The 72,089-nt window shown below is 45.1% G+C and overlaps 2 long non-coding RNA genes across 3 annotated transcripts, besides 2 other annotated features; both read right to left on the bottom strand.

Moving 5' to 3' along the window:
- Positions 1 to 22,308: 22,308 nt before the first annotated feature.
- On the bottom strand, positions 22,309 to 25,152 carry LOC105377782 (uncharacterized). The gene is made up of 3 exons (XR_941357.3): positions 24,941 to 25,152; positions 24,137 to 24,283; positions 22,309 to 22,888 (listed from the first exon to the last, which is right to left on the bottom strand). It is a non-coding gene; the product is annotated as an uncharacterized LOC105377782 (long non-coding RNA).
- Positions 25,153 to 31,962: 6,810 nt separating this feature from the next.
- On the bottom strand, positions 31,963 to 71,814 carry LOC105377781 (uncharacterized). Of its 2 annotated transcripts, XR_941355.3 has the most exons (5): positions 44,298 to 44,467; positions 43,298 to 43,540; positions 35,476 to 35,556; positions 32,832 to 33,062; positions 31,963 to 32,753 (listed from the first exon to the last, which is right to left on the bottom strand). It is a non-coding gene; the product is annotated as an uncharacterized LOC105377781 (long non-coding RNA). The 2 variants fall into 2 exon arrangements; XR_941356.3 differs by lacking the exons at positions 43,298 to 43,540; positions 44,298 to 44,467 and adding an exon at positions 71,708 to 71,814.
- Positions 46,455 to 46,635: a silencer, noted in NCBI's record as "fragment chr8:2130059-2130239 (GRCh37/hg19 assembly coordinates)". NCBI's record gives its function as "represses an EF-1alpha promoter that drives an FKBP-Casp9 reporter gene in an ReSE screen in phorbol 12-myristate 13-acetate-treated (for megakaryocytic differentiation) K562 erythroleukemia cells {active_cell/tissue: K562(+PMA)}" and the evidence as "EXISTENCE:reporter gene assay evidence [ECO:0000049][PMID:32094911]".
- Positions 47,286 to 47,786: an enhancer, noted in NCBI's record as "H3K4me1 hESC enhancer chr8:2128908-2129408 (GRCh37/hg19 assembly coordinates)". NCBI's record gives its function as "activates a minimal SCP1, AML or CMV promoter by ChIP-STARR-seq in naive H9 embryonic stem cells {active_cell/tissue: H9 hESC(naive)}" and the evidence as "EXISTENCE:reporter gene assay evidence [ECO:0000049][PMID:30033119]".
- Positions 71,815 to 72,089: the final 275 nt, after the last annotated feature.

Genomic DNA, 72,089 nt, shown 5'->3' with positions numbered 1-72,089 from the left:
TCCACCTTCTTCTGCCTGCTTTTTCTAGCCGCGCTGGCGGCGATTGGATGGTGCCCACCCCAACTGGGGATGATCTTTTCTCTCCCAGTCCATTATAAAGGCATTTCAAAGAGCAAATTATAACATTACATCACAAAGACCTTACGAAAGTTTTTTGGGTTTTTTTTGGTTAACTCTTCACTTATTTATCTTTTTTATAGGTTGATTTTTCTCCCTAATACTTAGAAATCAGTATTGCATTTTATGCAGAATCCTCACTTCCTGATATTAGTTTGAACAGAATGCAACTTCTCCCCTTACAAATTAGCATCTGTTTTATACATTAATATGCATACTCCAGTATGTATGGACATGCATTGCCCAACTCAGAAAGAGCATCAGATTTCCGTTGAACTACGGTCTGCGGTTTACTGCCGTGTCATAAACCACCCCAAAACGACTGACCTTAATCACAACTCGAGTCAATGGGGGTGGTTCAGCCAATAAGGCAATAGGGTTGGTTCAGCCAATCAGTCAATGGGGGTGGTTCAGCCAATCAGTCAGCCTGGGCTGGTTCATGCCTCTGTGGTCAGCTGACAGGTGGCGTTGGGACTGAGGGGTTCAGGATGGCCTCACCCACGTGTCAGAGGGTAGCCTGGAGCCTGCCTGGGCAATGCGGTAACTAGGTCACATGACTTAACACCCAACAAGCTAGTCTGGCCTGTGCACGTGATCACGGCAGCCTCATAAAAGAGAGCAAAGCCATACACATGCCCTTCAGGGCCAGTGTTTGGACAGGCACAAAGTCAACTCCACCTCTTTCTGTTGAACAGAGTAAATCTCAGGGCCAGCCTTGACTCGGGGCTGGAGAAACAGACTTGGACTTTTGATGGTAAGAATGCAAATAGCATGGACATGTGGAAGCGGGAAACACAATGAGCCTCGAAGGCCACGAGCAGGCGGCAAGGCGCTCACTGACTCCATTTATACGAAGCTTCAGGACAGGCAAAACTAACCAATGACGAGAAATGCCGAGGGGTGGCTGCCTCAAAGGCAGGGGCCGAGTCATGAGCAAGGGGATGAGGATAACTTTCTGGACTTGTAGAAATGCAATGTCTCTGGATTAGAGTGATGAGGATATAAACATAAATTTGTCAAAATGTATCAGACTGTACAATTCTAATCTATATATTTTACTGTATGAAAATTATACCTTACTGTTTTAGAAGATGCTTGATAGAAAAATAACACTGGCAGCTATCTATGCATTTGTTTGGAATCTACTCCATTTGGCAAAGGCCACACACACACACACCACAGGCATTTTTGAAAAATGCCTTTAATTCTAGATTTGGGTCTGTTTCAGGCATTTCGGATGGTTTTGGGATACCACCCTTAGGGTGCTGGAAGCTCTTCTTTCTGGCTGAGAGGCTGAATCGCACTTTTGCTTTGCTACCTTAGAGGTCTGAAACCAGCCTTGGAGCTGTGCCCTTGATTTGATCTGTGTTCCCCACTTGCTTTCTGGTTTTCTGGTTTGGATTTTTTAGGATATTTTACTGGATGAGGAGACTGAAATGAGTTTTCTCATACAACCCTACAAGCACTGGCCTCTGGGTGTCCCCTCTCGATTCTGCTGCCGACGGCGGCGCTCATGTCCTCCCCTGTCCTGCACCACCAGGAGAACTCGGCCGAAACGCTGACTGCTGGAGCTCGCCTTTGCCAGATGAAGCTCCTCAGCTTCACTCTATCTCCCCTGACAGTTCTGCGGTTGTCGTGGGTCTACCCTGCAGGCATCTACCCTGCCTGGGGTCCACAACAGCTTCTCTGAAGGGTGCCAGTCCCCGCTCGCTGCCATTTCATTTGCCACCCACCACCCTGTCCACGGCCCATCAACAGCAGGTGTTTTAGGTTTTGTGATGACAGTAACCAACTTTAGCAGACCAATTTCTATATCAGCTGTGCATTGCTGTTCCTCAAACCACCCGAGAGTACTTACTTCCGTGCAGACTGGAAGCTGTTCGGCGAGCAATGGGGGCCGGGACTGCCTTCCCACACTTGAATCTCCAGGACCTTCCAGCATACCTGGAATACAGTAATACGCAATAAATATTCTATGAATGTAAGATGAATGAGCCATTCTTGGCTATTGACAAGGAAATAAGCCATGAGCAATGCCTGGGATCTGCATGATTCCATTCAAATCAGCAGGTTCCATATGCCATTCGGACTGAATGAAAATCAGAAGACACAAGTGTTTGCTCTGAAAACCATTTTTTTGTTTTAATGCGCTGAGCTATTAGTCTGTGTTGGGAAGAAAAAGGCAGACTTTTGGTCAAGTGTGACCTAATAACATAAAAAAAATTTTTTCTAACCTCGAAAAGGAAGAAACATCATCGGCATGTTATTTCTGCAAGTCCTGCCTTAAAAAAAACTTCAAATGAATTATTGGAAAGGAGAAAACATAAAATATCTTAAATAAAACAGTTTCCCAGAAAAGTATGCATAAAATTGTGTGTGTATGTATATGTGTGTATAGTATATGTGTGTGTATTTGTGTGTATATATGTGTATGTATATATATGTGTATGCATATGTGTGTATAGTATATGTGTGTGTATGCATGTGTATATGTGTGTATATATGTGTGTATGTATGTGTGTATACTGTGTGTGTATGCATGTATGTGTGTATATATGTATATGTATGTGTGTATAGTGTGTGTATGTGTGTATATATGTATATGTGTGTATAGTATGTGTGTATGTGTGTATGCATGTATGTGTATATATGTGTGTGTATGTGTGTATAGTATATGTGTGTGTATGCATGTGTATGTGTGTGTATATATGTATGTATGTGTGTATAGTATGTGTGTGCATGTGTGTATGTGTGTATATATGTATATGTGTGTATAGTGTGTATGTGTGTGTATGCATGTGTGTATGTATATGTGTGTATAGTGTGTGTGTATATATGTGTGTATGTATATGTGTGTATAGTATGTGTGTATGTGTGTGTATGCACGTGTGTGTATGTATATGTGTGTATAGTGTATGTGTGTGTGTGTGTGTATGCCTGTGTGTGTAGGGGGAAGTCAAGGGAGGAGGATGTGATTTAGGAATGTATCATCTACAATAGGAAATACTAACCAATAATTAAATCAGGAGAATAGATTCTATTTTATGTAAAGTTTATTTCAGCAAATGTTTAGCCAACTCCAGCTGTCAATATAATTATAGATATGGTCACCGAATCCTGGCTATTAAATCTACATTCCAAATTTGTAATTTTCAAAATGTCTTCCATAAGTAGCATGAACTAGAGCTAAAGACATAAAGTTTAGTAAGTTATATCATGGCAACACTCATCAATAAGTCAGAAAGCTTGGAATTAAAGAACTTAAATTTCCATTTAAAATAGTGTTTGAGAAATGCTACATCTCACAAATATTCTGTTTCTAGTTAAACAACTTACCGATGCAAATGCTTTCATCCCTTTTTAATGAATAAATATGTGTTTAAAAATCTGTTCAAATAGCTTATTGTCGTTAAGCTCTACATTTTAATGTGCCTATGCAACGGCTGTGGTGTTAATCAGAATAGTGAGTGAATCTCAGCTGCCAAGATGCTTGCCTGGGGTATCATTTATTTTCATAAGAAATATAACATTTCTGTTCAAACGGGCCATCTGTTCTGAACTCCTCACAAGATTAAAAGATGAGTAGAGTGTTTTGTCATTTCATCTCTGCCCTTCGTAATCCTTTCACCCTCACCAGTAATGCACGAAGAGTCCTAAGTTTAGAGTCCCACATTACCTATGCATTTTGCTTTGATAATTAAACTCAACTTGGGAAAGTTGTACAAAAATATTTGTTAAATGGATACGGGTCTCGGTCTAACTGCTTACGTCACAAGCAGTGAGAAACCTAAAAGAAACCTTCCTCTTCTTGTATTGTGAAGGCTCCGTCTACCACCTGGCCTGGCCTCATGCCTGATGTCCACACACTCCACACTGGGCCCCTCCTTCCTGGGGGCCGCTGTGTCCTGCCTGGGCTGCCGTGACACGGTGTCCCAGGCTGAGCGGCTCAAACCACAGGAATTCCTTTCCTCGCAGTCCCGGAGGCTGGAAGTCCCAGATCCAGTTGTGGACAGGGCTGGTTCCTCCTGAGGCCTCTCTCCTCGGCTTGTGATGCTGTGTTGTCCCTGTGTCCTCACAGCCTCTGTCTCTTCGTGTCTGTGTCCTAAACTCCTCTTCATATAAGGTGGTGGGTCAGATTGAATCAGGGCCACCCATATGACCTCACTTAGCCTTACTCAACTCTTTAAAGGCCCCGTCTCCAAAGACAGTCACACAGTCACATGAGAGGCTTCAACACTGGTTTGAGAGGGACACCGCTCAGCCGTAACGGCCGCTCCCCCCATCGGCGAGGGCAGAAGGAGACATCTGACAGGGCTTGTGTTCTCCTCGAGGAGTTCAGCCTGGTGGGGAGGTCCCTGTGTCTAAATGTGTGAATGGACTGCAAGCACGCTTGCGACCGTAATTATCCAACCTGATGTGAAAGCAAGGCACACAGAAACCTCCTGTAGGGACCTGGAAGTCTTCACGAAGACCTTGGCACTTGAGCTGTGTTTTTAGGATGCCTGCTGAATGCAGGAGGGCAGTTAGGGTCGAGGGAAGCTGGCTCGCTCAGGGACAAAGGGTTAAAGGGTGTGTTGCTATTGGGTGAGTTAAATGGTGTGTTGCTATCCCAGGGTCCCCAGTGAACCAAGACTCCAGCTTACCTTTGACCCTGATGTGTCCCTGAGTTCTGCCTCAACAAAGAGAACAAGGCCAAAGCAACCCTGGGCTGGGTCTGGACGTACGTAAGCCCTAGGAGGGCCGGGCAGCTCCTACCTTAGCCATCTGGGGGAAGCCCATTGCCACTGAAGAATCCCACTGCCCTGGAACTGCCTCCTGGAGAAGGACTCAGCTCCTCGCCCACAGCCAGCGCCAACACAGCAGCCCTGTGGGTGGGATCATATCAGAAGTGGATCCCCCAGCCTCAGCTGGCCCCCCAAAGAGCAGTGAGCAGGGAATGTGGTTAATGCTCTAAACCATGAATTTAGAAGTAGGCGGCAGAAGCCAAGGGAAAGTCACGGTAGAAATGAGGAACACAGGGCAACGCACATGGCTGAAACCAAAGCTCCAGCTTCTCCCTTCAGTTGATGGCAAAGTTAAAACCACAGTATGGCAAAATGGTAGCGATAATAACAATAACGGTATATGAAAGCAGGTAAATTATGCAAACCAATAGCTGATATTAGGAATTCTCAGCCTCTTTGCCATGTGAACACCCTGCTGTTGTTCCCAGTGCTGTGGACGCAGTGAGGTGTCATCTTATGCTGTGATCATAAACTGTGTTCTTACCAAACAGATGGCCTGTATTCAGGCGCTGTGCCTAAAGTTTTCTATTCCCCCATAGCTATAGTGTAAGGAGTTTGCTTAGGAATTGAAAAAAGTGTATTTTAAATGTGGTAAACAAACTCACCCCTCCAAACCCAAAGAATGGACTAGAGACCTGGAGAGGAGCAAAAGTGAGACTTTAAACGACAGCCTTGAAAGATCGGGTGTCTGGTGGGCAGGCACATCCAGCACGGTTACAACAAGCCATTTATCCCCTACTGCGCAGATCCCTCCCCGGTTCCTCATAGGCTGAGTACTACGGGGTCACAATCCTCCCAGACATCGCCTGTTGGTTGTTGGGTAGGGGCTGTAGGGTGCAGGCTCCTCCCCTGGTTTCTCATAGGCTGAGTACTACGGGGTCACAGTCTTCCCAGACATCACCTATTGGTTGCTCGGCAAGGGGTGTAGTGTGCAGGTCCCTCCCCCGGTTCCTCACAGGCTGAGTACTGTGGGGTCACAGTCTTCCCAGACATCACCTATTGGTTGCTGGGCAAGGGGGGTAGTGTGCAGGTCCCTCCCCCGGTTCCTCATAGGCTGAGTACTGTGGGGTCACAATCTTCCTGGATGTCGCCTGTTGGTTGTTGGGTAGGGGCTGCTGGGCACAGGTCCCTCCCTCGCTTCCTCATAGGCTGAGTACTGTAGGGTCACAATCTTCCTGGATGTCACCTATTGGTTGTTGGATAGGGGCTGAAGGGTGCAGGTCCCTCCCCCAGTTCCTCATAGGCTGAGTACTATGGGGTCACAATCCTCCCAGATGTCACCTGTTGGTTGCTGGGCAGGGGCTGTAGGGTTGTCCTGCTGCATTTTGTCACAGCCCACAATTCACTGCAATCCTAGTCAGCTCAGGGGCTCTTCAAGTATTTGACTTAAGACCTAAGTAGCTGGGCAGGCTGATAAGAACAAACAAAACGAGCTATTTTGCAGGCTAGTAAACTTTCATCTTAGACTAAACATCTTTGGTTGGGGTGAGGGCAACTAAGAGCGGGTGAAGGCAGGGAGGCCAACAAGCAGGCATCGGTGATGCAAGCACAGGCCTAGTCTCTCCTGTTTTTTCTGTAGTTTTGCTGACCTAAGCCCACTTAAGGCACTTTGTCTTGGAAATGGACCGCTGTATACATTATCTCCTTCATAAAGAAACTCAGTGATTCCAGAAAGTCACCCAGGCAGGCATGTCTCTAAGGAGCACCTACCACACAGGAGACACGCTGCTCAGGACCCACCCCTCCTAAAGCACATGGATTCCAGAGCGAGGCACACACAGGGTAATTACCAAGGAACTGGATTATTAAAAACAACGGCAAAATCGGAGGTGCATCCTCACATCCTTGGCAGAAGTAAGGGAGTAGAAGCCTCCATAGTTACTCCAGGCTCGCCTGACACACGGTGATACTGAGCCACCGTGCTCCTCACCCTTAGGGCTGGACTGTCAGCGTTTTGCTAACATTCTCGAAGATCCAGCATCCACCTGCGATGGAGTGCGTCTACCTGAGTCACTCCTGGTCCTGATCTACCTAACCCTCCTCCTGATCCACCTGACCCTCCTCCTCATCCACCTCCTCCTGATCCACCTGACCCTCCTCCTGATCCACCTCCTCCTGACCCAACTGACCCTCCTCCTGATCCACCTGACCCTCCTCCTGATCCAACTGACCCTCCTCCTGATCCACCTGACCCTCCTCCTGATCCACCTAACCCTCCTCCGTTGCAGTGAGCCTCTCTTCACCCTGATGTCCACAGCAAGCCACCAAGGCAGCCTCTCACCTCCTGCCCTCCCACCTCCGACCATCTTGCTGCCCTGGGATCCATCACTATCACGGCGGAGCACAGAGGCAGCTGGATCAGGGTGTAAGGCAGGGCAGGGGGCTAAGAGGGGAGTTGTGCATGGAGAGACACACAGGCCACAGTGAGGACATGGTTCCTATTGGTGAGAAGCTCTTGCCGGGTTCTAACCAGAGGAATCACTTGTTCTTCCACTGTTTTACAGGGTGCCCTCCAGCTGCTGCCCTATGCAAATGACCTCAGGTAGTCAGGCGAATCCTCTCAGGCCAAAGACGCAGCAGTACACCACCTCTGTACTCAGTGAATGGTTAATTAATATTCCATAGGCAATACAAATATTGCTAGAGGACTTCCAGAACAACTGAACTACCAGCCGGCAACATTTTCTTAGGTCTATTCACCACCTTAATAAATGCTAGAAAGAGGCCGGGCGCAGTGGTTCATGCCTGTAATCCCAGCACTTTGGGAGTCTGAGGCGGGCAGATCATGAGGTCAAGAGATCAAGACCATCCTGGCCAACATGGTGAAACTCCATCTCTACTAAAAATACAAAAAATTAGCCAGACATGGTGGTGGTCATCTGTAATCCCAGCTACTCTGGAGGCTGAGGCAGGAGACTCGCTTGAAACCGGAAGGCAGAGGTTGCAGTGAGCCGAGATCGCACTACTGCACTCCAGCCTGGGCAACAAGAGTGAAACTCCATCTCAAAAAAAAAAAAAAAAATCTCTACCAAAAATACAAAAATTAGCCAGGCGTGGTGGCAGGCACCTATAATCTCAGCTACTCAGGAGGCTACTGCAGGAGAATCGCTTGAACCTGGGAGGTGGAGGTTGCAGTGAGCTCCAGCCTGTGCAACAGAGTGAAACTCCATCTCAAAAAAAAAAAAAAAGCTAGAAAGAACAAAGGAAATCCAGTCCCACAGCTGCTATAAAAACCTCTATAAATATATTTTGTTTCAGAGATCAAATAAAATTTAAAAATCAGAGATTGCAAACAAACAGAAAACGCAGAGAAATATCAGCTCCATGAAAACATTCCGTAGCAGAAGAGGAGAGAAAATTGCATGGAAGAAAAGCATTAGTTAGAAAATTACTTAATATTGAAAAAAGCAAGTATTGAAAAAAAATTCGGCTGAGCACCTCCAATTACACACCAAATGACCACCCTCCAAGTAGGAAGCCAAGAAGGGTAGAGGCACGTGGATCAGCCACATCGGTGTGACCTTGTGTCCTGGCTGCCTGGAGTCACACAAGCTTCCAAACTTACAAGATATGACCTTGGGCAAGTTATTTAATTCCTCGAGGCCTTGATGTCCTCATCTGTAAAATAGGGCTAGTAATCTTCCTGTCTAGCAAGGTGTTTTGGATATAAAGTGAGTTAATAAACAAAAGCACTAAGAACAGTGTCTGGCACTTCATATCCACTCAGAAAGTATTGGCTGTTATTACTGTTATCCATATGAAATATTCAATATTGTCTGGGACTTTTAAAGTAGCTGAATGGGAGAAGAAAAGTGATCAAGGAAGCCAGAACAAAATCCTAGAATTAAAATTAAGTACTAGAGATTTAAAATATTCAATATATAATTCAGAGAAAACACTTGACAAGTTTTTACAAATTCAAAGGAATAACACAAAGTAATTTTCTTTAATTATAGAAAAAAATATATAAAGAGAAAGTAAAAGGAAGTCTAACCCAGGAATCATTGATCTTCTCTTTAAGGAAACATTTTTTTAAAAGTGAAACAGAAACAAGACAACTGAAACAAAATTCTAAATGGAAAAAAAAAAAACAGAAACAAAAAAAAAAACCTCTTTCCGCTGGGGGCAAAAAAAATTCTGATCTACAGGCTCAATATGCTCCAGGTGAATTATTTTGAGACATGAACTACCACTCACATCTTGACAAAACGACTGGATTTCAAGTTAAAAACTGAAAGCTTTCCTGGATGAGAACAAATAAAAATGCAGAAGTGTAAACTCAGGAATGTATTAATGAGCATCGGTACTGAGGGAACAACTATAAAATAAAGCATTTTATACACACGCACATTTTTATTATAACATTTGGAAATGTTGACTTTAATAGGCATCCTTTTTTCACTTAAGATGACCTCTTATTTGAGTTAGAAACAATATTGGTAGCTCCTAAATCACAGCCAAGGAGCAGAGAAACCACAAACAATGCAGCAATTAATTCAACTATAATGATAAATATGAAATATTTAAATGATTCTATTAAATAGAAAAAACATCAAGGAAAATGATGGCACGTTGTAAGCTTCCAAAATCCCATTCCATAAAGAAAAAGAAGAGGCTGGACACAGTGGCTCACCCCTGTAATCCCAGCACTTTGGGAGGCCAAGGCGGGTGGATCACTTGAGGTCAGGAGTTCAAGATCAGTCTGGCCAACATGGTGAAACCCTGTCTCTACTAAAAATACAAAAATTAGCCGGGCATGGTGGTGGGTGCCAGCTGTAATCCCAGCTACTTGGGAGGTTGAGGCAGGAGAATTGCTTGAACCCAGGAGGTGGAGGTTGCAGTGAGCCAAGACCACGCCATTGCACTCCAGCCTGGGCGACAGGAGTGAAAATCTGTCTCTAAAAATAAAAAAAAAAAAGAAAAAAGAAAAAGAAGAATGGGTTACTGGTATACACATATGCCAAAATGTATCAAATTTTGGATTTTATATATGAGTTTCTTATACAGCACTTATACCCCAATAAAACTTTTTCTTTAAAAAAACACAAGATGGGAGAAAATTTTTGCAATCTACTCATCTGACAAAGGGCTAATATCCAGAATCTACAAAGAACTCAAACAAATTTACAAGAAAAAAAACAAACAACCCCATCAAAAAGTGGGCAAAGGATATGAACAGACACTTCTCAAAAGAAGACATTTATGCAGCCAACAGGAACATGAAAAAATGCTCATCATCACTGGCCATCAGAGAAATGCAAATCAAAACCACAATGAGGTACCATCTCACACCAGTTAGAACGGCGATCATTAAAAAGTCAGGAAACAACAGGTGCTGGAGAGGATGTGGAGAAATAGGAACACTTTTACACTGTTGGTGGGACTGTAAACTACTTCAACCATTGTGGAAGACAGTGTGGCGATTCCTCAGGGATCTAGAATTAGAAATACCATTTGACCCAACCATCCCATTACTGGGTATATACCCAAAAGATTAAAAATCATGCTGCTGTAAAGACACATGCACACGTATGTTTATTGCGGCACTATTCACAATAGCAAAGACTTGGAACCAACCCAAATGTCCAACAATGATAGACCAGATTAAGAAAATGTGGCACATATACACCATGGAATACTATGCAGCCATAAAAAAGGATGAGTTCATGTCCTTTGTAGGGACATGGATGAAGCTGGAAACCATCATTCTCAGCAAACTATCGCAAGGACAAAAAACCAAACACTGTATGTTCTCACCCATAGGTAGGAATTGAACAATGAGAACACATGGACACAGGAAAGGGAACATCACACACTGGGGCCTGTTGTGGGGTGGGGGTAGGGGGAGGGATAGCATTAGGAGATATATCTAATGCTAAATGACGAGTTAATGGGTGCAGCACACCAACATGGCACATGTATACATATGCAACAAACCTGCACATTGTGCACATGTACCCTAAAACTTAAAGTATAATTTAAAAAAAAACAACACAAGAATAGGTTAAGCCATCATCTTTAAATGTATGTTTTCAGGCAAAGTTTATGCCAGAAACGTCAAGTGATGTCTGCAGGATTGAGGCAGCAGAGTGGGTAACAGAACTGCCAAGATGCCGGACCACAGCCAGCAAACAAGTGGCTCCAGGCTGCTGTCTGGTTTTCTGGGTGGCAAGGGCTGGGAGAGAGCCCAGGATCCCACTCAAGGAGAACAGCGGGACTGCAGCCACCCTCACCCACACCCCACCATCCTACAGGACAGTGCACCCCTGCCGAGGGCACCAAGGGGAGATCTTACAGGACTGCAGCCCCCCTCACCCCCACAAACCCCACCGTCCCGCAGGACGTGCCCCTGCAGAGGGTACCAAGGGGAGGTCCTACAGGACTGCAGCCCCCCTCACCCCCACAAACCCCACCATCTCGCAGGACAGTGCACCCCTACAGAGGGCACCAAGGGGAGGTCCCGCAATGAGAGAGCTCCAGGAATCTCTCGGCTCTACCAAATGGGAGACTGATGAATCTGCGGGATGAGAAAAGGAGAAAGTTATGCGCTTAGAGGGTACATGGCAGCCCCCAGTCTGCCTCACTCCGGACCCCATGCTTCAGGCCAATACAGGGACTCCAGATGGCACGGAATCATGCCTCTCAGCAACGCTGGGCTACACACCACAGTGAGTCCTATTCCCAGAAGTCAAAGCCCATTCCCCAGAGGCGAGAGCTGAGGAAGTCCAGAAGACAGCACAAGCCCCGGGTCAGCAGAGGCCACTCCACTCTCCCTCGGACAGTCATGGTAGACTGGACGGTTGGCTGCAGAAGACGGTGCCGCTGGCTGAACAGGGAATGGGCTGTGTTGTCAACAACACTTCCTGCTGTGTTTGGATTCATGCCACCAGAAAGGCTGAACAATTCACATCCCACAAGCAAGAAGCTACACGGTGACCAGGAACAAGATGACCATCCCCTCTGTGGGGGGCTCCCTTGGATGGGTCCTGGGTGCACAGCCCAGGTCAGAACCATAGGCTGGCTGCATGCTGCTGCCTGTGAGTCTGCTGACAAAAACCCTCATCAAATGAGACCCAGTGCTGGGTCTAAGCTGAGGACCTGATCAGAGGACATCCCTGTGAAAATCCGAGTTCTGCTGAGGACATGTAGGACCACGGGGTGGGAGGGTGAAAGTGGCCCTGCAGGCCCCTGATGATTGATCCAAATCTCCAGGCTCAGCTGCCCCAGCCCTGAGCCCTCCCTGTAGCTCGTCACGCAAGCATTCAGTAATCTAGACTGACAGCTCATGACGACTTATTCCCAGGAGGTGGCCTGGGTGGCTGTCAGAGGGACTGACGCCTTGGCCCGGGTTGCTCCCCTGGGTACAGCTCACTCCATGGCAGCCACTGTCTGGACCTGGCTATTGCATGCTGGGGCCTCTGGTCTCCCTGTGCCCCGAGCAGTGAACCGTCTTCCTCTTGCTCTGACCCCTTGAGTCTCATCGTCCACTTCCGGCCCGGGTGAAGCTGCGGCCGCCGACCTGCCTGCTCCTTTCCCTGGGTCCTCTGGGGTCTTGTCACTCCTCCTCTGTGCCCTCCGGCTGTTCCCCAACAAAGCTCATTGCTACTCTTCCATCCTTATGTTTGCAAACAGGAGAAACCGGCTTTAAAAAGACTGTAAAATAACCAATATCATTTCAGGTAAATCCAAGATTGAAAGTTGAAGCAAAAGATAAGATGATGACAAAAACTGTTTCTAGATTTTCTTTACCTGCTGTTGAAGTCAATGCCAGACGCAACACACAGGGGCAGGTAAGGAGCCATCTCTCTTTTTCAGTTCTGAGCTTTGTTGTATTTTTTATATTTTCCTAGAAGTTTGTGGGAAGTTGCATGAAAAACGTTCAGGATCTTCAGCTTTTTCCTGACTTCTGACCATTCCTCCATTTCTATAATAGACTTTCTGAAACGTCCATTGTCTCTTGGCTTCTATATGGCTCCATCTTTATTTCTAAAACAGCTGCGTCTTTTTCTTCAATTTCCTTTCTGAGTTTGGTCACTTCCTATTCTACATCCCCTTATTCTGACATCCCTCCTGGTGCCTGGCTATCTCTTCTCCGTGTCACCTTATTTCTGCTTGTGATCCTTTTTCCATGTTCGCAGTTGCCACGCTGAGCTGCTTTGTCCTGCAGCCCTGCTGGAATGGTGGCTCTTTGTTTCCCTCCAATCTACAGGAGCTCTTTTCTGGGGTGGTCTTTTACTCCCGCTCAGAAGCCCGTTTAGGTTTTGCTTGTGTATTTTGTGCGGATACAGCCAGTTTTTCTTTCCATCACTCATCTACGGAGTGAGCTGAACTGCCCTAGACCACCCATGAGCAGGAGGATGTGGTGGGGACGGCTGAGCGGGGAGAGGATGAGGTGACGTTTCTCTCTGTGCAATGCAAGATCTCGCTCTTGAGTTGTGGCCATGATTAACGGTGTCTTTCCAACAGGGCATTGCTCCCGTGGCTTTCTGTTTCTTTGTCTTCCTCACTCAGCTTTGCCTGGAGCTGTTTTCCTCACTTATTTACCCCCACCGGACCGCGAGCAGTTTCTACACAGGGAGGTAGCATGCTCCAGACCCTTTGGAGGTCAGCAGTCACGGGCATTTTCTGAGTCCAGCTGAGCCTATGAAGCCAGATTCTGTGGCCTGAAGGCCTGCACCACAGCTTCCCCGGCTGGCCCTGAGTGCTCGCCTGAGGTCCCACAGTGAGGTGCTCACTGGGCAGAGCTGTTTCCAAGTATCTGAGAGAGTTGTGTTAATCTGCCCCACAGTAATCGTGGGTGTGTTCACTTCACTTCACAATCTTGTCATTTTTAAAACTTTACATCCTCTAAGGTTATATTTATAGATAGAACCTAGTTAAAGATCATGATCTTTCTGTTAGACTGCTTCCTTTCAATAGAGGGACTACAGAGTTTCATCCTTCTCTCTATCCGTACACTTTCCATTGATTCCCTTTTGTCCTTTCCTGACTTCCATTTGATTGATTGAGGTTGCTTTATTCTCTGGATGTATTAATAAATTCTTTTCTTTTTCTCAATTATTCATGTTTTATAATTTTGCCACAAAGAGGATGCATTCATTTATACACGTCTAGATTTAAACTGAGTTTCTTCATCTCAGGATTCATGTGTTTCTGCAAAGGTCTCACTCATGAGCTTGTAAAATCATCACATCTCTCTTTCCTCCTTCTCCTTTTGGAATTTCCTTCCAGCCTCTGTATTTCCTAACTTCCCTTTAATGTTCCTAGTGGTTTTTTCCTCTATAGCACGCCCTGGACCACAGCCTCAGCTCTCCCCAGACAAGACCCTTGATTCCTGGACCACAGCCTCAGCTCTCCTCAGACCAGACCTTTGATTTTATTCTTTGCCTGCTTCCAATATGTGTAACTGCCTGTGTACATTTTTACCACAGTAACTATTTAATTTCCATAAATTTTATTTCATTCTGTTAAAGTCCCGCCTTTTCTCATGCGGCCCTTGTTCATTACGCTCTGGTCCCTCCAGGGCCATGTTTGTCACATCGGGTTCCTGAGCCGGGTTCTGAGGTGCTGGTGCTCCTGCTCTGATTCAGCGACGTCCGCCCGTCCACGGGATGTGCATTTCTTCTTCCTGACTTCCTGCTGTTGGTTTATTTTATTGTCCTCTCTTCTTCTGTGAGGAGTAGCTTGTGTTTGTTTTACCTTTATTTTTTTCTTTAAATTTTGTTTTCCAATGTACTCTAATGTGTGTAAATGTCCTTTTATAAAGCCCTTGCACTGTGGTGACTTGGAGCAACTTCATACGTGATCAACTTTTCCAGTTCTTCCTGCAACTTTGAAGGCTACTGTACTAGTCAGTGTTCTCCAGAAAAACAGGAGAGATAGATAGACAGCTAGATACATACATACATACATACATAGATGATAGGAAAATTAGATAGAAAAATTAGGTAGGTAGATTAGATAGATAGATGATATATAGATGATAGAAAATTAGGTAGGTAGATTAGATAGATGATATGTAGATGATAGATGATATATAGATGATAGATGATATATAGATGATAGAGAGAGAGAGAGAGATTTATTTTTGGAATTGGCTCCTGCAATTCTGGAAGACAAGAAGTCCTACCATCTGCCATCTGCAAGCTGGAGAACAAGGAAGGCCAGTAGTGTGGTTCAGTCTGAGCCCAAAGCCCTGAAAACAAGGGTACAAGATGGTGTAAATTCCAGTCCAAGGCTTAAGGCCTGTGAACAACGGTGGAGGTCAATGTTGATGGAAGTCCTAGAGCTCAGTGTCCCAAGAACCAGGAGCTCTGATGTCTGAAGGCAGAAGACAAGTGTCTCAGCTCAAGGAGAGAGAGAGAATTCGCCCTCCTCCTCGTTTCTGCTCTACTCATGCTCTCCAATGGATAGGATGATGATGCCCACATTGCGGGGGGACTGGGGGGCACCTGCCTTACTTAGTCCCTGATTTACATGCTGGTCTCTTCCAGAAACACCCTCACAGACCCCCAGAAATAAGGTTTTACCCCCTGTCTGGGCATCCCTTAGCCCAATTCACTTGACACGTAAAACTCATCATCATGGCTACCGTGAATGATCCTGCTTAGAGAAGGTTGCCATGTGTTCATAGAACCATCAGCTGCCTAGAGGAGAGATGTGTGTCCAAAATATATAAAGATCCCTCAAAACTCAACTATAAGAAAACAAGCAACCCAATTTAAAAATAAGCAAGAGATCTGAACAGACACATCACCAAAAAAGACATACAGATGGTAACCAAACATATGAAAAGATACTCCAGGTCGTATATTATCAGTGAAATGCAAATTACACCAATGAGACACCACTACACACCTGCTAGAGTGATCAAAATCCAGACACTGACAACACCACCAAATGCTGGCAAGGATCTGGAGCAACAGGAACTCTCATCATCACCAGTGGGACTTCGGTTATTAATCAAGCATTGATCCATTTACTGGGACAAATGTATTATATTAGTGTAAGGTGGCAAAGACAGGGGCCCTGGGGAGGCAATATATGAGAAACTTCTGCATTATCAGTGTGATTTTACTATCAGTGTAAAACTACTCTAAAATACAATATTTATTAGAAAATGAATTGGGAACTATCCTAGAACTCTCTTTCCAAGTAAGACTTGCAAAATTACCATCAACTCTGCAGCTGAAACAACAGGAGTTTATTGATTCACAGTTCTGGACGCTGGAAGTCCAAGATCAAAGTGCCTGCAGGAACGGCTTCCTCGGAAATGTTGGGGAGGAAGCTGATCCAGGCTGTCTCTGAGCTGCTGCTGGCTCCTTGACTCGCAGCCCCAGAATGCCAGTCTTCACATTTCTTCACCTGTGGATATGTCTGTCTCCAGATTTCCCCTTTGTGTAAGGTCACCAGTCATATTAGATTAGGGCTCACCTTACCCTAGAATGACTTCACCTTAATTAATTCCATCTGCAAAGACCCAATTTCCAAATAAGGTTATGTTCTGAGGTACCCAGGGTTATAACTTCAATGTACAAATTTTGGTGGGGGGTAGAGGAGACACAAGTCAGTCCATACCAAGTGGTATTTTATATTTTATACCTCTCTGTAATTAAGCTTGATGAATTATTGTGGAAATGAGGGACAATGCTGAGTTAAAGATCGTCGAGGCTTATAAGTAGGTCAGCCTCTCTCTCTGTCTCGCTCTCTCTCTGGGTGCTTCTCTCCTCTCTTTTGCCATAAAGAGATGTTCCTGAGGGTATGCGCACACACATATAGCTAGAAGAGCCTGCCATACTCATGAGTGATTTTACAAAGCTGAGCAGGATTTGCGATTTATAAAAGCTATAAAACCAAATTTGCTTCTCTTTGAGATCTGCCTTTGTACTCATTGGCACCCAAGAGTTACAAAGTTTTTCTTGGTCTTTTGGAGCGCTCTGGATGTGTAGAATAAATCCTGTGAGGCACCCTTGTGTAGCTTTCCAGGTTGTGTAGAAGGTGCCTGGTCCACAGGTGCCCCTAGGACATGGAGCACTTGAAGCAGCGAGAGCCAGTGGGCCCTACCCCAGGCAGGGCAGGCAGCACTGCTGTGAACACCCAGCACGCAAGGCTGTTCTTGGAGGCAGGGCAGGCAGCACTGCTGTGAACACCCAGCACGCAAGGCTGTTCTTGGAGGCAGGGCAGGCAGCACTGCTGTGAACACCCAGCAAGCAAGGCTGTTCTTGGAGGCAGGGCAGGCAGCACTGCTGTGAACACCCAGCACGCAAGGCTGTTCTTGGACCCACGATCCTTGCAGGGCGCAGTTGTCTGTGGAAGGTGAACGGAAGGCGAAGGAGCACAGATGTCACAGAAGACGGTGGGCATCAACGTGTGCCATGAAGCGAGAGTCTAGGGTCAGCCCCAGCCTTGCTCTCCGTGGGCTGTGCGCCAAGTGACCCTAGAGCACCTCTCAGCCTCCCTCTATTCTGGGAAATGGAAATCCCCATAGTTAGCTCCCGGCAACCCCACATGTTGGACCTCAGCAGTGTCCAAGAGTGTTAGCCAAAACCAAATTTAGCTTGGGCAGTTCTCACAAGTCTCTCCCAATGAAGGTGGGTCTGTTTTCTCTTCTGTAAATTATTATTGAACTAAATGGATTCTAATGTCCTTTGCAGCTGGGAAGATGCTATGGCTCTGCAAATACTATTTCAGATGTTCTTGGGGTAACGTTACTATTATTCTCATATTGCATGTGGAATAAACTTTGAATACACTTCCAACCCAGCTGTTTTGTTTCAAAAACAATGTCCAGTGTTAAAGGACTTAGTGTGGAAGCTGTGATTGATTGTATCTATAGCATATTTTTATGACAAAACTGAGAGCATAAAAATCAATTTTCCTGTAAGATGTATTTTCTTTACTTTATGCTTGGTATGTGTGATTAATGAAAATTTCCTTAGCAGATTTCTGTCTTCAGGTGACACATTAAAATATTTAAATGCATCAAACTCAATACCCATATGCTCTATTTATGACCAAGTAATAGAATTATTAACACCTGCCTTCATGTGTTATTTGCAATATATTTATTTTAAATTATCCAAAAGAAATTCTGGGGGTTAAGGCATTTCTTATTTGCATTCTATAAGATGAAACTCAATAATTCACTTTCAAATGTTTCATGAAGTCATTAGACCAGAATGGCATGTCTCTTGGGCCTAGTTATAAATATTTTCAGCATCTTCAATTTCAAACCAAAATATCAGGCCTAAGCAGGGACAGAAGTCGTTCTCCAGTCACTTACCTGGGGCATTCAGGTCAGGACAGAGCTGAGGACTTAGGAATCCAGAGAAAGCCTTCCTTGTGGCTGCCTTCCAAGCTAGGGTTGCTTTGCTATCTTGGGGCCACCAGGCTATGAGTTGCCTCTAATATTCATGGAGGATCCTCCTGCAGCTGAACCAAACTCCATCTTTTCTAATTGGTTTACATTAAAATTAAGAGACCTCTCAATGAATAAATGGAACATTAAAGATGATATGACCTAATAGTAATCATAACTCTTTTATTTCAGTTTATATGCTTTTCTCTAGTAGATTTTTGAAAAATCTCCGAAAGTATTATTTTTCTAGAATACAACTCAAGGCCTTAATGGCATAGGCAGAAGATTTTGTGTTATAAAAACCTGGGATTTCACCTGGAAAATTATTTTTTGGTTAAAAAAAAACAGAGATGAAGAACTTTGTTTTCATCTAGGCACTATTTGATAGGATTTTTCCACAGAGGAATTAAAATGAGAAGTTGAATAAAGGCAGCGGCTCCCACTGAAACACCGCCTCCCTCTTTGCTGTGATCCAGGGGGCTCTGCTCCTCGGCCAGTGTGGCCGTCCTACTCGCCCCTCTGTCCTCAGCACCTGCAGGAAGTCCCACAGGTCCTGATTGGCATGCTGGCCTGGTGGGGAATGCTTAGCACATCCCAAGGATAAGTGAGTTTGGTTGGTTCCCGTGGGATCTGGCTGTTGAGGAGTCTGGGACCTCCCCCGGCTGTTGAGGAGTCTGGGGCCTCCCCCGGCTGTTGAGGAGTCTGGGGCCTCCCCCGGCTGTTGAGGAGTCTGGGACCTCCCCCGGCTGTTGAGGAGTCTGGGGCCTCCCCCGGCTGTTGAGGAGTCTGGGACCTCCCCCGGCTGTTGAGGATTCTGGGGCCTCCCCCGGCTGTTGAGGAGTCTGGGGCCTCCCCCGGCTGTTGAGGAGTCTGGGACCTCCCCCGGCTGTTAAAGAGTCTGGGACCTCCCCCGGCTGTTGAGGAGTCTGGGGCCTCCCCCGGCTGTTGAGGAGTCTGGGGCCTCCCCCAGGTGTGTCCCACAAGCCAACGCCAACATTAGCAGAACGTGGAATTATTAAATGACTTTGGAAGCTAAGAGAATCTCCAGGAGGCTTGGAAAATGGATTCGAAGGCTGCCCAGCCAAGAAAAACATGGAACACCACACCACAAAATGGTCCCAGGGACACTGGCCTCCACCAGGCTTCCATCAAACACCAGCTGCTCAAACCACCGGGCCTGCTGCCTTTGGAAAACGACATGCCACCCCTTCTCCAGCCTCCCCAGCCGGAGCGAATTCCATGATGTCCTTGCTTCTCTCTGCCACTGGCACCTGTGCCCAAGCCCAGAATGGGTGCTTCAGATGCACCCAGCTGAGAAGAGGCTTAGAACGAGGGCTTCCGTCCACTCCAGTGAGCAGAGTATTCTCCCACCACCATGCATGAGGCAGAGAATCTCCCAAATGGGAAGCAAGAGTTAGAAGCAGGACAAGAGCAGAAGAAAACTCTTCCTCAAGAAACAGAGACGTGTCCACGTCTCCTAAATACCAAGGATTTGTTCTGAGGACAAAGCAGAAATAAGAAGATAGAAATTTTGGTTGCAGAAGAAATCCTCCAAATTGACAACTAAACAAAGTATGCATATTCCCAGGCAGCCGGAACGCACAGACTCGAAAGCATTTCTCGCGGACGGTGATGGACGGAGGACATGGTGCACTTGAGCCCATGGCACTCATTCCTTCTGTCACTGTGGCACGAGGGGCTGCCACTCAGCTGCAGGGCCTGGGGAAGGCCATCTCCTGGGTCACCAGCCAACCAGACCAGTGGCTGAATACTCACCCCAGACCAGTCAGGACTGTCCAGTTTAGCTCACTCCTTAGGATTTGTGGATTGCAAAGACACTCAGATTCCAGTGGGAACAAGACTGCAAAGGAAATAGATTGCAGCAGACAGAGCCTGAGGACATCTAATGTACAAATGCTCCTTGAGAAACCAGAACTTGGAGCAGGCCTTCTGATATGATTTGGCTGCATCCCCACCCAAATCTCATCTTGAATTCCCAGGTGTTGTGAGAGGAACCCTGTGGGAGGTAATTGAATCATGGGGGCAGGTCTTTCCCGTGCTATTCTCCTGATAGTGAATAAGTCTCATGAGATCTGATGGTTTTATAAAGAGAAGTTCCCCTGCACAAGCTCTCATTCTCTTTGCCTGCTGCCATCATGTAAGACGTGACTTGCTCCTCCTTGCCCTCTACCATGGCTGTGAAGCCTCAACCACCTGGAACTCTAAATGCATTAAACATTAAACCGCTTCCTTTGGTAAATCACCCAATCTCAGGTATATCTTTATCCGCAGCATGAAAAGGGACAAATACACCATCCCTAAAGGAACCAGGTGAACTGTGTGCCCACAGGACTCTCCCCACCTGCTCTATGGCTCTCCATTTTAGCAGCTCCTGTTCTCTGTCTCCACCCCAAGCCTGGAACTTGATATCCTGTCTTCCCATCTGCTCCTGTTCAACTTCAGTTCTGTCCTGGATGCCTTCCTCTCTGTATGAGTCCAGGTTCTCTAGAGGAACAGGACTAATAGGATAGATGTATACATGACGGGGAGTTTATTAAGGAGAACTGACTCACACGATCACGAGGTGAAGTCCCACAATAGACCATCTGCACGCTGAGGAGCAGGGAAGCCAGTCGGAGCCCCAAAACCTCAACAGTAGGGAAGCCAACAGTGCAGCCTTCAGTCTGTGGCCAAAGGCCTGAGAGTCCCTGACAAACCAGCGGTATAAGTCCAAGAGTCCAAAAGCTGAAGAACTTGCAGTCCCATGTTCGAGGGCAGGAAGCATCCAGCACAGGAGAAAGACGGAGGCTGGAAGACACAGCCAGTCTGCTCTTTCCAACTTCTGTCTGCTTTATCCTAGTCACGCTGGCAGCTGATTAGATGGTGCCCGCCCAGACTGAGGGTCGGTCTGCTTCTCCCAGTCCACTGACTCAAATGTTAATCTCCTTAGGCCACACCCTCACAGACACACCTAGGAACAGTACTGCATCCTTCGATCCAAACAAGTTGACATTCAATATTAATCATCACACTCTTCCTCTTCAATAATCCAATTTTCATCTTTTTCTTTAAACCTGTGTTTTGGTTTTTAAACTCTGCTTCAGATGTTGGCTTAGACTCCCAATGAAAAGCTCAGAACACCCAAAATATTATCTTTCCTAAGCAAATTGCTAAATGAGTTTTCTGTGTAAGATTATCTTGAAAGAAAAGAAAGAAACCTTTTGTGGGAGAGGAGTGATTTGAAGAGAGGCATTTAGTTTTAGAATTGGCTAATACCTGTGCTCTTTCAGCAAAGAATAGGAATAACTCAGACAGATATAATTATCTGGAGTTGGAATGCTTCGTTCCTGAGTTTCCTTTACAGCAATCTCAAGAAACATCACACTAACAAATGATGATGTTCAGAGAAAACACCACAAAACTGATCAAAATAAACAAAATAAACCCTTCACATAGAGAGGCTTTTGTTGAAAGTCTTTAAATCTATGTTCATTCTATTGTCAGAACAGAAAAGATGGGATGAAAATTCAAAAAAGATTCTCTTGACCTTTGCCATGTTTACATAAGCATGACAAAATAATTATTTTGGCTTCTGTACATTTTTGATAATTTAAACATAATTTATCTACTTTAGAAGCAAGCTTTTTAAAATTACAGTTTTCCTGGTGCACATGCCTAGGAGTAAAGATATTGTTTTTGTTATTTTTCTTTATAGCTTGAAGAGAGAATTGATTTACATTTTTCACATTGTGAATGAAGTTTAGTATACTTAACCTGTGCCTAAAAGTCTTACTGAGCCAGGCGCGGTAGCTCACGCTTGTACTCCCAGCACTTTGGGAGGCCGAGGCGGGAGGATCACTTGAGGTCAGCAGTTCAAGACCAGCCTGGCCAACATGGTGAAACCCTTTATCTACTAAAAATATGAAAATTAGCCGGGCATGATGGCAGGTGCCTGTAGTCCCAGCTAGTCGGGTGGCTGAGGCAGGGGAATCGCTTGAAACTGGGAGGCAGTTGCAGTGAGCTGAGATTGGACCACTGCACTCTAGCCTAGGCGATGGAGTGAGATTCTGACTCAAAAAAAAAAAGTCTTATTGATGATGTTTTGTTAATTCCATCCATATCCTGAATTAGCTCTTTCTCTCTGACAGGATTTCAACATTTCCCCCACTTGTTGTTTTCCATGATGGGCATTTCCATGGAGAATTCTTATCTTAGGTATTTGTCAATATCATTATTTAGGTTAATTTATAATCTATTAATATAATCTATTAATTTGTAGCTTCAGGATTTTGTGTTGCAGTTAGAAAGACTTTCACACTACAACCCTCTAAATGACTTTTCCTCTGGCTTCTTCTAGCCCTTTAATGTTTTTACTTATTTTACATCAAAACCATTAGCCCATCGGTAACATATCTAGAGCTGGTCTCAAGATGTGACTTCACCTTTTCTGCAGATGGTTATGAAGTTCTCCTGCAAACCTCCACTTGTCATGATGAAACACCAGGGACCGCACCTCAAACCCTGCCGTAATCAACAGGAAACCTGGGTAGAACGGCGATAAATCCGCAGCTTTGCCTTGCTGTTACGCAGAAGCGATGACACAACCTAGATCACCGTTGCAAGGGCTTCTCTGATAAATCACAGTTCATGAAAACATGGAACATGATGTCGCCATTAATACAAGAACTAGAAACCATTTATGGATTAAAGTAGAAATATCCTTAAAATAAAGTGCTATGGTTTTTTGGCTTTGTTTGTTTTTAGATGAAGTCTCTCTGTGTCTGTTGCCCAAGCTGGAGTGCAGTGGCACGATCTTGGCTCACTGCAACCTTCACCTCCTGACTTCAAGTGATTCTCCTGCCTCAGCCTCCAGAGTAGCTGGGATTACAGGCATGTGCCACCATGCCCGGATAATTTTTGTATTTATTAGAGACAGGGTTTCACCACATTGCCCAGGCTGGTCTTGAACTCCTGACCTTGTGATCTGCCTGACTTGGCCTCCCAAAGTGCTGGGATTACAGGCGTGAGCCACCACGCCCAGCCAAGTGCTACGTTTTAAAAGCATGGTGCAGAATAGTGTGTGTATCACTGTAAAATCTTGATTAAAACAGGAAAACATTTATACATGTATATACAGAAAAATAGATAGTAGAGGAGATAGAGTAGATAGATGATAGATGATAGATAAATAGCTAGATAGTTAGATAGATAGATAGATAGATAGATAGATAGATAGATAGATAGTCTTAAATCAGACAGCCTGGGTTCAAACCCCAATTCTTTCTCTTACTAGTTGTGTGGCCTTGAGCATGGTTCATAAACTCCTGTGATTCAATTTCTTATCTTTAAAATGAAGAGTTACAAGCCCCAAGTCCGTTATTTACAGCTCTGAGAACTAAACGTGGCTTTTTTGAGCATTCAGTGACAAAATCATGCCTTTATGGACATAAAACTACCTTCTTCATTTATCTTACTGACTAGGAATTCTCATTCAGTTTCCTGCAAAAATATTAATGTCTTTAATTATGAGTGCTACCCCAGAAGTTGTTGGGGTGTTGTATATGGCCCATTCATCAAAGGAAGTTCTGAATTCTAAAATATATCTGGCCCCTAAGTTCATACAAAGGATGAGGACCTAATGTAGTTATTATGAGAATTAAAAAAGGTTAGACTTTAAATTGCTTTGCACTGTGCATGGCACATCATAAGTGTCCTGCGACGATTTGTTAAATGAATTGTGCACACACACACCTGCATGAATAGATTAAAAATGTCTTTCAAAGGCTACATTTATTCTCTCTGGAAATGAAGAACAGGAAGAGTGTTTACTATTTATTGTATTATATTATTGGTTTTTGAATTGCATGAGAGTATTTACCTTTTAAACAGCAAATTTAAATCACCTTTGCCAAAAACTGGGCTGACGAATATATGAATAGCTGGTACAATTTTGAGAGTAGGAAAAGTTCAAAGCTTTTAACCTTTGGGTTTGATTGTAGGCAGAAGTTAAGAGTAGGCGTAGGACCTGTCAAAGATGAAAGTTGCAGGCGTTGGATTCTGTCTCACCTAGGATGAGCACATGACCCCTAGCATTCTAAGAATCTGTAAGGAGCCCAGTTTTGGCTAACTGACCGGGTACACGGCCCAAATCACGGGAATAGAATGCCTCTCGGAGCCACTCCTGTCTCTGCCACGACCAGGAAACTGGAGAAGGTGCAGTCAGTGTGAAACTGTGGGGTGGCCCCACCGTGCCTGGCTGCAGAGCCACCCCGGGCCCAAGTCTCCTTCTCACAGGGCACGGTGCAGACACCAGCCCTGCAGTGGCGCCTCCCCTGCCACCTAAAGAGCCAACGTGGCCTCTGAGCCTCCTTGTTTCTATGGCACAGAAAGCCAGGCTGCAGCAGGTCTGTGTGACTAGGGGCAAGCCGTGCACCCCGGCCACAGCCCCCTCTCCTTGGAGTGCTCAGCATCATGCACATCCTCTGTTTAACCCCCACAAAACTAAGAAGGGAGAGTCCACCCGCCCCAGCGTAGCACACCTGTCCCTACACAAACAAATCTCCCTCCCTCCTGACCAGCTCCTCAGCCACTGCCGTCTTCTCTGAGCCATTCACTCCCTGTCCAGGTGGTCACAAGGCCACCTGGACAGCACATCACCTGCGGGAGGAATTTAAAAACTCACCCTCAACAGCACATCCAAATGCGCAATAGGAAGTGAGGGATCATGGACCACAGCCCAGGTCCTGGCAGGAAACAGGTGCCCTCGGAAAAGGGGCTCAGGCAGGTGTGAGGATGGGCTCTGGGAAAAGCCACGGCGGGGGGAGGGGTCAAGGGCATCCACTGAGTGGCAGAGCAGAGCCCCGCATTAGGAACCATGACTACCTGGGCAAGAGTGGCAAGGGAGACACAGACCGCACGAAAGGCTCCTGAGCAAAGCCACGCCCGTGCACGGGAAGTGCAGCACCACCAACCTGCAGCCGGAGCCAAAGATCTGGGCATCCACGTCTGATCCTTTGCCCTCCCTCCCTCTCGGGTCCTGCCAGAGCCTTCGGGTGGCAGAACCTGATAAGGACCAGACCACCGAGGGGACCCCTCCGATGCTGCACCAGGAGACCAGCCCTGCAGGGCACAGAGCTCAGCAGGAAGAGGGAAGCCCAGACCTGGCAGGAGAAGAGAGGATTTGGACACAGATGAGTGGCAAGTGCACACACACATCACAGAAGAAAACACGCGTTTGCTACAGTCAGTTTCTGCTGCAAGTTCCCAGCTTAGAGCTGGTTTTTGACTTCTTACTCTTTTACCAGCTATGCCTCCTTTATCGTAATCCAGCGGCTTGGCTGGCAATTGTTACCTGCTAAGTGGGACTAAACCTCTCCTCTTGAGCCCTGGGAGGTGCTGCCTGAATGGAGTTGTTCATTGCTTTCCAATCTGGAGTTGACAATGCTGCCAAGTATTCCAGAAAATCATCTGGGATGACAAATGCTTCTTCCTGCCTGCAGTGTGGTGGAACGATCTCATTTTCAGCACCCCATTAATCAACTGACCCCCAGAACCCCGCAACCAGTGGGATTGTGTAAATTTCCCACACAGCACAGAACACATTGTAGAGCTGAGATCCAATCACACACAGGAAGATAGAAATGGCACATCTGGGAGCCCTTGCTACATTGTTCGACTTTCCAACAACCAGCTTTTGATATTAATACCTACAAAATAGTGGAACTGATAAATTATTAGCATTGAATTACTGTACAATATTATCCTTCTTTTCTTGACAGCAGCAAAGTTGGTCAAAAAGAGAATATTGGGCATGTGATCAGTCAATATGGTTACTGTTAGAATGCTTCCAATTAATAAAACATAATTCTCTACACCCACTGGCTCTGCACTCCTTTGAATAGTTTATTTCAGAACCAACAGAGGGGATGGTGTGAGTGAATATAAAATAATTAGGTTTAGAGTAATGTAACAAATCATTATTTAAATGTTCTGAGATTTGTAGTCTAAAGTAACTAACAGTCAACAGAAAGACAACATCCAAAATTGTATAGACTGGTACTATGCCATTCACAAGGGGGAAATGATAGCCACTGTGTTCATGTAATTTGTTTCATTTTTTTTGAATTGTAGTAAGTCAAGAAATGTACATCATCTAGATATCAGTTTAATGACACAAATTTCAGCTCAGAAGCTAGAATGCAAGTCCGCAAGGACAGTCCTGACTGCATATTTCTGAAGTTAATTTACACTAGGTGCTGATTCTATTTTTCCTTCAATTTTGATTGGCTTGTCTGCAAGTACTTGTGACTTTTTTCCTACTTGATGCTGAACATGATTCTATTTCCCAAGAACCTTTGTGCCGTCAGTCCAGTGTGATGAGTCGCCAACAGGTTTGAATTTGGCGTCCATGGTGAGATAAGCCACGAGTGCAGTGCAAAGCTGTGTCTGTCTTTGCTTGTCCTCTTGTATTTCCCCTTGGCCCGTTTATTTACGTAATTTTAAAAGTTTGTTTCCTGTCTCTTCAATCGTTGTGGAGCAGGAAGAAGACTTCATAAGTAAGACTAGAATAAAATCAGGTCATCCACGTGAATAATTCCCATGATTTTCTATCTGCATTCTTACTCACAAGCTCCACTTTGATGCAACTGTTTGCATCAAGATCTAGAAAAAGGCATACGTTTTCATTTAAATGAAAAATATCTCAAAGAACTAAGAATGACCAAAGATGCTTCCTCATACCTAATTCCAAAATTTACTGTGCTCCATCAGAAGCTATTCTGTGAGTTTATGTGTGGCTGCGAACACAAACTCTTCCCTTTCATCCTCACAATCCCATTTCTTCAAGATACCACTCGTAGCAAATACACATACATACACACACAAACACACATGCACACATATACACGCGAATGCACACACACAACATACACACAGAGAGAGACACAAACACATGCACACACATACATGTACATACGTACACAAACACACATGCACACATATACACATGCACACATGGACAGCATCATGCACATCCTTTGTTTAGCCCCCACAAAACTACAAAGCAACGGCCCACCTGCACACACACAACATGCACACAGACACAAACACATGTGCGCACATATGTACATATGTACACAAATATACATGCACATGTATATACTCATGCACACACAGACACACATGCACACACATAGACATAAACACATGTACATATGTACACATATACATACATACCTGCATATATACACATGCACATGTACACACATGTACATATGTACACACATACACACCTGCACATTGCATAACATGTACACATAAATATAGCATGCACATGGACACACATACATGTACCTATGTACACAATGCACATGCACTCATATAAACACACATGCATACGCACATACACATGCACAGAGACACACCTATAAATATGCACACACATACACACATTCCCATGCATACACACATGCATATACAAATGCACACACTAGCACACACTCATACATATACACACATACACATGCACGCACACACACGCATATCACCTACACAGTGCACACACACACATATAAACACATATGTATGCACACACTCACACACTCCACCCAGGAGGACGCAGAAATTTCTACTCCCCATAGTATTAGAGAATGTAAGAGCCAGGCCTAAGGAACTGGAAATGGAAAATAACCGTGAAGATCTCGTGAAAACATCCTCCAGTCACCAAGGACAGCAGAGCCTTCACAGCTCCCTCATTAAGCGCCTGCCTGATGGCAATTTTTATAGAGGTATATTAAACTGTTTACGATTAAAATGGATCTTTGAAGTAATTAATAGTTTGCCCTGGTAATTTCATCACATTTTGCTGCCGGATGGCAATTATGATTTAATTATGATCTCCTGATGAAGAACATATTAGATAATTCTTCAGATAATTTCCCTTTTATTCCTGATTAGGGAGCAAGGTTAGGAGAGATACAGGGTTATGGCTTTGCTGTAATCTAATTTTCCGACTTTGAAAATAGAAGGTTTTCCGGGCTTTAAAGTTTGCTAAGAGGAGACAGAAATGGCGACAGACGTCACATCTGAACAGTGTCCTCTGTCCTTTAGAACAACGACAGGTCCCGAGGACTCTCGGCACTGCAGGAAACTGGATGGCTGCTCTTTCATTAACGTGGAGACTCAGAAAATGCAACAGATGGGGACGCAACAGATACTTCTCCCTGGATTTCCTTCCCTGAGATATGAGGGGTTCAGAAATACAGAAGAAAAACCTGCAGTAATGAAAACAGCAGGGCAATTCCCACCGCGGCCGGAGGTCTCCGGGTAGGAATGCAGGCGGGCATGGAGGGGAACTGACTCCACGCGCACCTGCCACTCACAGGTGAAGCTCACAGACGGTCATGGGAGGTAGGGGAGCCTTTCCAGTTCCCAGTCAGACTCAGCTCCCTGAATGCAGGGCCCCGCTTTACACCCCGACTGTGACTCAGAATTCCTGGTGCTCTGAGACAAGCTATGAGTAGCTTGTCATTAAATACCTGAGGAGTTGAATGCATGATAATAAATAGGATATTGGAACTGGAGTACCATGTCAGCATCTGGTTTGTTATTTTCCTTTTCTCTTTAAAAAATCATCTCTTTGTGTGTTTGCAGCCCTTTCTTGACCACTTCTTCTTTTCCATTTTTTTTTTTTCTGTTTCCTCAGCTTTTCCCCTATCTGTCTTGAAGGAAAGGTGCTGAGTATCTGATTTTCCACGTCAGTACGACTCTATTCATCACCATGCGAGGCTCTGGCCTGGGGGCACAGTGGACAGAGTATTCACCCCTCCCGGGGCCGGCTGTCCATCACCTCCACTGCATCCCGAATGCAGGCTGTCAGCCCAGCTGTCTGATTTCCCACGGCGGAGAGCAGGCTTGCGTGGAGGCGGATGCGTGAGGGAAGGAAAGTGGCTCCCCAGCCTCCAGCCATCATGCAGTGCTGCTCGGTGTTCTCACAGGCGCGGCCCTTGTACCTCTGCACGTGCCTTTGAAATTCAGATACTTTAACATTCTCACAGAATAGACAGTGCATATTGACAGAAACTCAGCTATTACTGCACCGGAAACCATCCATTCAGCCAAAAGTTACTATGCAGGGTTATAGTTAGGTATACCAGTGATCTGGCTTGGAAAAATTCAAAGGCCAGAACCAAGCCAGATTCCACTCCGGATGAAACTACTTGGTTCATATCACGACAGGCGTCAGGAAGTCGCCTTCCTCTTCTCAAACACCCCGCTGACTTGACTGAACTTCAGATTATGTAAAATGCCTTTGGATTTTCCAGTTAATGCATGTGTAGTGAGACACATAACGGATCCGTGTTCTATTACTACACTAGGGTGTAAGCCTTTCCGGGGTTACTGGCACAGCCACACGACAGAGCTGGAGGCTCTAAAACAGTCCCCTCTGAAGGCGCGGGAACCAGTGCTCTCTGCTGATAAAAGAGCAGAGCCATCTAGATCCAGGAGACGGAAATGGAAAACCCCAGTTGGGTGAGGAAAAGCACCTACCGATTTCCAAGAAATTGGAAGTCACATGAAGAAAAATTGTCCAGTAACAATAGCAAAGTCCTTTTCACAGGGCTTAAGAGTGCAACCTCAGCACTTTGCATATTGATGGCAGAGAGGAGAAAAAAACCCACATGCTGTAAAACACAGGTGTTGGACGGAAACACCACTACAGGAGTCTGAGAAAGGGAGGCAGCCAGAGAAACAAGGCCAGGTGCAGGGGCTCAGACCCGAAATCCCAGCACAAGAAACAGGGCTGGGCGCCGGGGCTTACACCCGAAATCCCAGCACAAGAAACAGGGCCGGGCAAGGGGACTCACACCCAAAATCCCAGCGTGAGAAACAGGGCCAGGCGTGGAGGCTCATAGCTGAAATCCCATCGTGAGAAACAGGGCCAGTGTGGAGGCTCACACCCGAAATCCCAGCACAAGAAGGGCGTAAAGGCAGGTGCCTGTGGTCCCAGCAACTTGGGAGGCTGAGGCAGAGGGATCACTTGAGCCCAGGAAGCCGAGGCTGCATTGAGCCAAGATTGTGCCACTGCACTCCAGTCTGGATGACAGAGTAAGACCCTGTCTCAAAAAAAAAATTAATTTAAAAATAAAACAAAGCAAATCCCAACGAATAAGCTGCTTGTGCAACCCCAGAGCCAGCCAGGGAATTCCTCCTACTTGATACTGTGAGCTGGGACACTGGGGCTTTTCTGCCTTTTGATTTGAACTGAAGTGTTGGCTCTTCCTGGGTCTGGTGCCTGCCAGCCTTCAGACTGAAACTCACACCTTCACCTCCCCGGTCTCCAGCCCAGCCCATTGACTGCAGGTCTCAGGATGTGTCAGCCTCCATAATCAGGTGAGCAAATTCCTTGCAATAAATCTCTTTAGATATATAGATACAGATACAGATACGTATAGATATAGATACAGATAATAGGCATAGATACAGATAGTTATAAATAGATATACAGATAGGTATAGATATAGATACAGATACAGATAGGTATCGATGCAGACAGAGATAGATACAGATACAGACAGGTGTAGATATAGATACAAACAGGTATGGATATAGATAAAGATAGATAGGTATATATAGATAGATAAAGATAGATATAGATATAGATACAGATAGGTATAGCTACAGACACAGATAGAGATAGATACAGACAGAGATAGGTATAGATATAGATAGACAGGTAAGATATAGACACAGATAGGTATAGATATAGATACAGATAGGTATAGATAGAGACACAGATAGCTATAGATACAGATAGGTGTAGATATAGACACAAATGGATATAGATACACAGATAGGTCTAGATACAGACACAGATAGATCTAGATATTGATATATAGATACAGAGAGATATAGATAAAGACACAGATATAGATACAGACAAACATAGGTGTAGATATAGACATACATAGAGATACAGATCCTATTGGTTCTGTTTCTCTGGGGAACTCTGACCAATAAAACAAGTCTTTTAAATTAAACAAAGTCCAACTGTAATCCTGGGATTTTGACCCATACTTGGTGGTAAACTGCACACTCAGATTGTGAGTAGGGCGAGCAAACAGAGGCTGCCCAATTGTCCCCACATACACACATGAGGGCAGCATGGTGGCCCCCACCAGCCTCTGTGGCTGCAGCAGCCTCTGACCTGTCAGACGGGAGCTTCTGCCCTCCACAGAACTTGCTCGTGATACTTAATATGGATTGTCAACCTGATTGGATTGAAGGATGCAAAGTATTGTCCTGGGTGTGTCTGTGAGGGTGTTGCCAAAGGAGATTAACACTGGAGTCAGTGGGCTGGGAGAGGCAGACCCACCCTCAATCTGGGTGGGCACCATCTATTCAGCTGCCAGCACGGCTAGGATAGAAGCAGGCAGAGGAAGGTGGAAGGACTGGACTGGCTGAGTCTTCCAGCCTCCATCTTTCTCCCGGGCTGGATGCTTCCTGCCCTTGAACATCAGACTCCAAGTTCTTCAGCTTTTGGACTCTCGGACTCACACCAGTGGTTTGCCAGGGGCTCTCAGGCCTTTGGCCACAGACCGAAGGCTGCACTGCCGGCTTCCCTATTTCTAAGGTTTTGGGACTCGGACTGGCTTCCAGGCTTCTCAGCTTGCAGACGGCCTATTGTGGGACCTCACCTAGTGATCCTGAGTCAATTCTCCTTAATAAACTCCCCTTCATGTATACACCTATCCCATTAGTCCTGTCCCTCTAGAGAACCCGGACTCATACAATGCTTCAGCGGAACACTGACCAGGAGGCTGGGTGCTTTCTTCTCTCCTGGCCAGGGCAGTACCCGAGGAAGGCTTGGATACAGGGGCCAGGTAAGAGCTTTGGGGGTAGAAAGAGGATCATGGCAGGAGAGAAACAGGAGGCCGACGCCTGGGCTGCCCTGGCCGTGCAAGCCAGACCACATGGGGTGCGGAACAGCGCCCACCGCGGCCGCTTCCCTACTGCCTGCTCTCCGCCATTGGTGTTAATTCACGGATGCCTTTCCACACAAAGGCCCTGTTGTCTTCTGCATATCACACATCTTATTCCTGGAACCCGTCCTCAAGGGTGTAACTCCCCCGGCCATGCAGAGGCTGGCGGGGCTGCCCTGTGTCAGGGCCTCCACGCCATCATCAGCCTCTGGCCCCTCCATCAGGACCACCCCTGTGCCCAGCCATGCTTTCCATTCACCGCGAGGCCTCACTCTGCCATGAGCGGTAAACATCTCCTCTCTCTAGGCTTGATTCTGACGCCTGAATCCACGAAGCCCTGTTCCATGGGGGCTATCAGGATCCTGGAGTCCTTCCGTACAGTTCTCTCCCAGGTTTTTACGTTCAGTGTTAGGGCTTCAGAAATAATATCAGGGGCCAGTGTGAGCCCTCAGCATGAGTCAGATGGTGGAGTGTCATCCTGGGGACTCTAGTCTCATGGCCATAGTTCACGACATGCTGTAAGTTAAGGGAAGAAGGGTTACTGTGTTTTTCCACCAGGATTACCATCAAAAACACTACGTGAAAAGTACATACCAAAACACTGATGCAGTTCCTGCCTCTCATTCAGTAGAAATAACACGGAAGAGGGTCTCGCTCTGGGGTGTCTTTGATGCATATTCATTTCTGATTAAGATCTCAAAAAGGAACAGGAGCGGTTTAACTGCTGACAGTTTCAGGCACACCAGAGCTGCTGCAGATTATCTGCTCCAACCACATCCTTTTATGGACCTGGTCTTTCAGGACCAGAAAGTTGAAGGAAGATTCCTGCAGTCACAAGAGAAATAATTACAAAACCAAGACTCAGATCCATGTCTCTCGACGTTTTGGTCCAATGCGAGAATGAGCACCTTTATAAGACTAAAGCCAGGGTGAAAATTTTCTCTCTCTGGATTCCTGCTCTTGATGAGCAACTGCAGGTGTTTTTTATTTTGATTATTTTTGTTCCTAAGCAAATAATTACCTATTAATCTTTTTTAATCAATTAAGCTATAGTTCTTCATTTCAAGGAATCTCATTAAAAGTAATGGTCTTTTCCTGCAGGAATTTAATCTTGTTTTATTTAAATGTTTATTTTTATAACACCTTCAAAAAGCCTGAAGCAGAAAGGGAATAGTTCTGATGGGACAGGGGTGATTTGTGACTGTGTCATCGCCATTGTCAGTGTTACACTAATATCATTTTTATGAAATGGAATTTTTTTCCATATTTTACAAATTGGTAAGTGTTATTGCCTCTTTTAAGAAATTTCAAGCTATAGAATATGAAGCACTGTCTAGAATCATTTTCCACCTTTATTTCTGGAAGTGCTTCTGGATTATTGGTGCTCCTAAGTGAGTGTGCAGCAGGAAAGGTCTGTGTTTTGACTCCGTGGAGGCATGGGGACTTGGTCCAGGGGTGCCGTCCCCACGTCTGAGATGGCATGTCTTACATAAAGAGGCAGCAAGAGAGGAAGCCAGTGCTGATCATCCTGAGAGGGCTCAGTCAGAGACTCACGCTGTACGGTAACTTTTCAGATCCTTTATTCTTCTCAGCAGCAGGTTATCTTTGTCAAATCAGAATTTACTCAGAAGCACATGGGAAAGCCATGAATCCACATTTGCTCTGGTTGAGTCGGGGCTTGGACGACCGAGACCACGCTCCTCACCATGGTTACCCATCCAGGAAAGACTCAAAGAGGGCTCTTCAGAAACTCTAGGACTCACTGGAGCAGACTGAACATTCCAGATGTAATCAAACCGATTAATTTTGCAGATGAGGACAGTAAAGCTGAGAAAGCCCGGCCCACCCACCTGAACTCCTCAGTATGCTGGCTCATGGCCGTGGCCAGAATCCACATGCTCCTGGCTGCCCTCTACCTCGGGGCCGTTTTCAAGTACACCAAGATTCTGATTCTGATGTCTGAATCCACGTACTGAATCAGATTCAAGTATGTGTCTCCAGATCACAGTTCTTCTGTGGATGAGCTGTCAGCGGGGCTGACCCCTGAGCGCTCTGGCAGCGGGGCCAGGCACAGGTGCAGGGCCCCATCCACCCCCAGCCAGGCCCTTAGCCCCAGGCCCCACGTCCTGTCTCTACAACCGCCTCCCAGCTCTGCTGATGGAAAGCAAGTGGGGGTGGGGTTTTCCCAGCTGGGTCAGCTCTATCAGTAGCTTGCTGAGGACCCCGTCACTCAGAAGTACGACCCTGCAGCCTCCACTGCAGGAAAGCCACCGTGAGAGGCCGGTGTCAGAGGCCTCAGGGCTTTTCCAGGACTTTTCAGCAACAGAAACCTGGGAGTTTTATCCTAATAAAATCAGAGCTGGGAACGATGCATGCCACACAGCTGTTCTAGGAAACTACCAGAACCTATCTTTAGCCCCACTGGCATGGACACAGCCTCTTCACAAGCCGGGTGTGTCTTTGAAGAGACTGGTGCCTGGAAGGGACTTTTGTACAGTAGAATAATTTTTTAATTAAAAATTTATAAAACTTCTACTGTATCTTTTATGTCTCCAATATATTAAAGAAATTGCTAACTGTATCAACCAAATGATTCAGATTCAACACCAGTTAATATGAAATCTAGGAAACAGGTTGTAAAATGTCAATTAAGAAAAGAAAATGAATTAAAGAAAATGCACAAAACAACAAACACCCAAAGATGTTCAGCTCAAATATAAACAGGTTAGTTTCATCATATAATTGCTGGAGTAACTTGTTTTTTAATAAAAATAGGAACTATGTATAATATATCATGTAGCAAATTGTTATTATAATTGAGTCATTTTTAAGTAGCCAAATAATTAATATAGTCCTACTGTTTTAATTGTTCCCTGTATAGAAGATATTTTTCAGAGTGCACAATGAAAAATAGTAACTTGCTCTTAAAACTCAGGTGATTGAATGACGTGTATGAGGTATAACATTTACCAGAGTTGGGTGATGCTTAACTCTCTGAGTGAAATGTACAAGCCTCATTAAAAATTAATGAAAACCTCAGTGATGTTATCATTCATTTCCCCTAAAGGGCTGTCATCCTCTTCTTCCCATCAGAAATTAGTGTATGAAGTCTAAACTCTACATGAAGTCTAAACTCTACGCATTACAGTACAGTGTAACTGGTAATATAACCTAAGAACTGAGAGATTTTTTCAGAAATAGTCTTGTCTAAAATTAAAAATTGAATTATTTTTCTTACCTAGAATTCTCCTTAAACTGGAATCAGTCTTCATAATGTGGAGGAATTGAAAGAACATCAGGCAACTTTTCCTTTAAATATCTAAGGATTTTTAACAGAAAAAATGGTTTCTTAGCAATTCAGTTAACAATAATTATAAGATGGCAGAAACAATGGCCAAACTTCCAGGTAAGAAAGCAAATGCTTTTCAAACACTTTAAAAGTTCTGTTTTACATAAAAGCAATTAATATGTTAATTACAAACAAATCCCATTCATCTATTAATTCAAGTCTTATCCACAGTTGAAGTTCAACCTCCTTCAACTTTCTGTGTGTGATAAAATCTATAAAAGTCCTTCTCTGCACTGCTCTGTATCCCAGATGTATGGTACCTCTTAATCATGATAATAGTAAATTTGAACTTTAATTAGATAAGTGTTTGCTATACATCAGGCACTTCGTTAAATACCTGACTACAACCTTAAGTGGTCTTTTATTCCACAAATAATTACCAAGTTCCTAACTCTGTTCTAAGTGCCAGTAATAAAATAATGAGCACACGTAGTACTGCCTTCATGGGGCTCAAAGGCTAGAAGGTTGGAGGAAAGACAGGCACATGGGTAAATATGGAAAATAAGCATGCTGTTAGGAGGTGGATATGCTTTCATAAACAAGAGACAATTATTGCCCCTGTTTTATAATGAAGGAGCTGGTATTAAGGTAACTTGTTTGAGGAAACAGGGTTAAAAAGCCACAGATGAGGAATTTAATTAGCAGTTTGTCAAACTCTACAGCCAAACTCTTAATCACTGTACCTTGTTACTTGACCATGACTTGTATAGAGTAATATATACATATACACAAATATGCATAATATACACACATAACATATATTTATATAATATACATTATGTGCATATATACATATATATACTGTGTGTGTGTGTGTGTGTGTCTGGGGTTGCTTTCTATTAATTAGGATCAGTTACTCATTAATTCATTCAAAAACGTATATCAAGTGCCTGGCTTGGCTCAGACATTATAAATACAGAAATGAATAAATATGGGCTCTGCCTGGTTGTGGCTTATCTCAATCAGACTTCACAGGTGGAAGGAAGGAAGGAAGGAAAGGAGGGAGGAAACAGGAAGGAAGAAAAGAAGGAAGGAGGGAGGGAGGGGGAAGGGAGGGGGAAGGGAGGAGGAAGGGAGGAAGGGAGGGGGAAGGGAGGGGGAAGGGAGGGGGAAGGGAGGGGGAAGGGAGGAGGAAGGGAGGAAGGGAGGGGGAAGGGAGGGGGAAGGGAGGGGGAAGGGGGGGGAAGGGAGGGGGAAGGGAGGGGGAAGGGAGGGGGAAGGGAGGGGGAAGGGAGGGGGAAGGGAGGGAGGGAGGAGGAAGGGAGGGGGAAGGGGGGGGAAGGGAGGGGGAAGGGAGGGGGAAGGGAGGAGGAAGGGAGGGGGAAGGGAGGGGGAAGGGAGGGGGAAGGGAGGGAGGGAGGAGGAAGGGAGGGGGAAGGGAGGGAGGGAGGAGGAAGGGAGGGGGAAGGGGGGGGAAGGGAGGGGGAAGGGAGGGGGAAGGGAGGAGGAAGGGAGGGGGAAGGGAGGGGGAAGGGAGGGGGAAGGGAGGAAGGGAGGAGGAAGGGAGGAAGGGAGGGGGAAGGGAGGGAGGAGGAAGGGAGGGAGGAGGAAGGGAGGGAGGAGGAAGGGAGGAGGAAGGGAGGGAGGAGGAAGGGAGGAGGAGGAAGGGAGGAGGAAGGGAGGAAGGGAGGGAGGAACGAAGGAAGGAAGGCAGGGAAGGAGGGAGGGAAGGAGGGAGGGAGGGGAAAGGGAGGGGAGGGAGGAAGGGAGGAGGGAGGAAAGGAGGAGGGAAGGAGGGAGGAAGGGAGGAGAGAAGGAGGGAGAGAGGGAGGGAGGAAGGAAAGGAAGGAAGGAAGGAGTGAGGACTACTGCATTTGTTGCTGCCTCTGAAGGAGCCCAGACAGAGCTGATGGCCCCTGCAGCAAGCGAGACCTACTGTTCACCTGGCAAGGTCCTGTTGTTTGACCAATATTGTCTCCTTCAGTCCTCACAAGTTACAATATATCAGCAAATTGGAATGGTTTTCATAAGAATAAGTAAAGGAAACATTAGTCATTTATTAAAGAACACAGCAGACACGTGGCCTACTATTATGAGTTATTTGCATTGTGAAGAAGGATATGAGTATGGCAGCTCCTGTAACTGGCAGAGTCTCCAATCTTTGCTTCAGTCAAAAGCCTGCTGGCCAGGTGTGGTGGCTCATGCCTGTAATCCCAGCACTTTGGGAGGCCAAGGCAGGCAGATCACCTGAGGCCAGGAGTTAGAGACAAGCCTGGCCAACATAGCGAAACCCCATCTCTACTAAAAATACAAAAATTAGCTGGGCATGGTGGCAGGTGCCTGTAGTCCCAGCTACTCAGGAGGCTGAGGCAGGAGAATCGCTTGAACCTGGGAGGTGGAGGTTGCAGTGAGCCGAGATCGCACCACTGCACTCCAGTCTGGGTGACAGAGTAAGACTCCATCTCAAAAAAGAAAAAAAAAGAAAAAAAGAAAAAGGCTGTTGCCATCTTATCTCTAAAGCCACCATGTTGACTATCTTAAAAGCATGCCTCGATTCACATTTGAAGTCTTAACCAAGCCCTGTCCTATGGGGGCCTGCAGTGTTCTCAGGTCTGTCTAAATGAATATTATTTGGGGGTACTTTTTTACTTGTCCTTTCAGCACCATTGCTTGCTAATGATCATTTTTAGAACCTGCATCGTTTACAAACAGACATTAAATTCTCCACCCCAGCCAGGAGCTCTAATCCGCCCCTCCTCCTCCCAGGCTTTCTGCAGCTCCACTTCATCTCCTGAGATGTTTTCTCAGTGCCGCATTTTTAAAGCAAGGAACATCCTTCTTATTTTAATCTCCCTTCCTCCCACTTCTTTACTTGCACTGTTTGGATAAATAACTTCAACTTGGAGAGAATGATAAACATGGATCAAAAACAACAAAAGAAGCAAATGACTTCCTACCTACAATGCGGCATAACAGAACTAATCATCTCCAGACATCCACCTGATTTATAGGTGCAAAAAATGCCCGTCTCAGGATGTGTTTAATTCCAGAACGTGTACTGGGAACACTGAATTTAAAGTAATTAAATAGGTGTCTAGTTTTTTTAATAATGCCATTTGAAATGCAGCCACGCCTGTGGGCCGTGGGGGCGGGGCTGAATGAACAGTGGTGTGATCTGGAGGGAACATGGTGAGTTTTCAAAATCACATCTCGTGTGATTGTGGCCTCAGCTGGGATCAGAGCTCCCATACTGCGGAACGCTGGGGAACAGGCAGCCTGGACCAGAGGGCTAAGCTACCACACCACCGCACAGGATGAGATTCATTAGCTTTCTTTCCTATCTTTCCATAACCTGGGTGTGAACAACTTTTGCACATTAAAACTTTTGACTTAGATGGCACACACACCCCCGACTTCAGAACAGCCAATAGAATTATAGTCCACAGCAAACTGTTGGGCTGTAAAGCTTATATGGGCTGTTCTGAAGCGTAACTGTGAATCAATTAAAACTTTTTTCTTCATAAATTACCCAGTCTCAGGTAGTGTGAGAACAGACGAATACATTACACAACTGTTATAATTGCTTTGTTTCAGGTGAGGAAAATGAGGCTCACAAGAGTAAATAAACTGCCCAGCATAAACTACCGACTAGGGCCAAGCCAAGAGGTGACCATCAGTCTGACTCCAAAACCCACGTGCTAGTGTCTCGAAACAAAGCAACGTGTCAGTCAAATCAGTGCTGTGGAATACAACAGGCACTCATTAAATGCCTATTATGTGAAAACATTCATTTACTCTACAGTTTGGGGGTGAATGAAATGGCTAAAACAAGAACAATACAAGCAGGAGAATCACTTGAACCCAGGAGGTGAAGGCTGCAGTGAGCAGAGATCACACCACTGCACACCAGCCTGGGTGACTGGGAGACAGAGCAAGACTCTGTCAAAAAAAAAAAAAAAGAACAGTACAAGCCAACATTATTAAATGTATTTGCAGATAAAGTAGCAGACCTGGATAAAGAAATAATTTTGTAGAGACAAATAACAGTGACTCTCCATCTGTAAACCTCTAGATTCATATGTCAGGTTGTTATAACTTGCACCAAGTACCACTGAAGGGAGCAAGTCAAAGTCCGTTGCCTCTTATTTTTTTCAGTGAGTCTTTGAAAATGCAAGCTGCACAAAAAGGCCAGACAACTGAGAGGAGTGTAGTCTCAATCTCATCTACACGAGCATTTACACAGAGAGAAGACCAGATCCCTTCCCGATGATCCGGTTTCATTGCCCCCAGTGACCACTGTGCAGAAAGGAAAACTGGCTTCACCCTAGAAATTTTACCATGCAGCAGTCAGGGGTGCCTCAGGCCTTCAGAAGTCCCCTCTGCTCTGTCTCCCTCACTTGAGACCCTAGGGACACCTTGCTAGTTATAAGCCTTTTCTTTCGCCTGGAAACCCATGGGCTTAGCCACATGAGCTAAGTCTCATGTGCAAACACCAAACACCATGAGGAAAGTGCAAGAGCAGTGCTTCTCTGTGAACACAGTGCAGGGCAGCTCTTTATGCAAACTACAGCGTTGAGCTAATTCTTCTGTCGGCCAAAACCTTTCAATGTATCCCATCATATGAAAATGGTAGGTGAACAGTTCCGTTCCAGAAGCTTCCGGGTTAGAAATGGAGCTACACAGCATGGGCCATTGCTTGTGACTCATAGCTTGAGAAAGTGGAGGGCGTGACCCCCACATGGAGAACCAGAGACATGCTATGAACTTCCACCCAGGTGACAGAGACGACGGCCATTCACATGTCCATTGAATCCCCATCCCTGACTCCTCACCTCGTAGCAGCTGAGAAGGCAGCAGCTTTTTCTCCGAGCTTCTACTTGTAGTTTTATTTGACTGTGTCTTCTGAATTACAGTTCAATAGTCCCATGATGTTGAAACTTCCCCATTCCCTTAGCTCTTTATTCCTACACTTTTCTTCTTTATCCATTCTATTTCCTTATATGTGCTCCTCATCACACCCGGGATAGTATACTGAAGAATCCAAAAATCCACCTGACACTTATCTTTGAGTTTCTGGAATAAACACTTTAGTATAAATCATTGTTTCCAAGATGCGCTTCCCTGATCACCACTTTAGCCAAAAGTTAGCTGCCGTTATTTCTCTTCTTTCAAATTAAATATTTTATCAAGATGATACATTAACATATTCTTAAGTCAACTAGAACTATTTGGCTCATACTAATCACAAAAAAGACACTCCTCAGATTCTTAGAAGCAGACACTCTAAACTCTCCACCTGCTATTACAGGTATAAGAACATTGTATTAATGCCTTGCAGGAACAAATGCAGCCACTCTTGATTACTCCTGCTAGTGGGAATATAAATAACTTGGGAAAACGAAATCCAGTGAGCTCAGAAGCTTTCTTCCCCCATTTATTTCAACCTTTCCACCCTGCAAGCATTTGACAAGCACCACTAACAAGCAGCAAAACGGACTGGCTGATTCCATCTTCTCTCCATCCTTTCCAGCGTACGGCTCAGGTGCGGAGGACATGAACCGACTGGCTGATTCCATCTTCTCTCCAACCTTTCCAGCGTACGGCTCAGGTGCGGAGGACATGAACCGACTGGCTGATTCCATCTTCTCCCCATCCTTTCCAGCGTATGGCTCAGGTGCACAGGACATGAACGGACTGGCTGATTCCATCTTCTCTCCATCCTTTCCAGCGTCTGGCTCAGGTGCAGAGGACATGAACGGACTGGCTGATTCCATCTTCTCTCCATCCTTTCCAGCGTCTAGCTCAGGTGCAGAGGACATGAACGGACTGGCTGATTCCATCTTCTCTCCATCCTTTCCAGCGTCTGGCTCAGGTGCAGAGGACATGAACGGACTGGCTGATTCCATCTTCTCTCCATCCTTTCCAGCGTGTGGCTCAGGTGCAGAGGACATGGAGGCATTCTGGGGCATCGCATCCCTCCACGCCTTGTCATCCACCTCAGGATGCCTCCATGTCCTCTGCATCTGAGCCACCACCTGGCGACCCCACCTGCCCCTGGTCACGCCTCCACCTCCATATTTCTTTTTAAGAAACTTACTACGAAAGCCCCTTCCTCTCCCTGTCTCTTTGTCCTCATCCTCTTGACTGACTCATTAAGAGGTCTGCATGAGCACTTAGGCCTCCCTCATGTAAAAAAGTACATTTTAAGTCTTTTTTGAAAAGCTGGTTTTGCCCTCACACTTTCTATCCTTCTCATGACATTTGAATGAGAAGGAAAAAATAACAGTACAGAGGGTCATCACCCTTTATGGAATCAGATTGCGGAATTTACTACTGAAGAGACCCTGGGGAAGTTACTGAACTTCTCAAAGCTGCCTTTTCCTTATCAATGAAATGGGGATTGAAATGTCATGTACTTTCTGGGTTACTGTGGAAACTAAATGAGATCATGTATGTGATAACCTAGTGCAGTCCCAGCAGTCTGCTATGTGACCAATAAAGTGAGGACTTTTGGGTTCTGCATACAGAATTTCAACAATAGGCTGGGCGCAGTGGCTCACACCTGTAATCCCAGCACTTTGAGAGGCTGAGGTGGGCAGATCACCCGAAGTCAGGAGTTCGAGACCAGCCTGATGAACATGGTGAAACCCTGTCTTTACTAAAAATACAAAAATTAGCCGGGTGTGGTGGCACATGCCTGCAATCCCGGCTACTTGAGAGGCTGAGGCAGGAGAATTGCTTGAACCCGGGAGGCAGAGGTTGCAGTGAGCTGAGATGGCACCACTGCACTCCAGCCTGGGCAACAAGAGTGAAACTCCGTCCCAAAAAAGAAAAGAAAAAAAAAACTTCAACAATAACCCCATTTCTGTCTTGGCATTTATTCTCTCCCTCTGTAGTTTTTGATGATCATGACTGTCTTCTTACTTACTGATTTCTCTCTCATAGCACATACCACGCCAAAAACAGAATAAGAAAATCTGAATTTTAAATTTAAATTACATTTAAAAACCCACTACTATTTTTACATTTAAATTTTTAAAGCAGAGATAAATCTTACTTCAACTTGAAACAAGATACATGGAAATGTTAACACAGTGCTGAAATAGACACAAGAAAAGGCCAAGAATGAAAATACAGAGTTTTGAAATCAAGTATATTTAGGGTGCACAGTTTAGAAGGAAAAGATCCTACATTAAAATACTGCAGAAGCGACTAGGCACGGTGGCTCACCACTGTAATCCCAGCACTTTCGGAGGCCAAGGCAGGCGGATCATGAGGTCAGGAGATCGAGACCATCCTGGCTAACACGGTGAAACCCCGTCTCTACTAAAAATACAAAAAAATAGCCGGGCGTGGTGGCGGGCACCTGTAGACCCAGCTACTCGGGAGGCTGAGGCAGGAGAATGGCGTGAACCCGGGAGGCGGAGCTTGCAGAGAGCCGAGATCGCACCACTGCACTCCAGCCTGGGAGACAGAGCAAGACTCCGTCTCAAAAATAATAATAATTATTATGATTATGACTATTATTATCTATATATACACATATATATTTTACAGAAGCACGGGCAGAAGAAACATTTCAACGAGAGGGAGAGGAAAATCCTCGCCACCAGACAAAACAAGGCATTAAAGGGTGAGACTTCCAGACACAGTGGTGCCGAGATATGGCCAGTTTAGTGCGATGTGTTTGCCGTGTAATGAGAGAGATTTTGTGGAAAGAAAAATAATAATAAGCAGGCCGTCTTCATCCCAACGCCACTCCCAAACGCACCTTTTGGTGTCAATCTTTCTAATCGATTTTAAATCCAGCTGGTGCATGTCCATATGATTGCAATGATTGCAGAAGGGGTGTTCCAGTTGGGGGATTATCCGAGCATCCTGCCTCTTCCCTCTTTTCCCTGTTTGTGATTCGCCTGCTCATTAGCACGAGTTTGAAAGGATGGAGAGATGGAATCAGCCAGTCAATTTCACTGCTTGTTAGTGGTGCTTGTCAAATGCTGGCTGGGTGGGAAGGCTGAAATAAATGGGGGAAGAGAGCTTCTGAGCTCAATGGCTTTCATTTTCCCAAGCCACCCCTGCTCCCATTAGCATGGATCATTGAGAGTGGCTGCGTTTGATCCTATGTAATCAGATAATCTGTAGGGAAATGGAAATTTGATTCCTATATGTCTCTATTTTAGATGCTTAGAAAGCACATCTGCAGAAGCACTGCATTGCTTAATTTTGAGCAAACTGCAAGTGGAAATGAGAAGCACTAATGAAGATATTTGTTAGTTCATTATGGGGGAAGACTCACTTATCAGAGAATTGAAAACAGGCAATTTTTCTGGTCTCAGGGAAGAGCGCAGGAGAAAGCAAAATGCATTTAGAATCTAACTAAAGAAACATTAAAAGCATAAATGAAGTATGAGATTCACTTACAGCCTATTCAATAACAGTTAATATGTCAAGGATCCAAATTTCGGCCCCTCACAGGACTCATGCAGAGACCGATGATGTCACACATCAGAGAACGTGGTAAAGTAGATGCTCTGTGTGTGTGAAATTCAGCTCTACACCTGACAAGCTTCCCGGGTTACTTTACACATCCCTGTCATCACACATGGGAGTCACGGGACCTGCGCTGTGTTCTCAGTGCCCAGACAAGTGGCACAGTGCCCTGAACACAGCGATCATTCCCAGGCCTGGGGTCCCTCCTGTAAGGTATCAGTGAGACTTGCTGCCCACTGGACTCTGCTCAGGTGGATGTAATCCCTGTTCCTCGCAGATACCTTCAACCAGAGTAAAATGACTCTGAGTATCCGTCTTGTGGAAGCACCTTCAGGCCCTCACACCACATGCACGATGTGGCCTGCCCACCGGACCCCTGGAACTCAGACCTTGCATTGTTGATGGACAGCCCAGTTCAGAATCAGGGAGTCAGGAAAGGGGTGTTTCCCACCTGTAGAAAAAGGAAAAAAAGAAGGACAGGCAGAAAGACAGATGGGAGCCCAAATACTACTTCAGTCTCTAGGAGCCCCTCCAACATGAGTAGTCTGTGAATGTGTAAAGAGTAAGATGTGAAATAGGGATACATATGCATATGCATAAATCAACTCTGGTAAAGACAGGAAAGGTATTTAAAATAGAACGTAGCAGTGGCATTATCTGGAGTGGGGTCAGTGACATGTGACTGCTGCACAAAACCATCAGCTCCCTCTCAGAGGAAAGGCCCGCATCCACCTCCCCACAGCCCCCGCGCACTCCGTCTAGGTGATCGCGTGTCCCCATCAGCTCCCTCGCAGAGGAAAGGCCTGCGTCCACCTCCCCACAGCTCCTGTGCACTCGGTTTAGGTGATCATGTGTCCTGAGCTAACCTAGAAGTGGTGATCAGCCAAGGCATCTCACGTGGAAGAGCCGTGCTGGCCCTCTGTGGGCTGCTCTGATGACAGAGTCCAGCGCCACTCAGGTTGGCCTTCAGATGTTCTGGAGAGGCCACTGGCATCTTCCCCCAGCCGACAGGCATGAGGGGTTTCACGGACTGGGGAGGGAAACACAGAAACCTAGAGTTTGGAGACCTGGGTCGCAACCCTACCACTTCAACAAACCAGCCCTCATCGCCATCCACAAAGGGTGACGATGAACTGGGTTACACATCGTTGTCATAAGATTCTAAAGTGGTCCTTTAAAAGCAGAGAAAACTAGACACGAATTGCATATATGGTGTTAAGCAATTTGACTCAGACAGAAAAGTGTCCCCACATCATCTCATTTTCACCAACACACTGTGACATGATTCTCCTCTGTGAAGCCACAAAGGCAGAACAGGGAGCGACTGAACTTTTGTGTCTTCCTCGGACTCAGCACGGACCCTGATGGGGTGGATCGGAACACGTTGGTTGCATGAATAAAGGAGACTTGCTGGTCTTGGTGCCCTTCTCAGCAAAACAAGCTCATGTGTGACTTACAGAGTTTTCAAAGAGGCTCCTGGGAAAGAGAAGAAGGCGTTTAGAGGAACATGAAACCAAAATTGGCAGGAGGAAATGTTTGGCCCTGACGTTCCTGTCTCCCTTGCTCTGCGATTGCGCAACTATTTCATTGGCAGGAGACTCGTCCACACCCACACCCACAGTGCTCGAGGCTCATCCTCCTCTTGAGTCCACGCCTCCATGCGATACAAAGGAAAACACAGAGGACACCAATTCCTGGCATCTGACTCCTCGGGTTTCAGTGAGATTTCTACCTGTTTTAGTCTCAGGCATGGGCTACACACAGAGCATCCTTCATCCTCCCCTGCTCCTCTCCAAGGAGGTATCAGGGCACAACTGCCCATGGCTTTGCATGGATGAGGACACCTGCTGCCAGCTCCCGTCCACTCCTGGAGAAGACGGGGTCATTTAGGAGGCAGAAGCAGATGGCCAAGTCCACAGGTTCCCCAGTTCCCCTTCCTGGGCTGGGGTCCACTGTGCACACCTCCAGTCCAGGATAGACAAGCCACACCACTGCCAAAACCAGCTGGAATCCACTGGGTGCCCCAGAGAGCCACAGCCACTTTACCCAGGACAGGGCACCTTGCATGCACCCCTCCAAATGCTCAGAGGCCACCTGGGCAGGTGCAAGGTGGAGGCAGAGAACCGGCAGGACTGAGCGTGGACCCACAGGAACTTGGGCCCTCAAATGAGAAGATGTGAATGGGAAAGCCTGTGACCAACACCTGAGTCAGCATAAAGTAAGAGAGAGTGTGTGTGTGTGTGTGTGTGTGTGTGTGTGTGTGTGTGTGTGTGTGTCATGACCCAGCAAGATGGCAACTCCTCTGGAATGGAGTATGAAGACGACGCAGATGTTCCGAATCTCCCAGGAGGCCGGGAGCACTTTGCCTCCCCAACCCGGAGCCACAGCTTGCAGAGCCGCCCCTGCCGGATGCCGGCACCCCCACTTCTCAGGCTGCAGCTGTGCCCACGTGATGCCCAAAGCCATGGCCGACGCCCGGTGCCATCACTTCCCCACGTGTCCCCCTGATAACCTCGCCGGGTGCCATCAGTTCCCCACGTGTCCCCCTGATAACCTCGCCGGGTGCCGTCACTTCCCCACATGTCCCCCTGATAACCTCACCCGGTGCCATCACTTCCCCACGTGTCCCCCTGATAACCTCGCCGGGTGCCATCACTTCCCCCACGTGTCCCCCTGATAACCTCGCCGGGTGCCATCACTTCCCCACGTGTCCCCCTGATAACCTCGCCGGTGCCATCACTTCCCCACGTGTCCCCCTGATAACCTCGCCGGGTGCCATCACTTCCCCCACGTGTCCCCCTGATAACCTCGCCGGGTGCCATCACTTCCCCACGTGTCCCCCTGATAACCTCTGAATTTCTTCCTCACATGCAAGAATGAATTAAGAAGACAGACTTTTAGAGTGGGCAGGAAACTCAGAGACTGTGTCACCCAATCCCCTCACATTAAAGCTGGAGAGGACACGACCCAGAGACACAAGGCACGTGTCCCCAAACCACACAACGGATCAATGTCACAGTTGATGCTGACATCCAGTCCTCCTGGCTCCACAATTATTTCTGCCACTCCAGGCTGCCTCAATTCAGCTGCACAAGATGTAGGCTATATAAAAATATGTGATAATCTATAGGAAGTGCTCTCTCATAAAAGGAAGGCAGCCAGCCTAGAGAAGGCACCTGCCCAGCTCCCAAACTCACACATAAGAAGGTCCTCGTCACAAGTTGACGCCCACACCAGCAGAGCCAGCAGCAGGCCGACAAGGAAGGCTGTCCTGCAACAAAGCCAAGGATGGCCTCGGCTCACTCACTCACCCGCCAAATGTCTGAGTGTCTTTTACGTGCCTAACATTGTTCTGGTTTGGGGGAATGGATGTGGATTGAAAAAGATTACACCAAATGCCTCCACTATTTAACAATAACAAGAGCAGCCAACGGTTTAGAAAATTCACAGTAGGTTCGTTCAGAAGTTCCAGGTCATGGTCTGTGAAAATAAAGAACAACAGAATTAGGAAACCACAGAGTAGAAAGCAGTGTCAGACTTTATCAAATCCAGCCCCTGTTTTATTTAAAAAGAGAAAACAGAAGCGAGTTCCCCCCGAAGCTGCCTCACTGCCCATCCCAGCTGCAACCCAGGCAGGTGTGGGAAAAACACCATTGTCTCTGTCTCCTCACTCCCAGCTCTTCCCTGGAAAGCAAGTGGATTTTCTAGGAATCTGTGAGTCAGCACATAACTCGCTTTGTTTCTGGAGCAGAGCACATGGAAGCGGGGAAGGAGCATGGACTGCAGCCTCCGCAAGTGTCACGACACGCGCCTTTGCTGCTTACTCTCTGTAAGCATCAAACGCCAAAAAGGCGTTTTTTCCATCCTAGGGAAGGGACCCACTTCCCTTCACGCCATCCAAATCCCAGAGGAAAAGGAAGAGAAATCTACATAAGCCACTTATGTCTCTTTTTCTTCCAGACGTTCATTGTTTCCTAGCCAACCTTGTCACAGACCTTCGGTGGTACCCTTATGAAACTTCCATTACACGTCCTGATGACCTCCTCCCTGCACTATGAGACCTATGATTTCAGGGAACTTTCCAGGAGTTTACTCCTACACAAATAACTTTTTTCTCCTTTTGCTTGTTTCTTTCAATATAACTTTCCTAATTACATCAACCTCTCCAAGACAACCACTCCTCACTGCTCTCAAACTAGAACACCATTTAAAATACCAGATGCTGGCCTCTGCTGTCCAAAAGTCAGTTACACAAAAGCCTCCCAATAACCCGAAAGAAAACTCCCCCACCTCTCCGGGAGTCTGTTTCCCATGTGGCAACACTGGACACTGGATGAAGGCTTGTCCTAACCCCCGGCCTCCACCAAACCATGCCCAACTGGTAGTCTTTGGGGATGTTGGAAAATAGACTGCCTCCAGTGGGGACACCTTCCCTGTTCGGGTGCAGCTCATGATGAAGCCCCCAGACCATTACAGGAGGAAATCTCATCACTGCCGGCACTCACCACGGAGGACTGAGCATGCCCGGGATCCTTTACCCCCACTTCCAGTGAGTCCACGGAACCCAGGGTAACTGGGATGGTGTCTGGTAATAGGCCGTGGTGACAAATGAACAGTTTTTAACTTCTGACTTTTTCAAACTTCATAGGAAAGGAAGAGTAGGAAAGATCAGGTCTTTTTAGGTTGCGTGTTGTCTGTGTGACTTGGTGGGGTCTTAATTACAACATGCAAGTGGGTTGGAATGAAAAACATACAAGGGGATGCTTTTAGTTGCTTAAAATTCTTATCAATAAAATACATTGGAAATGTTTGTATTTCCATAATTGATCAGTTTGTGCATTAATGTCAAATTAAATAAACACCTTTTGCTTTATATTTTTAAAAACTTTAAACAGCAAGCCGGAGCTGATGAGTGATGTTAAAATCCACAAAGTCCTGAGACAGGGCTTCAGAGTCACAGGTTTTTATCCATGAAGCACACTGGGAATGTTTCCATTTCCAGAATTGATGAGCTCACTGATGATTCTCAAATTAAATAAAAGCCTTCGAACTGCTACGTAAAAAGTCTTGAAAACGTGAATGGCAAAAAGGGCGATTCCAAAATCAGCAGCAGCAGCATGAGCTTCAGATGCACGGGACTGTTGAAAGGAATCGCCGAAGCCCTCGTATTCGGACAAAAGGGGGCTTTACAGAGCCTCCTCGTTTATTACGTGGAGTCACAGCCACTCCGTGCAGTTGCATGAGCCGCCCAGGACTCTTAACCACGCCGGGGACGCAGCCCAGAAAACAGGAGCAGGCTGTGTGCGGGGGTCCCCGCCTGAACCCCAGCTCTGCCACGCCCCAGCTCTGGGCCTGAATCCAGCCGAAGTTTCTCCCTGGCACAGCGGTGACGGTGACGTCTACCTCACAAGATTGTTGGGAGGGTTACCTGAAATAAAGCATGCAAATGCCTCCACTATAAGGGTTTGAACCTATGGAAACCCCAAAACAAGATGAAAGGAAAACCAGTAAGATGCACCTATGCCTATGTATACATAGGGTATATGTGCCCATACGAAACTATCACACTGGTAACACCACGAATGTATAAACAGTGAGTCCACTTCTGCAGGAAAATATTAATATCGGCCAGATGTTGTGGCTCACACTGTGGGAGGCTGAGGGGGGCGGATCGTTTGAGCCCGGGAGTTCAAGACCAGCCTGGGCAATATAGCAAGACTCTGTCTCTTCTAAAAATACAAAAAGTTAGCTGGGCATGGTGGTGCCTATAGTTCCATTGCTAGAGCCTGGGAGGCAGAGGTTGCAGTGAGCCGAGGTCACACCACTGCACTCCAGCCTGGGCAACAGAGAGAGACACTGTCAAAAAAAAAAGGAAGGAAGGAAGGAAGGAAGGAAGGAAGGAAGGAAGGAAGGAAGGAAGGAAGGAAGGAAGGAAGAGAGGGGAAAAAAAGAAAGAAAAGAAAATACTAATGTCATAAAGTAGTATGCAAAATTGACACCTAAGGACATTTACTTCAGCATTTTTATGATTAAATGCCAAGAACCACCCAAATGTCCAAAAGTAGAGGAAGCGTCAAGAAACAGACACGTATTATTCATAGGAAGGGACACTGTGATATCTCCTGTGGGAGTGTTGTCTCTGGTTACAACTGATAACGCTCCCAGTCCTCACACACTGAAGCGGACGGCGAGTGGACAGCACGGAAACCACCCCTGCGATTCGGCACAGGCTCACGTGTACACAAGGAGGAAAGGCGTCAAGAATTTCCACTCTTCATATTCACTTACACAGTGTTTGCTGTTGTGGCTGTTTTGGTTTTCTTATTTAACTTTTAAGGTCAGGGGTGCATGTGCAGGTTTGTTTCATAGGTAAACTCGCACCGTGGGAGTTTGTTGTGCAGATTCTTTCAGCCTCAGGTATAAAGCCTAGTAACCATTATTATTCTCATCCCCTCCCTCCTCCCTCCTCCCGCCCACCACCCTCCCTGGGCCCCAGTGTGGGTTGTTCCCCTCTGGAGGGTAGAGGGTGGAAGGAGGGAGAGGATCAGAAAAAAACAATTATTGGGTAGTGGCTCAACACCTGCTATGAAATAATCTGTACAACAAACTCTCATGACATGATTTTAACTATGTAACAAACCTGCACATGCACCCCTGAGCTTAAAAGTTAAAAAAAAAAATTTCTTTTTAGACAGCGTCTTACTCTGTTACCCAGGCTAGAATGCAATGGTGCTATCTGCTCACTGCAACCTCCGCTTCCCCAGTTCAAGCGATTCTCCTGCCTCAGTCTCCCGAGTAGCTGGGATTACAGATGCCCACCACCACGCCCAGCTAATTTTTATATTTGTAGTAGAGACAGGGTTTCACCATATTGGCCAGGCTGTTCTCAAACTCCTGACCTCAGGTGATCTGCCTGCCTTAGCCTCCCAAAGTGCTGGGATTACAGGTGTGAGCCACTGCACCCAGCCAAAAAGTAATCACCTACAGGAAAAAAGTAGTGTAGAAGGACCAAAAATCAAGGTGAGCCATATAAAGGTAATAATAATAATAGTGTTTCTGTTATTCAAAATAGAATGGTGTTGACCTTACACACAATAGAGGGAATGCCACATTACAAATCACAACTTCAGTCATTTTGGACCTGTAAAAGCATGTTGCCTTTATCATCTCTTACTCATTAAAAGCACTTGTGAGAACTTAATTGTACATTTTAAAAGAACTCGGTATAATTGGATTGTTACACAAAGGATAAATGCTCGAAGGGCTAGATACTTGTGACAAGCATCCAGACACATATTATTGCATAGAAGCGTCATTCTCCACGATGTGCTTATTTCATCTTTCACGCCTGCATCAAAACATCTCATGTACCGCATAAGTATATACACCTCCAATGTGCCCACAAAAATTAAAAATAATTTTAAAATAAAGACAGTGCATTCCACTGCAGCAGCACACACACAAACCATTTGTGGCTTCTCTCAATGTTTGCATTTGCTCTGCGATGGGAATGTCTGTGCAGGAAAGACAGAGCCCCTGCCCCTGGGCATGCCCAGCCTCACCAAGGAGGGTCAACTTCGAAGGAACAATATTCTGAAAGAGCTCCTTCCCTCTCAAGGCGGCCAAAAGTACATATTCTCCCTATTTTTATTTTACAGAGTAGAGAAATTCTAAACTGGTATCTTTTTTTTTACTGGAAAGTGTCAGTATTGCTGGGGAAGGGATAAAATCCTCACATACAACATTTCACACATGGAAGTTTGAGATTGTGGAACCACTTGTTAGCATCGTATTGGGTCCTCAAAATGACATTAAAATGTAGATTAAAAAGGATTTACTATCCTCACGTTACACAAAACTGGTAAAATAAAATTATTTAAGTGGGAAAATAGTTACTCCAAATTGCAATATGATACTATTTTTCAATATATTCATTGGGAGATCTTTTTGCATTGATGATTCAAATCTGTTCATTTCTAGCTAAATTCTAAAGAGATCCTAATATTATTACCTGATCTTTTTATTTAAAATGTTTAAACAACTTGCTGCTCCTCTAGCATCTACGGTCTACACTATCACATAGAACAGAGATACTCACAGATTCAGGACATAAGGCATGACAAAATCTGCATTTTTTTAGAGAATTAGGTCATTGCATAGCCAAGTCAGTACCCCAAGTCCCTGCCCTTCATCCTCTGGGGTCCCTTCCCTGCCAGGCGCAGGGTTCCAGTGGCAGGTCCTGACTCAGTGGGACCTTTCTCAGCATCTCTGACAGAAGGACTGTCTGGAATTACAGGGCACGATCAATTGTCTGCCTTGCTAGGAAGTCTCATCTGTTCTTATGAAAGCGGTCCAATTAGTCTTTAGTTGAATCGTAACTGGATTTATAACCTTTTCCATCTATTGCTGTTTGGGAGTGGATATCTTCACCAAGTGATTTTTTTTCCTCTCTATTTAATACTGAGGTTACTTACTGGATAAGCAAAAGAGATATTATTGATGAAATGCTCTTGTAGTATATCAGCTTGAGTTTGTCAGCTCAATAAATACTTTATGCCCCAGGGCCAAATAAAAAGAAAGAAATTTTCAAGTTTTTATCGACTATCAAACTCCAAACTGTCAGCTTCTCCTGATACAAATCTATTTTAATTTCAGTTTCTTATGAGTCACTTAGTTTCCCAACTACTGTACTTAAAGTAAAAAGGGGCTATAAGAGGGCACATTGGTGAAATACAATGTAAATAATTTAAAAACCTAAGTGATTACAAAGCCATGGGCCCCAGGTATGAAACACACTCACCATAATTTCTGCTCAGCTGATGACCTCCTGTTCATCTGTTGTCATTAGCAAAAAGCATACTTATGCTCTGGTTGACCAAGGGAAGTCAGTGAAGTCTTTGACGTGGGAACAGAGAATATGTGTGGCAGCCCTGAACCAGACCTGTGGTGTCTACCTTATGCTACTCTCACGTTAACCAAGCAAGATAAACACCTGCTTTCAGGATACATGGGTGCATCAGGATTACTTAATGCATACTTGACTATAGAAAACAGAAAGTGGGGCCAGGCACGGTGGCTCAGGCCTGTAATCCCAGCACTTTGGGAAGCTGAGGCGGGTGGATCACTTGAAGTCAGGAGTTCGAGACCAGCCTAGCCAACATGGTGAAACCCCATCTCTACTAAAAATAAAAAAAAATTAGCCAGACGTGGTAGTGGGCGCCTGTAGTCCCAGCTACTCAGGAGGCTGAGTCAGGTAAATCACTTGAACCTGGGAGGCAGAGACTGCAGTGAGATGAGATCGCAGCACTGCACTCTAGCCCTGGAGACAGAGTGAGACTCCATCTCAAAAGAAAAGAAAAGAGAAAACAGGAATCAGTCAATAGTCCATGGACAGGATGAATACATCCATGCGGTGCTGTCTTCAGCGACAGGAAATCTTGGAAGGAGAGTTGATCCTCGCTATTCATGGTGGCTGTGCTGTGTAAGTGACTCCCTGAGTAAACTGAGAAAGTACTGATCAAACCCAACCCTTTCAAAGTAGAGAAAACATGACACCTTGCAAAGTCAGAGACAGTCACCAGACGCCATATAAAGTATGTGCGTCCATTCAGCCAGCACAGCTAGTACTTGTCAAGTTCCAGGGACTGTACTGAGCCTCTATAAACAGAAGCAAACAATGTCTCCCCACTCTCGGGGATCTTTCAGTCTAGTGAGAATTTGATGTAAAGTAAAACTTCAAATGGGGATTTGAAATGGTTCCCTGTTAATTTAAGGTGTGATATAATAATATCCATTCAAAACGCAAGGGCTTTTTTGAGAAATATAGACAATATTGTCTGGGATTTTTTTTTTTTCTGCTAAGAATAGCTGACAGACCAGCAGCTGATGCCAACCAGGTGGGGGTACAAAATTCAGTCTTGAATTATCCATGATCTCTGGGAAATTTTCCCACAATTCTTTGACTTTTCTCAGGCTCTTCTCCTAGACAGCAATTCTCCCTCCAATTCAACTTCCCACACATTTGGAGTCTGAGCCACCCTGGGCCCCTCTTCCAGGAGGCCCTCCCGGGTGTCTTGGAGGGATGTACTTCTCCCCTCTCCACATCTGTGCCAGGCTCTGTCACGGTCAGCCGCGCACATGCAGGAAGCCACTCTGCTTCCTGGCGACACAAATGCACGGCCTTCCTCAGCAGCAGGGACGGGGCTTGTTTGTGGGCTTACGCCCCAGCAAACAAAACAATAGCTGGCTCGAGTCCGTGCTTCATGGATGTTTTTAAAGGAATTAAATGGTGATGATATTTAAAGCAGGGGTCCTCAACCCATCAGCCTGAGACGCGACCCTCTAGTTACAGGAAAACAGGCTCAGGGCTCCCACTGATTCTATGTGATGGTGAGTTGCATAATTATTTCAATATATGTTATAATGTAATAATAATAATAGAAATAAAGTGCCCAATACACGTAAATGTGCTTGAGTCAACCTGAAGCCATCCCCCTCACCCCGTCCGTGGAAAAATTGTCTTCCACGGGTTCCTGGTGCCAAAAAGGTTGGGGACCACTGATTTAAGGCATCAGGGAACTGTATGGTTAAGATGTGAGTTAAATTATCACCCAAAGGGCAAGTTAGTGATCATTTTACCAGTGGAAAGCTAAGGAGCCGGCTATGGTTCCCCTCTCACACTGTCATACAGGGGAGGGGAGCAGGGACACCAGCGGGTGGAAATCTCACCTCCCCACAAGGTTCAGCCATCCTCAGAGGCTTCCCCATGCCCCGCAGGGAGCCCAGGGCTCTGCCACACTGTCCTAGCTTCATCTGAGCCCAGCTTTGACCCCTCTCCTCCTCCATCTTTAGTGAGGCTGATGAAGCACCCCTGACATTCAGCCATTCGAGAGCCTTCCATGGATGCTTCGAGGAAGAGGACCGGGATCCGATCAGCTGTTCTCTTCCCATGTCTCTCACCATTCTTTCGTCCTACAAACTGATAGGGAACTCCTCCAAGACATATGTCCCTGAAGAGAAGGAAGAAGCCCTCATTACACACGATGAGATTTGGTTCCTCTCAGGTTATCTTGACCACCTGGGGATGTTCAGCCCCATAGCTAATTGCCTCAAGGAAGGCATTGAAGGGCAAGAGGAGACTTTTGAGGGTCTCCTAAAAGGCACAGTAAAACCCTTGACGGTAGCCCAGGAACCTGGGTTATCGCGAGCCTTCATTTTGACAGTACAGGCACACACGGGACCACAGACATGTCTGTGAGTCCTCTGGCTTTGGAATGACTTCATTTCCTTCATCTAACCACCTCACTCATGGACATCTACCTGACTGAGGACTCCTTAATCTGCTTAAATCCTGGCAAGCACAGGACCTCTGCGATAATTTTTTCCGGTCATGGACATAACTTACAAGCACTGCTGAATGTGGACCTACTTGGCTCCACACAATAATAAATGTAAGTCATAAAATCCAAAACATTTGCCAGTACAGGACCCAAATATAAATAGCTAACAGACACTATCCCGAAAGATCGTTTCAGTATAATTTTATGACACTGCAAGCAGGGAAGTCATTACTTTACCCTAAATTCTTTTAGAGAAAGTGAGACCTCCTCCCAAGAGGAACATGAATTTGGTCCCAATAAATTTTGACTCAAAGTATAATTGCATTTTGTGACTTGATCTCACCTGCAAATCCAACCTCACATGATTGAAAAGATTGACTAAGACTGAAGACTGTGAAACTTGAGTAAGAATTTAGGCACGCCATAGGCAGCCTGTCATCTCTCAGAGAAGAAATTAAGGATTCCAGTGACTTCTGAGGTGACGGAGACAGTGACAGGCCACAGCTGTCTCTCTCCCACCTCTAAACTTCTCCTTCTCCTTAAAATAACGAGTGAGTGCTATGACTGTCATCTAAGACCACTCTTAAGAAGCAGAAGCGGCCAGGCACAGCGGTTCACGCCTGTAATCCCAGCACTTGGGGAGGCCGAGGTCAAGAGATTGAGACCACACACACCTGTAGTCCCAGCTACTCAGGAGGCTGAGGCAGGAGAATCGCTTGAAACCAGGAGGCAGAGGTTGCAGCGAGCAGAGACCTCGCCACTCTAGCCTGGACGACAGAGCGAGACTCCATCTCAAAAAAAAAAAAAAACGAAGCAGCAACATTACATTAATGCAGGTACGGTGATCCTAATTAGCTCTCACTGTATCATTTAATCCACATGATAGTTTACATATTATACTTCATGTTTGTGTGATTTTCTCATTTGACTTTTTCATACATCCAATGAAACACAGAGCTACATATGGGTATTCCCTTCTCATGACTGACAAATGTGATATAAAATTATTTAGGATTTGCTCAAATTCACAGGACTAGCTGGTGATGAGGCTGTGATGAGAAGACTGGGACCCACATTCTTTCCCCACGTCCTCTCCATTACCCACTAGGGAGCAGTGGGTCAGGAGGTCTCAGCGAGGTGTGAAAAATAACCCTCTTATTACAAGGACTATTAGGCACCCAAGCGCATGTCTATGAGAAACAGTGTAACTGGATCATTTGGAGATTTCTTTTTCAAGATGATTCAATTATTATTTTCATTAACAGTGAAGTAGGAGGTGGAACTTGACTCCAGAGGTGGGGCTTGGACAATGGACCACATTGAGGACTAGCTAAAACACGGCCCCTGGGGCAAAAGCAGCTTTTGATCAGACACGCCCGCCAGTGTGCCATGTCAGTTTAACGAGGAGGCTGTGCCTGAGTGAGGCAGGGAGTGTGTAGAGAAGAAGCGTTCAATTTTGCTGTGAAACTAAACCTACTCTATAAATAAAGTATTTTAAAATAAATAACACACGCATGGAAAGTGAACAAGCTATATATATATATATATATATATATACAGGCACACACATATATATATATAATATATATACAAAACTCTACGAATTATTGCCAAATGAACACAGTAATGTAGCCACCATCCCCATCAGGAACCCAACCTCTGGGAAGCTCTCAAGGGCTGTCTTTGCTGAGACCTCACAGTGTCCTTTCTCCGTGCTATCTGCCTCCACGTCCAGCTCTGATCCTGGGAAATGGGGAAGGTGTGTAGACCAGGGCAGCCAAGGTCAGCAACAGGCATCCAGGAGGAAACAGTTTCAAGCTAAGGAGGCCAGAACAATGTCACCCCCTGAAGGAAAAGGCTCTCCCATAACAAGAGCCTCAGGCACGTTGGTAGACCAAAAAAAAAAAGCTATTTACGAGCAGGGAGGATAATTCTAGCGCCCCACACACCATTCCACAGAGGCGGCTGCAATCATAGAACACGGCAATTTTTCTAGGTGACGGGGGACTTCCATGACCTTAAGTCAGACTCGATATTCAAATTGGTATTTACCAATTATAATGCTGTAACATATAATACTAAATGAAAAATTATAACATATGTATGACTCTAGAGAGACCCAAATCCAGGTAGCCTCATTAATCTGCCGAATGAGGGGAGGGCGTGATCTCCATGGTCTGCAGTGTTATCCCAAAAGCGCCTGTGTTTTCATGAAGTTTTGAAAAAATCCACGTGGCAAAGCTCAGTCAGGTATCTCACTGCCACTCTGGTATTAAACGCACATTTGTTTATCAGCAGGCAGGAGCCTTTAATCCCCCTTCATGGCCAGAAGCAATCCCAGCTGACATCTAATTAAAATGTTCAGTTCTAAACCTGTTGAGGTTACTGTCTTAGATGGTTCAAGTTCCTCGCCTGCCCCATCAGCCACGTGTGTAGAAAAGCATGCCTGTGCAGAGCCTGCCATTGCCCTTTGGAAGAAGGGAGAACTGAGACCAGCAGAGGCAGCCCACACTCGTGGTTGGAGAGACATCCTTGGATTCCACGCAGCAGAGTTAGGAACATGCACTGCCCCACTCAGGAGAGCGTGGCTTGGGGATTAAGTGCCCCCAGCCCAGTGGCTACACAGGGAGTTCCTTCCTCAGGAAACCCCCTTCCACTCCCTGGAAACATCGGAAGAGATAACGCCAAGGTCTCTTGGCTTCTCAGGCCAAGACTCTGTAACCAGTTAGTAAGGACCCAGCATCTGAGTCTGATCTGGTTTTCCGGTAGGATGAGTCCATAGCAACAGAGGTCAGCTTCAGCTAACGTGGTGTGGGGCTATAGATACCCCGGTAAGACCACCTTTGTTTCAAGAACAAGCAGCTCTTGTTAAGGAATCCCCTGTGCCTTCCCTCCTACGCCAGCCACCTCCCCACAGCCCCTGCAAGACACCTGCAGAGTTTCTTGCTCGGAAAACCTAACCCCGCTGACATCATCACTATCACCCCTGTGCTCTGGGGTTAAACAACACGGCAGCAGGATGACCTGACCTCCTCACCACCAGGAGATTCAGGCTGCCCGAGTAACAAGTGCCCCAGTCAGATGCAGGGTAGGTCATACACGCAGAAAGACAACTTTCCACCTGCAGCTGAGCTCACCTGGAACCAGCCCACGGCAGACACTCCATTCGCATTGGCCGTCCAAGTTTTAGGTGGGAATTTAGACAGTTTCCAAAATGTTTGAAATAGTTCTGTTATGCTTCCATGGCAGCCTTTGAAAACTCTTCTCTGTATCACTAAGTAAATTACCTGTTACCTTGGCCTTATTTTAACAAGCCAAAGGATAGATTGAGAGAAGCAAAGAAATCTGTCAACGTTTTCATCAACTTGTCACAAATTCCCTCTGTTAGTCAGAATTATATCAAAGAAACTAGAGACCCTAGTTTCTCTATGGTTAGGATTATAATTGAATTCTCTAAATCACCATGTTTATTACTCAAAATTGTTTCAGTTTAAATCCAAGAAGAGAAGAATGTGTTCATGGTAACATATTACAGATCTAATATATGAGAGCAGTGATTTCAGACAATGCTGAGGGGTAACGAAGAGCATAAAATGAGTATTCAGTGACTTAGTGGGGGCCTGCCAGAGCCTCCTCCCATATTCATATTTGATACATTTATGAGAATAAAAAATTATGCTGTTCAAGTGCTACCAAGTATTTAGGCATATGTCAAGAGAGGCACAATTATCTTGCTTCCTGGGGTAATGTGACAGTGTCATGGTCCCATTTCATAAAGGATAGAGGTAGCCTGATTGACAAGGTGATTTTCATGTTACCACGAGGCAGGAAACCCCAGCGCCGGGCTGTAACTTCTGTCCTCAGAGCCACCAAGCAAAAGTGTTGTGCGGTGATGCCCGCTGCCAGAACAGACATGATTGCGTGGAAATTGAGGTCGCATCTGCTGAAATTGCCAGTGGATGTTCAACCTGCGAGCAGTGTCATTAGAGCAGGAAGAAGGCATGAAAGCTGGAAAGCCAATTCATGCTCGGCTTGGGTACACAGTCTGACCGGGAAAAGCTCACTGGCACCGCAAGTCCACTCAGCCCTTCATCAAAGGAGAACACGGAATGTTCGTCGCCAGATAAAATCGTTGTTCATTTGCAGGTTTTGGTTTTGAAAATTCATGTTGGTTAGCATTGTATCATTGAGGTTGGCACTGATTGACCCGATGTCCTAGGCACAAGGCCTGCTGATTCCCCAGGAGTCCTGTGAGGCAGGGGAGAAAAGAGTCTTCCTTCCCATCATAGAGTGAGCAATCAGCGTCTCAGAGATGCTAAGTGATTTTTTCAACGTGCAAGACACCAATCGAATGTGCTGAAGTGGCAACAAGGAGATCCTGGCCACCCCAGGGCAAGTGTGTGCTGAGACTTTCCCTTGGAGCTGCCTGCAGCCATGCACTGGGGGGTGCTCACTGGAGAAAGAGAGGCTCACACAGACACGGGACTGCTGGGTGCAGGGTCTGAGCTGACCTCGGAAGGCAGAAGCATTCCCTCTGAAAACTGGCACAAGACAGGGATGACCTCTCTCACCACTCCTATTCAACATAGTGTTGGAAGTTCTGGCCAGGGCAATCAGGCAGGAGAAAGAAATAAAGGATATTCAATTAGGAAAAGAGGAAGTCAGATTGTCCCTGTTTGCAGATGACATAATTGTATATTTAGAAAACCCCATCATCTCTGCCCAAAATCTCCTTAAGCTGATAAGCATCTTCAGCAAAGTCTCAGGATACAAAATCAATGTGCAAAAATCACAAACATTCTTATACACCAATAACAGACAAACACGGAGCCAAATCATGAGTGAACTACCATTGACAATTGCTTCAAAGAGAATAAAATACCTAGGAATCCAACTTACAAGGGATGTGAAGGACCTCTTCAAGGAGAACTACAAACCACTGCTCAATGAAATAAAAGAGGACACAAACAAATGGAAGAACATTCCATGCTCATGGATAGGAAGAATCAATACCATGAAAGAAATGGCCATACTGCCCAAGGTAATTTATAGATTCAACGCCATTCCCATCAAGCTACCAAAGACTTTCTTCACAGAATTGGAAAAAACTACCCTAAAGTTCATACAGAACCAAAAAAGAGCCAGCATCGCCAAGTCAATCCTAAGCTAAAAGAACAAAGCTGGAGGCATCACGCTACCTGACTTCAAACTATTCTACAAGGCTACAGGAACCAAAACAGCATGGTACTGGTACCAAAACAGAGATATAGACCAATGGAACAGAACAGAGCCCTCAGAAATAATACCACACATCTACAACCATCTGATCTTTGACAAACCTGATAAAAACAAGAAATGGGGAAAGGATTCCCTATGTAATAAATGGTGTTGGGAAAACTGGCCAGCCATATGTAGAAAGCTGAAACTGGATCCCTTCCTTACACCTTATACTAAAATTAATTCAAGATGGATTAAAGACTTAAACGTTAGACCTAAAACCATAAAAACCCTAGAAGAAAACCTAGGCATTACCATTCAGGACATAGCCATGGGCAAGCACTTCATGTCTAAAACACCAAAAGTAATGGCAACAGAAGCCAAAATTGACAAATGGGATCTAATTAAACTAAAGAGCTTCTGCACAGCAAAAGAAACTACCATCAGAGTGAACAGGCAACCTATAGTATGGGAGAAAATTTTTGCAATCTACTCATCTGACAAAGGGCCAATATCCAGAATCTACAAAGAACTCAAACAAATTTACAAGAAAAAAACAAATAACCCCATCAAAAACTGGGCAAAGGATATGAACAGATACTTCTCAAAAGAAGACATTTATGCAGCCAAGACACATGAAAAAATGCTCATCATCACTGGCCATCAGAGAAATGCAAATCAAAACCACAATGAGATACCATCCCACACCAGTTAGAATGGCCATCATTAAAAAGTCAGGAAACAACAGGTGCTGGAGGGGATGTGGAGAAATAGGAACACTTTTACACTGTTGGTGAGACTGTAAACTAGTTTAACCATTGTGGAAGACAGTGTGGCGATTCCTCAGGGATCTAGAACTAGAAATACCATTTGACCCAGCCATCCCATTACTGGGTATATACCCAAAAGATTATAAGTCATGCTGCTATAAAGACACATGCACACGTATGTTTACTGCGGCACTATTCACAACAGCAAAGACTTGGAACGAACCCAAATGTCCATCAATGATAGACTGGATTAAGAAAATGTGGCATATATACACCATGGAATACTATGCAGCCATAAAAAATGATGAATTCATATCCTTTGTAGGGACATGGATGGAGCTGGAAACCATCATTCTCAGCAAACTATCGCAAGGAGAAAAAACCAAACACCGCATGTTCTCACTCATAGGTGGGAATTGAACAATGAGAACATTTGGACACAGGAAGGGGAACATCACACACCGGAGCCTGTTGTGGGGTGGGGGGAGTGGGGAGGGACAGCATTAGGAGATATACCTGATGTAAATGACGAGTTAATGGGTGCAGCACACCAACATGGCACATGTATACATATGTAACAAACCTGCACGTTGTGCACAGGTACCCTAGAACTTAAAGTATAATAAAAAAATTAAATCAAATTAAAATTAAATTAAAAAATAAAATAAAAGGGAAGACTTGAAAAAAAAAAGAAAGAAAATTAAATGACTTATTATGTCTAGTGCCTGGTACATTTCTAGTGGTCATAAGTTCCTTTCATTCTGAAATGTGTGAAACAACAAGTTGATGAAAGGAAAAGAAACTTACCAATAAACAAAGGAAAAAAAAATCTGAGCCTTGAGCAGTTTCAACTAACCAGAGACTTCTTTTGTCCCATCTTTAAGGTAAGGTGAAAATAAAAAGACCAGGTGGGTCTGTTTTCAGACTCACTGGTGACATGTAAGCTTCATGTTTGCACAGCTGTAATTTCTCATTCATGACGCTGGTGCTAAGCTGTTCCCACCTACACGAAAATACCTTTCAGTCTGTTCAGCAAGCCCAATGTCCCCACCAACAGCCTTCACAGCTCCTCAAGCCCATCTTAGGGGGATTGGCCCAAGCAGGCCTTGTCTGTTTACCTCCAAACGAGGATTACCCTGAAATTGAAAACACCAGGAAGCACGGCGGAACCTACAAAGCCCATTAATAAATTAAAGCATGAGAGAGAGGGAGAGCAACCTTGGTCTGAAGTGAAAGGTGGTGCCAGGGCACCTACCCTCTTCAGCCTCTGAAAGCCTCCGTGCTAAACTTCTCTGTGTGGCACCAATAAAGCAATCAGGCATCTCAGGACTTCAGCAACAGCACACAATGAATTAACAACCTGAACATCGGGCCATCTGCAGACAGGACAGGAAAATATAATGCTGAGGCCAGGTCTCCTAGAGATGTCTGAGTATTTTATCATAAACATCCAAACTTATGTCTTTCTTTCTCTAATTAACTATGACAGCTCAATTTCTGAGATGTCTGAGAGAGACCAAGTCCAAGGGCGATATCACAGGAATGGAAAATCCAACGAGAGACTGCAATATAAAATAAAAGGCATAAATGAGATACTTTGAATTCAGTTAATAAAAATTGTATTTCTGAAACATGAGTCTTAAACTGTAACATTAAATACAAACTGATTTACTTATGCAAATGATGGGTGAGCATTTTTGAGCAGGCATGCACATATGACTATAAGTAAATTTAAAAATAAAAATAATATTATGTCACTTTTTTCTACAGAACAAACAAGTGTGAATTTTCTTTGGCATTACATTGAAAAGAACATTGGCCTTCCAGCTAGATTCAAGTCTTCCAACGATATCTCTTCGTTTGGATGTGGCGCGTCACAGACATCACCTATGGGCATGCGAGTCTGCTGCTTGGGGAGCTTCCGGCTTCTACCCAGGGTGCAGAAAGCTGGAAGGAACATTGCTGCTTCTCAAACAAAAAGAATAAAGCTGGAAAACTATAAAATTACAACTTAATCAGAGGAGAGTTGAGGTTTCAGGGCAACCCACTAGCCCAAATTCTAAGGAAAGACAGGCCCCTACAAGAGAGACGACACGCACACCGGCTAAACATCAAGGGAAGGGAAGAGGGGCACAGAAAGGCCTGCCCTGCTTGTGGAGTGTTTTGAAGAGGAAAAGCTCCGAGAGGACAGTGACAGCAAATCTCTCCATCTCTCCGAGTTGGAAGATTGCACCCTCTGAAAGAGGAAAGGAGAAAGATGCCAAGTCTTCCATTCCAAGCACTTTTATTTTGTGCTTAGAAGATGCCGGATACCATTACCCAATTGCTCCGTTTCACAAATCTTATGCAGATTCAATTTAAAAACTGGTAGGGATGGTGCATAAACTGCTTAAAGACAGAAATAGCAGCAGATGAGGATGAGAACATGGCAAGCTGGAACCCAGCTCTTTTGACTTTGTCTAAGTCACCCAGAAGGACCATTGCTTTGCACAGTGAAGATGGATGGACCCTAAAGAGCAGGATGAGGAGGTCCGTGGCCTTCCACTGCATATGCCGGAAAGACTTTCTGTAAAGTAGTGGCACGATGAAAGCGATTACTGACGAGAGGAGACGCATTCTCAGTCGTACTCAGTAGACACAAGGGCCGAGGAGCAGGCGTGCCGCTGGAGTCAGCCGTGCGTGTTGAGAGGCGCACAGACAGCGGCTGAGGGGGTCCATGGCCAGGGCATCAGCCACAGCTCAGCAGAAGCGAGGAGGGCGCTTGATAACTTAGCTCCTCTCTTTCACTGCCCTCCACGTGGAAAATGATTTCATCTTTCTAAAACTGGGCGATCGAGAATGTCTAGCTGTCTTTCGTCCTATCCTTAAAGAACCTCACAATCTAATTTGGAGAACATTTCATATTGTAAGTGTATTTCTTATAGCATACAGCATGGTGTAGTCCACAGGAGGGGCTCAATCCATTTTTTTAGCTGGATTCAAAAAAAAAAAAACTTCATTTTCTCCATCAACCTAGCTTCCCAGCATACTACTTCACTATTTCATTGCAAAAATAGGCTACAAATATGAAAGGAAGTGGTACAATTGAGAATATTTTTTAAAAATGTTAATAGGTAATTTATTGTTATTTCTGTAAATAACCGATGTGATGCCGTTCAAATGTGGCTGAAATGTCGGCCTACGAGTCACAGGGTGTGATTTGTGAGGCTACAATCTGTCCCACCTATGAATCATGCAGCGTGACTTTTCTTGCACACTGTCCTCCGCTCCATGCTCCAAAAATGAGCATAAATCTCAAAGGAGTGGACCCATTTAAGCAAGCGTATTGTGAATGAACTTAAATATATGCATATTCATGATGGAAAACAATAAACACAAGAGAAAAGATAAACATATGGATAAAAGATGCAGAGGGGCCAGGCACAGTGGCTCACGCCTGGCACTTTGGGAGGCCGAGGTGGGCAGATCACTTGAGGTCAGGAGTTCGAGACCAGCCTAGCCAACATGGTGAAACCCCATCTCTACTAAAAATACAAAATAAAAAATCAGCAGGATGTGGTGGCGAGCGCCTGTAATCCCAGCTACTCGGGCAGCTGAGGCACAAGAATTGCTTGAACCCGGGAGGCGGAGGTTGCAGTGAGCCAAGATCGCACCAGTGCACTCCAGCCTGGGTGACAGAGCAAGACTCTGTCTCAAGAAAAGAAAACAAAACAAAACAAAATGCAGAGGCAGTCGTCTTCACTCCTGGAGTCACGATGCCCGTGGCTAACTTGGTATAGACATGTTTCTAACAATAGTTTTATTGTTAGACTGGTCAACTCAAAACAACCTGGTATGTATCCATCCATAATTTCCTCCATATTAATATAAATACATATGAATGTGCTTCCATATATGCATGCATATACTTTTATATAACATTTGTATAAAGTGTTGTGGTCAATATTTGCTTTACAAAAAATGAGGTCTATTCATCTTATTTACTCAACAGCACTGTGTGGAAACCTCACTGAATTAATTGGCATAAATCAAATACATGTTTTAAGGCTGCATAGTATCATAAGATGTCTTTACACTTACTGATGAGCTTTCATTGTCTCCAGGAGTTCTTTGGGTCACTATGAACAATGTTACTAGAACATCCTTGTTCATACAGACTTTTATGGTACTGGTGTTTCTGTGGGATAGTGTCAGAAGTGGGTTGCTAGGTGACAGGGCATAGGTATATTTAATTTGCATAGAATTTGACATCCTATTCTAAAAAAAACATGTTGTAACAGTTTCTATTTCCGGCAACACTGTATCTGTGCCTTCTTTTCCACATAGCCCTGCTTGGCAGTATAAGTGTTACTGCTGTTTAAAATTTTTACCAGTGTGATGGATACCAGTGATACCTCATTGCTATTTTAATTGGGACTTTCCAGTCTCCTTGTAGTTTTAAATGTTGATTCCTGTGTTCAATGGTCATTTTCATTGCTCTTCTATGACCTGCTAAGTCATAAACTTTGCTTATTTTTCTATTTATTTGTCTTTTTCTTTTAATTTGTAAGAACACTGTGTATATGACATAAATTCACAAGTATATTTTTCCATATCACTTGTCTGTTGACTTTACTGGAATTTTTGTCACCTTTCCATATAACTTTGAGCATCTGGTCTTGACTAAAACAGTATCTCGAATCTCTAAGTAGAGTCGTTGGGGAATTTATTTACATCTTAGGAGCGCAAAGTTGGATGATATAATCTTCATAAAAGATTATCATCTTTTTATTTTATGAATGACACTCTTATATTTATTCAGTTCAGTGTTTGGTTACTTGTTTTTCCATAATTTACCGATCCAGCATTTAAAATAAAAGCTGGGACTTTGACAAAACCTACCTCTCAGCACACGGTAGCCCTCCCTCACCCACTGTGTCTCTGGGCTTGAAGTGGCCATCACACTGCACTCTTGCTCAGCCTCCTTCCTTTCCTCTGTCTTTGTGTAGTTGCATCTTTTTCCGTTGTCACAGTGCAGCCTCAACCTCCAAGGTTCAGGTAAGCCTCCCACCTCAGCCTCCTGAGTAGCTGGGACTACAGGTGCACAAACCACTGTGGGCTAATTTTTGGTTTTTATGGGGTTTTTTGTTTTGTGGTAGAGACAAGGTTTCACCATGTTGCTCAGGCTGGTCTCAAACTCCTTGGTCCAAGCAATCCTCCCACCTCAGCCTCTCAAAGTGCTGGGATGACAGCCATAAGCCACCGCATCTGGCTGAAATTCATATGTTGACCCCCTAATTGGAGCCCTGATCCAATGGAGCTGCTGTACTATTCAGAAGAGGAGGAGACGCCAGGGTTGGGCACCAGGAGGCCCACGTGAGGATACTGAGAGAGGGCGGCCATATGCACACCCAGGAGAGAGGCCTCAGGAGAAACCAGCCCAGCCACACCTTGCTCTGGGACTTCCAGCCTCTAGAACTGTGAGGAAATAAATATCAGTTGTTTAAGCCGCCCACTGTGTATTTGATTATGAGAGCCTTAGCAGACTAATACACCTGAAAGTAAAATATGCTCTTACATATTAATACATATTAGCACCTAGGATTTGCTACTGAGGTTATATGGTCAGGTAGCATGTGAGATCAATCTTTGCGGACTGGAGTGCCTTCTCCTAACGTCACAGGGGAATGTGGCACTGATCCTACATCCCTGCAGGTCGTTCACGCAGCTGGGAGTCCTCTCCTGAGGCCATGGGCTTTATTCGGTGGCTCACAATTTACTTCACTGATCAATTTGTTTATTCTCCCACCCAGGCAATATCGACCTGATTGTGCTGGCTCTGTAGTGTGTTTTTGTCAGTCACAATCCCCCTCCCTACTTCAGCTACTGACATTTTAACTCTTTCTCAGCAATTTTGGATTACTGATTTTTCAAATCCAGAAAGTTTTGATGGGATTTAATTTTGAACTGAATGAAGCATACGGGGATGGCAGAAGAAGGCACTGCACAGTGTCTTCTCTTGCTAGAATCTGGAATATCTTTCTATTCTGTCAGAACCTTTTGCTGTGTTTTTCAAAAAGTTTTAAATTTTCTGTATGAAGGCCAGGCTGTTCCTGTCCTTCTATCAACTAGACCTGATTGCTGGTATGAGTGTAAGTGGACCGGGGTCTTTCCCCTTTTCATCTCTAGATGCTTAGTGAGTTTAAAGAAATGCTACGGACTTTTGTATATTTATTTTGAACGTAACCAGCATAAGACATATTTTTAATTCTAGTTTCCTTTAACTAGAATCTCTTGAGTATTCCCCATCAGCCATTATAAAATCAGCAAAGATAGAGAGTGTAATGTCTTTTGCCTCATATTAATTTGGTTTGATTCACTTTATTGTCTTACTACTATTTTTAAAACTTCTTGTATAATAATATTAATCACAAAATGATCCATCTAATTCCAGATTTTAATTGACACTTTTCGAGTGTTTTGCTGCTTAGATGATATTGTTTGTTCTGACAGTATTTTCTGCCCTATCTGTCTTACCTTCTTGTATTCCTAATACACAGAGAGGTGTTTTAGGACTGCCTGCTATATTCTACCAAGTGCAGTTTTAGCATATAATGGTATGGTTATTTGATTTTTTTCTCTTATTAATGTGTGCACTACATCAACAGATCTCCTGAAAATAAACCTCCTTTTGACTCTTGAAATAAGCTGCAACAGGCCCTAGTGTATGTCTTTAATATTGTATTATATTCTATATACATACATTTTTATTCAGAATTTTGCATCTCTCAACTGAAAATCAATCAAGTAGACTATAAAGATTTGATATTAAAGTTGCATGGTACTTTTAACACAAATTGTTCTACATGATATAGATTAGTTTAAACAATGTTCCATTTATCTTTTCTTTAAAGCAAGTTAGATATTAGTGGCAAAACCCCTGATTCTGGTGACTTTTAGAATAACAAACCTTAGACCACCTTGCTAAGCTCTAAAATGGTAAGTGGTACGTTCAAGACCTCCACATCTTCATTGTTAAGGAGCATGTCAAAATTCTTACCGTTGTTGTTTCAGTTTTGGTTTTGTCAGCAAACTCCTTGAGATGTGAGAAAATAAAACTCTTTTTAAGCAATGGTAAGTTTTGTTACCTAGTTACTTATGGGCAGGCATATCGTAACTGATATGGAATTTGGTAACAAGAAGAGACGTGCTCCAAGAAACAGACCCTAAATTGTGGAAACAGGTGCCAGCGTGTGGCTCAGTGGAAAAGGCAGGGCAGCAGGTGTCAAAGAGAGGAACAGCCCCCCCATTCCTTCTCGAAGGAAAGAGGGATGCTTCCTATACCTTCTAGAAGGAAAGACAGATGCCTCAGGCCCCGGCTCTTTGTGCTTCTACCACTGTGAGGGCAGGAGGTAGGCATGGCATGAACCTCTCTTTTGAACCTGTCACCTACCATTTTTAATGTAAAAAATCGCCTTCTACTCATTATGAAGTCATGGAGCAGAACTTTGTAACATTTTCCTGTGATATTTACACAGAAATCTGTAATATATGTGCATCTTGTATTGCACATGGCATCTTTTTAATTTATAAAGCATTTTCACGCATCCAGCTGCACATGAGCCTCTGGGAAGTCCATGAGCTGCCCCATTACACACAACACTCTACAAAGATGGGAAGGAAATGGCACTGGCAGGTTGCACCATTTGTCAGAAGCAGAAATGGAGTCTGAACCACATGCTTTGATCTCCAAGTCCAGTCACAGGGCCACTCACTATGGCTACCTCAATCAACGTTACTAAAAAACTCTTCACTCGCCACAACCACCTCAGTTGATATTGCCTTGCACATACGACTTACAGCAAACCAGGGAGGCCCTTCCCAAGCACAGCATTCGTGCAGCACCGTGGGTATGTGACTGGGTATGAGTGGGCCCTGGGAAAAACAAACACAGCCCCCAGATGCAAACTGTAGCCTCAGTTATGAATTATAGGAGCTCTCATTTCAGAGGCATTCTACAAACACAAACAAATAAATGCATGACAAGACTAAGACAATTATATATATGTTATATACATTTATATGTATAAATATATATTCAAATATATATACGAAATATAATAAAGCAATAAATGTGGCTATGATCAAGTATTTCCTGTTACTCTTCGAATCAAGGCTGTCAGACTTAGAGAAACCAACCATATAAAACTGTAGCAATTTCTCAGTAAATTTTAACTATTATTGGCCATGACAATGAGCCAGTCTTGTGCTAAGCCCTCTCTGTGCCCTGTTAATTTTGCCACTAATTGCATTGTGTGGGCTTTTATGTACCTTTCCATTGTGTATATTTTTAAATTATCCTTCCATGAGTACTTTATGCTAGCAAAATCATGAAAAAAAAATGCGTTGTTAAAAAAAATACACGGGGTCTGTATCTAGGCTAAGCCCAGAATACCAGGGCGTGAATCTGCAACCCCAGGGAGATAGATGGAGTCTGACTCCAGGGAGATAGATGGAGTGCTGTAATCCCAGCACTTTGGGAGGCCGAGGCGGGCAGATAACCTGAGGTCAGGAGTTCGAGACCAGCCTGGCCAACTTGGCAAAACCCTGTCTCTACTAAAAATACAAAAATGAGCATGGTGTGGTGGCGGGCACCTGTAATCCCAGCGACTCAGGCGACTGAGGCAGGAGTATCGCTTAAACCCAGGAGACGGAGGTTACCGTGAGCCAAAATCTTGCCACTGCACTTCAGCCTGGGCAACAGAGCGAGAATCTGTCAGGAAGGGAAGGGAAAGGGAGGGGAGGGGGAAAAAAGAGGCAAGAGAATGTTATGTACCAACTTCAAGCAAGACAGTGGTAAACTCTGGAGTGGTAGACAGGGAAAGGATGGGCGTCCAGGTTTAACGACCTCGAATAGTTAAGTGTGTACACACATGCCTGTGCGTTTCCCTGTCACATGTTTTTCTGAAGTGTTCTAAGTGTTTTTAAATTTTTAATTATAAAACTACAAAACTAAAATAGATCAATGCATAGCAAACACGGATAGGAGAGAAGGAGAAATGGAGGGAAGAAAAAACAAACAGAAGAGAGTACCCCAGCAAAAATTTCCAAAATTATCCTTTAGAATTTACAAAGTGGCACAGTTGTTCTTGATTTGGTTATATACAGACAGAACAAGTTCATCTGGGTTGATAAATTATAATATACGCAGCAGTGTTTGCTTTAATATGTACCAGGGCTGATTTACAGGTTATTTTTAACTAGATATTTCCTCGGATGTCTCTAGTCCTGCCAGGTGGGCTAATAAGAACGAATCTAGCAGAGGCTCTGATGTGATTTGCTTCGATTTCTTTAACTTTAGGCAATATTGATGAAGCACCTGTCGTGGGCCAGGCAGGCTCTCAGAGCAAAGGTGCAGCCGTGAAGAACACAGGTGTTCTGCCCTCATGGAGCCGCGGCGCATAAATACTAAGGATTCTGTGTGTTAATTGCCTGCATGTTTGCAATAGTGCTGTAAGCTTACTGGAAAACAGAGTTAGTGAGTGTAAACATTTCTTCTATGACCTTGTTCACGTTCACTCTTTTGCTCAGTAAATCCTATGCTCACAAATAATTCTAAACAAAATTTACCTTGGTGCCAAACTAAGTTATCTCACATTTCACATTAAAGATCCCAAAGAAAGTAAGATTGTACCAGCATTGTGCATATCAGTTAATAACGTGAACTCTTGCTGTAATGAATGCAGTGTCCACCCACTGACGTATTGCTTGATTCCAATCCCTAGTGAGCAGCTATTCTGTGCACTGGTAGCACTAAGAGGCAGAGGAGCCCAGGGCTGGGTGGTCTCCAATGCTCAGGGGATGAGCGATGGAAGGAATGAATGGTGTCGCTGCTTGGATACAGGCAGGAAGTATTTTTTCAAAATGCTGTAAAGCAGCAATGGTGTACATATGGAACATTTTTTAAAAGCTTGCTTATGGCCAGGCGCAGTAGCTAACACCTGTAATCCCAGCACCTTGGGAGGTCGAGGCCAGCAGATGGCTTCAGCCCAGGAGAGACCAGCCTGGGAAACATAGTGAAACCCTATCTTTACCAAAAATACAAGAACTAGCCGGGCATGGTGGTGTGTGCCTGTAATCCCAGCTACTCTGGAGGCTGAGGCATGAGGATGGCTTGAGCCTGGGAGGCAGAGGTTGCAGGGAGCCCAGACTGAGCCTCTGCACTCCAGCCTGGGCGACAGAGGGAGACTCTGTCTCAAAATAAATAAATAAATATAAAAATAAAAGCCTCCTTGTACTCAGGTAGCCTAGTTGACAGATGAATAGAAGGACTTGGGTTTTTTCTTTTTGTTGCAATCTTTAAAAGAAAAACACGGAAATACATACCTGCAAGTTTTCCTCTGTTTGGGCAAAAGAACTGAAGCCATGCTGAAAACGTCACTCTGTGACAGCAAACGGCAGCCTGGAAGTGGGGTTGGAAGGTTCCCACTTCTGGAGCAGGCTCTGCCCATTTGATGGAGCAGGCTGTGCTGATGCAGGCCCCACCCACCTGGTGGAGCTTGTCACGCCCACCCAACAGAGGGCCACGCCCACCCGCTGAAGCAAGTCCCTAGGTTCCCTGTCCCTCTGGCTGGCTGCAGCCTGCCTTAGGCTACCACAACCAGCATACGATCCCTTTCCCAGCAAGAAGGTCTGTTCTGGGCCCAGGCTCCCAGAAGCTTTGAGGTCTCTGGTGCCAGAGCTCCAGAAGATTTAGTCTTATTTTGCT

This window comes from Homo sapiens, chromosome 8, assembly GCF_000001405.40.
Source record: "Homo sapiens chromosome 8, GRCh38.p14 Primary Assembly".
NCBI lineage: Eukaryota > Metazoa > Chordata > Mammalia > Primates > Hominidae > Homo > Homo sapiens.
Note: the sequence above shows the minus strand (reverse complement) of the source record. Positions and strands in the feature narration are given on the sequence as shown.